Genomic DNA, 60,948 nt, shown 5'->3' on the forward strand with positions numbered 1-60,948 from the left:
GCCTGCCAGACCTACAAGGCTGGGCCTGCCCCCTGCAGCACAAGGCCCCGCTGCCTGGGCCTTTGCCTGAATCATCTCTGGAATTTGCCTTGGAAAACTGCTGGTTCCTGCTGACGGGTGAGGGCTGAGGCAGGCCTGCCCTTGTTCCTGGGCTCAGGGTCTCGGGCACACTGCTGGGAAAGCCTGATGGGCATCTGACTTGTCACTTGCTCTGTTACTTGTTCCCATTCTCTCCTCCCTGTTTCCTCTCTGGCTCATGCAGATATACTGGTAAAGAGGCCATGCGTTCATATTTCCATCTCCACAAACGGTAACTCCAAAGGACTTCTGCACTGACCTTGTTGTTGGTAATCAGCAAGGGACCCACACTTTTTTATCTAGTCCTACTCCGTGCAGAGAGTGGAGGAGAGGCAAAAAGGGGAGGAGAAATCCTGACGTGGGCTAGTGTGCCCCACTCTGTGCTGGTGGCGGGTATTGCTACCAGGTCACAGCACTTCTGGCTGAGCCTGGAGGGATACAGCTCAGAATCCTGCTTGACGTGCTTTCAGGGAGACATCAGTCGAAACCCATTTATCTTTCTGCAGCCCACCTCCTGCGGAGGATTGAGGCCAGGGTCAGGCCAGGGCTTCTGTGCAAAGCTATCCTTGTCCTGTCCCACCTCACACTGCCTGTGCCCTGATTTCTTTGTCCTCGTTCTGACGCCTAACACAGGGTGGGGAGAGGGCAGACAGGATCGTCTGTCTTCGCATCTCAGGTTCCTGTGAGGCAATGATGGCCTGGTTAGGGACTTGGCCCCAAAGTGGTGCAGTGCCTTTAGCCCAGAGGCACCTGGGCTGCTACATCTGAGCACTCTCCACGGCTGCCTCTGTCTGGGAACCTGAGACCCGCGCCTGATGCATGTCATCTCAGAGTTGCCCTGGGGCCCAGAGAACACAGGTCCACTTGCCTCCTGCTCCCCAGGCCCTCACTGTGCATACTCTCCCAGGCTGAGGCCAAGACCCTGACCACTGACTTGCCTTTTGTAGTCATTCAAACACATGAATTAGCACCTACTGAATGTCAGAGCCCCTGGCAGGGGTCAAGGGCCTCCCTGAGTGGAAGCAGTGTATCCCTGACTCAAGGAGCTGATGATCTATAGGGAAAAGAGGAGTGTTCCTAGATGGTTTTCTTTTTTAATTTTTTAAAAGATTTTATTTATTTACTAATGAGAGACACACACACAGAGAGAGAGAGAGAGGGAGAGAGAGAGGCAGAGACACAGACAGAGGGAGAAGCAGGCTCCCTGCAGGGAGCCTGATGTGGGACTCGATCCTGGGTCTCTAGGATCATGCCCTGGGCCAAAGGGAGGCGCCAAACTGCTGAGCCACCCAGGGATCCCCCAGATGGGTTTTTGAGAAAGTATTATGATCAATCAGGTGGGAGGTCAGATGGGTTTGAGAAAGTTGATCAGGTGGGAGGTCAGTCCCAGCACTGCCACTCAGGCCTCAGTTTTCTTGTCTGTAGCATGAGGATTACAGTAATAACATGGTAACACCTGCCTCAAAGACTTACGTAAGGATTAAACAAGATAATTTATTCCATCTTTCATCATTACTTGTTGAGCCCTTACTGTATGCCAAGACTTGCATTCAACTCAAGGGATGTGATTGCTCTCTTAGAGCTGATGGTCAGAGGGAGAGCAAACAAATCACCAGGAAAAGACCAGACAGAGTGAGCAGAACCCAGATGGGGAAGCCTAGGTAGTGTGAGAACCAGAAGAACTCCTAACCCCACCTAGAAAATCAAAGAAGGCTTCCCGGAGGAGGTGACTCCTGAGGGAGGAGAGTGAATAGCCAGGCTTAGGGAGAAAGGTGCTCCAGGCAGAAGGAGCAGCCTGAACAAAGGCTAAGCAGTGACGATGGTGCACATGAAAGTGTCTAACAGTGGGCTTCAGCGTTTGTTTAAAAAAATATAAGGCAGGAGAAGGGCCCAGAGTGTCCTAGGTGCTGGATATGGGACAGATGAACTGGGTCGGGTGTGTCCAGGGAGCTGCATTATTTACTGTCCCAGCTATAAAATATTTACACGGGCTTCCTGATGATTTATGGTGTTTGCTTTCCTACCTCCGGGCTCCTGGCAGGTAAACCATGTGCCCTAGAGCTCACCCTGGGAGGAGTCCTGAGCTGCTGGCGCCAAGCACCTAACTGGGCCAGAAGGAGGGCTCTGGTCCAGCAAGCCAAACTGTTCGGCAACTCTGAGTTCTAATGAAGTGTGAGACCCACAGGCCTGAAGCCCCTACCCAAGTCCCCAGGACAGAGCCAGGAATCCAGGGTGACAGAGGTCCAGGCTGCCAGGAGAGGCAGGCCTAAGAGTGTTCCAGTGCTCACTGGCTGTGTGGTCTTAGGCAAAGTGCTGGGCTTTTCTCACCCTGTTTTCTCCCCTGTAAAATGGGGTTAAGAGTAGTGCAGTGTTTTGAGGACATTGAGATCACATGGCACAGGCTGTGAGCTCAGTGACAGAAAGCTTGAAATTCCTACATGTTTCATTAAATGTCTGCAAAAGATAATATTAGGACAACTTGTCAACTGTAGCATACCTCAACTCTTATAAAGTGATTCAAAAAGTGTTTTATATGGGAAGCGGGTACATTGTAACCTGCTTGGCTTAAGAGCAGAGCCTGCAGAAACCTTAAAATGGTCTGACCTTGGTTTTCATGGAAGGGAGACCAGCCTCCTTTGCTCAGCACCTCTCTTGGAATCTTTCTAGAAAGTGGCCCAGTTTCCTGTTCAATAGTCTGGGGTGGGGGGTGGGGGAACTCGGGTAGACCTCTGTCCAGGCCAGAAGGTACCTCCTATTCCTCTCAGCCAGACAGCTGGAATCACTCCTGGCCCAGTGGGTGGGAGGTCTAAGCCATGGCTGATGGGCTCTCAGGCTCATGCAGATCAGGCTATGGGGAAGCGTGAACACACGACCAGGTGGGCTCCAACCTGGGACAGCATGGTGGACAGGACATTAGCTGAGCAGGGATGCTGAGGTCAGCAGATTCCTGAGAGAGGCTCCTGGAGAATCTTGGTCCAGTTGTGGATGTGGACCAGTGTCTTCTTCCAGGGACCTTCTTAGCCCAGCCTGACCATCCTCACAAATCAGAAGGCCACAGAGGATCAGAATTGGGACCAGAATTTGGAAATTATACCCTTGTTCTAAGAGTCATGGTCTCTCCTCAGAGACCATCTGATCTGACCCCCCATCATAGTGCACAAAAGAGGAATGTGCATATTCTGATCTGTTTGCCTTCCCCAGCTCTCAGGTTCCTGTGAGATCTTTGTCTATGGAAGGGGGCCAGTCTCTTCAGGCTGCATTCCCTGCCCTTCATTGTGGCTTGGTTTAGCCTATGGGGGTACTGCAGGGGCAGGGTGGGAAAGTGGACAGAGAGAGGAAGAGAGACACTTTAGGCACATCTCCAGTGTGGTGTATCTTCTCCATGGCCTCAGATCCCCCTGGACACAGCCAATGAGGTTGTAGCTTCTTCTGTGTGACATAAGTATCAGTAATATTTTAGTGAGAATCAACTGGTTGGTTCCTTAAGTTCACTGCATTCCCAGACAGCCCTCCATAAAGCAGAGAAGCTGGCACAGAGCTAGGGTGAGGAAAGCATATCACAAAGGGAGAAGGGGCTGAGGATGTAGAAAGTGAGTGGGCTGCCACAGGCAAGCTTTTTCATCCTAGATAAATGACCTCACCTTTCTGGACTTCAAGGTCCAGCAGGAAAAGATAAGCTACTTTAGGTATTTCTTTTTTTTTAAGATTATTTATTTATTTATTCATAAGAGACAGAGAGAGAGAGGCAGAGACATAGGCAGAGGGAGGAGCAGGCTCCATGCAGGGAGCCCGATGTGGGACTCAATCCCGGGACTCCAGGATCAGGACCTGGGCCGAAGGCAGGCACTAAACCGCTGAGCCACCCAGGTATTTCAAATAGATGGAATTAAATGTAGGGAATCCATCACACAGGCAGTGGAAAAGTGGAGATGTTATACAGGAAATAGAAAGGCAGTCCAGAGAGTAGCACTGGTAGGAAGCCACCACCATCCCTAGGCTAAAGGGACAAAGGACGAAGGGGTGGTGTGCATGAGCTACCCCTGGAGATACCCTCCCCAGAGCTCCACAGCCTGTTGGATCTTCCCCGTTACGTTTCTCAACCAGGGTGTTTGTGGCAGCAACTTCCCCATTTTGTACATACTTCCCTCCCATGGCTGCAGCTATAGGGTACCCAGCTATCTGGAAAACTTTTGCTGCTCTGTCCAGCTTGTTTGGGACTGGAGATATTGGGACCTGTTCATCATCCCTACAGTGTCCAGAGAGAAAGCAGCAGGCCTGCTGGGCCAAAATGCTAGGCACTTGGGGCGAGGGCTGAAGACTGAGGCCCTCTGAGCAGGGCCCTGGAAACCCAGAAAGTTGAAATCTCCATCCCATCATCTAGACTCCAAACAGCACCAGCTCCTTGGGGTCTGGAGGCCAATGTTTAATCAACCAATGGATCCATAAGTATTTACTGAGCACCTACTGTGAGCCAGGCTTCATTATGCCACCTTGGTTTCACCTGACTCCAGGCCTATGAGGTGGGCATTAAGATATAATCTCATTTTACAGGTGGGAAATGGAGCCTCAGAAGGGTTAAGTCACTTGCCCAGGGTCCTGGGTCCCTACACTAAAGTGAGGCTGTGCTATTTTATATTTATTCCTTCACAGCCCTGAGGTATAGACATGGAGAACGCTTGGCATGTAGCATTTCAACATCAGGGGTTTCAAGTGTTTAGGAGTAAGCCCAAAAGTCAGGGATTTTCTGTCATTTATAGCATGGCTGAGACATGAATTGGAATCTTGCCTAGGTGAAGGCAGGTGGTGGGAGGCTGATCTTGAGGCTCAAGCAAAGCAAAGTAGGCTGAGCTCTTCACTAGCGCCCTGTGGGAAGGCAGGCTCCGGGGTCAGGTTATCCCCCCACCCCACTACAGTTGCCTGACCTGGAGCCAAGCCCTTTGTCTCTTCAGTTATGAGATTCATCATCCTGACCTTGGTGGGTTCTTGCAAAGACTACGATCACATACATAAAGGTCCTAATGCTCTTGGTACATAGTAGGGGCTGTGAGAACAGTGATGTTGATTGTGGCCTTGCAAATGGTGGCATAATTCATGGCTACATGGCAGGCCATGAGGCCTGAGTCAGAGGGAGCTCCAAGGGCAGGAACGGTGATTCTAGGGGGGCAGAGCAGGAAGGAGGGCTCCTACCAGTGAAATGTGAAGGTCAGACAGGCAGGAGGGGCTGAGGTGTGTGCTCAGGGGCTCTGGCCTTTGGGACCCCGAGATGCCTGGGTGCAAATGGCAGCTCTGCCCTTTCCTGGTGGTATGACCTTGTGCGTGTTACTTTAATGAGGCCTCACTGTCTTCTATAAACAGGAAGTATCATCAATGCCTATTTCTTAAGGTATGGTGGGGGTGAAATGTGTCTGAAGTGTGGTATGTGCTGGCACATGCTAAGTGCTTAGCTAGGTCCATAGTCACTGTTATCCAACATCCGTGTATACTAGCACATTCACGGCGGCTGGACAGGATCTTCAGGGTATAAGTAGAGGGTGACAGCCCTCCATGGCTCCAGCAGTGTCTCCTGGGGTCTGAGGCCCACTTGCTTCTCAGCTTTGGCCTTCTCTGTGGGAACATTCTTCTGGTTTCCCATCACTTCCCATCAGGCTTGGGTAGGTGAGTGGCCAAGACCTCCTGAACTGTGGTACTTCTGACAATTTCACACACCCCTACAAGGTTGAGTAGGAAATGGGTCTGGATACCCCACTGTGAGTGGCTGGCTCCCCTGCCCTGGCCTCAGCACTAATGTCACTCTGCAGACACCCTCCCTGACCACCCCACTGAAATAGGCCTCCGACTGAATCAGCCTGCCTTCCTGATTCCAAGGCACTTATTGGGATCTAGAGTTGTCAACTTGGTTATCCGTTTGCGGTCCACCTCTCCACATGAGGAGGAATGCAGCTTGAGGCAGAGTCTTGCCTGTACCTTAGCTCCCAGTTTGGCATGTAGCACTTTATGGGCACTTGGTAAACATTTGCTGAACTCATGAATGAGGGATGACCAGAGAGGTGGAAGGTGTATCTTGGTGGGAGCCACAAGAAGAACCCTAGACAGAGACGGGAAGGCCTGAGTTCCCAGCCTTGCTCCTCCCCAGCTGTGTGACTCTGGGCCTCAGTCTCCCCATATATACCATGGATGAAGCTCGGGGAGAAGAGATCAGAGATCCTTTCAGTTTCCAACATTTTATGCTCCCAAGGGGTCCCTGCCAAACTGCAACTCAGAGAAGCCTCCTCTGCCACAGGGTGACAGGAAGTCCTTGTGACAAATGCAGCCAGGTCTATTTTGAAATATGTTCTCGAATTGGCCATGTCTGAGCCATGAATGACTAAGCCTAAAGAATTCTCCCTTTCCTCAGGGCTGCCTTCCATAGCACATGACTTGGGGCACCACCACCCCCAACAGGAGCACATGCATACACACATGTACACATGCATACAAGTTCATACACACTCACACATCCAATCACCCAATCTGAAGGCACAACTCTAACAACTGCATATACACGCTCATGTTCACCTGTTCACATACATACACCACATAGCACAAGTGAACACTCGTCCACATGCGTACTCGGTACATTCTTACTCAGACACATTCATACTCGCACATACACATGCATAGATGCTTACTCACACACTCACACATACCTACTCACACCTGCACACTCACACACGCTCACATTTACTGTCACACATGCTTACTCATGCAGTCGTGTACAAACTCATGCAGTCACACACACATACACACACTCATACATAATCACACACACCCTCTGTTGGACAACCCAACCCCCACCTGTCTGGCAGCTTGTCTTTCTAGACCCACACAGGCCTGACCTCATCTGGTGGTTGCTCCCTCCTCTTTTCCCTCTTGGTTCTATTATTTTCTTAGTCATGATGAGCATATTTGGAGAAGGATCTATTTTCACCCTATCTGGAAGCATATTTCCCCTTGGCCATGAGCTCTGCAGATCAGTGAGAAGGCTCCAGCTGCCATGGTGTGGGCCAGGAGGGTTGAAGCCAAGCCAGGATGGAGACCAGAGCCACAGAGGCCAGATGGCTTCCTGGGGTGGTCTTACTGCCCAAGCTGGGACCCCCCCCTTCTGAAATTCCTTTTGGGTAACTCTGAACTCAGGGCAGCTGCTCCCCACAGAACACAGGGCAACTGTGGTTGGGAGGGTCTGGCACTCCTCTTTGCTTCTTCCATCTGACCTGGGGGTATCCCTCACTCTTTATCAACCTCTCCTTGGGATCCCTGGGTGGCGCAGTGGTTTGGCGCCTGCCTTTGGCCCAGGGCGTGATCCTGGAGACCCGGGATCGAATCCCACATCGGGCTCCCGGTGCATGGAGCCTGCTTCTCACTCTGCCTGTGTCTCTGCCTCTCTCTCTGCCTCTCTCTCTCTCTCTCTGTGACTATCATAAATAAAAAAATATCAACCTCTCCTTTCTTCTTCTAAGATTTTATTTATTTATTTATTTATTTATTTATTTATTTATTTGAGAGAGAGAGAGAGAGAGAGAGAGAGCTCACATGAGTGGGGAGAGGGGCAGAAGGAGAGGGACAAGCAGACTCTCTGCTCGGGGCAGAGCCCAATTCGGGCCTTGATCCCAGGACCTTGAGATTATGACCTGAACCAAAGTCAGATGCTTAACAAACTGAGCAACCCAGGCGCCCTGTCAACCTCTCCTTTCTATAAGGGAGTCAAGCCTTTAAAGATCATCTTTTCCCTCACAGTTCTCAGATAACAAAAGAACATGAGTTATATTTAGTGAACATTTCCTCTGCCCCAGCCTGTGTAAAGCCCTTTACATGCATCATTTCATTTCAGCCTTATAACCACCTTGAGAGATCATGCTAGTATTCTCCTGTTTCACAGATAAGAAAACTGAGGCTTGGGACACCTGGGTTGCTCAGTCGGTTGAGCGTCCGACTCTCGATTTCGGGCTCAGGTCATGATCTCATGGTTGTGAGATTGAGCCCCACATTGGGCTCAGTGCTCAGCAGGGAGGCTGCTTGAGCTTCTTTCCCTCTCCCTCTGTCTGTCCCCCCTGCTCATGCACTTTCTCTCTCTCTCTCAAATATATAAATAAAATCTTTAAAAAAAGAGAGAGAGAGAAAGAAAACTGAGGCTCAGGGAGGTCAAAGAATATGCAGAAGGCACACAGCAGTGGGTGCAGAGCAGGGTCCTTCTGCCTTTCTATTGCTCAGGCCTCAGCAGAGCCTCACTGCCACCAGCACTCATCCTGCAGAGCTGCCCACAGGGGCTATGTGGCTGGTTCTGGTTGGGTAGTAGTAGGTTTAAATTGAGAATCCCTGAGGGAGCATACTCAGGAGACCTGCCACTCACAGTTAGCTTCTGGCTGCACAGTATTGATCACACTGGTTTCAGGTGTGGCAGGGCAGCCAATGGGCAGGTTGGCCTTTGGGAGGCTGCATCACAGAGACAGAGCCTCTGAAACCTGAGGCCCTTGTCCAATCTCTGCCTCCTCCCGTCTTTGGTGCATTGTCCCTTCCTTCATACACATGCTCCAATGTGATAGCCCTGGGAGGCAGAGCAGGACAAGCTTTCATGCCCCAAGCAGAGTCCCTAAGTATGTCAATACATGACAGGTGCTCAGTAACTGTTGGCTAAAATAAATAGAATTTTAAAATGAGCAAAGGAGGAACGCCTGGGTGGCTCAGTGGTTGAGTGTCTGCCTTCAGCTCAGGGTGTGATCCCCAGGTCTGGGGATCCCATCCCACATCGGGCTCCCCTTGAGGAACCTGCTTCTCCCTCTGCCTATGTCTCTGCCTTCTCTCTCTATGTGTGTCTCTCATGAATAAATAAAATCTATAAAATAAATAAAATAAAATAAAATAAAATAAAATAGGCAAAGGAGGGCACCTGAGTGGCTCAGTCCATTAAGCATCTGCCTTTAGCTCAAGTCATGGTCCCGGGGTCCTGGGGCAAGCTCCAAGTTGGCACCCTGCTCAGCAGGGAGTCTGCTTCTCCCTCTCCCACTTGTGCTCTCCAGTTTGTGCTCTCTCTCTCTCTCAAATAAATAAATAAATAAAATCTTTTAAAAATAAATGGGCAAAGGATTTAAAGAGAGATGTCTCCAAAAAAAGACATGCAAATGGTCAATAAGCACACGAAAAGATGCTCAACATCATTAGTCATTAGGGAAATGCAAATCAAAACAAGACACAGCTTCACACCACTAGCATGACTATGATCAAAATATGGACTATAGTAAGTATTGGTGAGGACGTAGAGAAATTAGAGCCCTTCTACACTACTGGTGGGGACATGAAATAGTGCAGCCACTGTGGAAAACAGATTAACAGAGTTAGCACAACCTCACACCTAGGTACCTACCCAAGAGAATTGAAAACATGTATGTCCACACAAAACACTTTATGCAAATGTTCATAGCAGCACTATCTGTATCAGCCAAAAAGTGGAAACAACCCAAATCTCCATCAGCGGCTGAGTGCGTAAACAGAATGTGGTCTAGCTATATGGTAGAACAGTGTTCAGCCATAAAAACAAATGAAATGCTGAAACATTGCACAACATGGATGATTCTCAAAAAACATTAATGTTAGGGGCGCCTGGGTGCCTCAGTAGTTTAAGTGTCTGCCTTTGGTTCAGGTCATGATGCCAGGACCTGCATTAGGCTCCCTGCTCAGTGGGAGACCTGCTTCTCCCTCTCCCTCTGCCTCTTCCCATCACTTATGTACACACACTCTCACTCTTGTTCTTACTCTCTCTGTCAAATGAATGGATAAAATCTTAAAAAACAAACAAACAAACACATTATGTTAAGTGAAAGAATCCAGGTGCAAAAGGCCTCATTCTGTATGAGTCCATTTATATGAATTGCCCAGAATAGGCAAACCCAAAGAGACACAAAGTGGATTCTTGGTATCTAGAAGCTGAGAAGAATTGGGAAAGGAGAGTTCCTGCTGATGAACATGGGGTTTCTTTCGGGAATGATGAAAATGCTCTGGATGAGATCATGATTAATGGTTGCACAACTCTGTGCATATACTAATACCCATTAAATTGTACACTTTAGAAGGGGTGAATTTTATGGTACAGAATTATGAAAATATGAATTTATATTTTAAAATATTTAAATAAGTCTAACAAAAAAAAGTCAAAAGAATCTCTATGGGGGTGAGGAATGGAGGTCCAGAAAGATTCAATGCTTTGTCAAGGTTACAGGGAGAAATGAGGTCAGCCCTGTTGTTGCAAATCCAATGAAAACGTCGCTGATAGCTCCTGTGTGTCAGGAACGCTCATTCCGTGTGCCTGGCAGTGTGGAGGCTTCTGCATGCATTACCTTATTTAATTCTCGCCATGACCCATGTGGCAGGGATTCTTGTTATCTGCATTTTACAAGTGAGGAAGGGAGAGCAGAGAAGTGAAGTGACTTGCTCAAAAGGCATTTGACTTATTTTTTTTTAAAGATTTTATTTATTTATTCATGAGAGAGACAGAGAGAGAGAAGAGAGAGAGAGAGAGATGCAGAGACAGAAGCAGGATCCATGCAGGGAGCTCGACACGGGACTCGATCCCCGGACTCCAAGATCACGCCCTGAGTAGAAGGCAGGCGCCAAACTGCTGAGCCACCCAGGGATCCCCCAGGCAAATGGTAGGGAAAATGACTTTGGGAGACCGTTTCCTTGGTTGTTTTTTGTTTTTTGTTTTTTTTTTTAACATGGCAACCTGCATCCTGAATGTGAGAAGAGAGACAGGAATGCAAGTTGGTGGGTGCTGCCGCAGCTAACAGGCTGTTAGGGCCCAATGAGGGGTCCTGGGGATACTGGTCCCCAGGCTGGGATCCTAGACTTTTGCAGGAGCAAGTGCTTCTAAGCAGCCTCCAAGAAACTAGCATAGTAGAGTCTGGGGCAACTCTCCATGCTGGACTGCTGTTCCAAAGAGCAGGACACTCAACATTACTTAGGCTAGGGGCCTCTGCTGGCTCCAGCCCAAATTCTTTGGGGTTTTGGATAAACAAGGGCTGCCCCATTTCACCTCTGTGTGACCTTTCTATATGTGTAGCCCTGGATCTCAAGAACCAGGCCTCAGGGACGGTTCCCGCTTAGCCTGTGAGTAGCCCTGGGTGTCTGTGTCATGTCCAGACCAGCTGTATGCCAGTGCATCTCCTCACTAGGAGCTTCATCAATTGCTTAGCTGCAGCTTATTGGAAATGGTAAGGGGGGCGCGGGGAGGGAGTTCTGAGGTTCCACAGCTTGGGCTTAGTCTTAACTCTGCACCTGCTGGCTGAGTAACCCTAAGCAAACCACTTTACTCTCCTGAGCCTCCATTTCTTCATCTGTAAAATGAGGAGTAATAACACACAGGATTATTATGTAACTATTATAAGCCCACCTCATAAGATTGATGAGAGGATGAATTGAGGTATTGCATGGAAAGTGGGGGCCTGACTCTCCAACATTAACCATGATTACACTTATAGGGGCTACGGACCCAGAATCAGGAAGCCTGAGGGCTGACTCCCACAGCAGCACACATGTTTGTATACTTGCATGCATCCACATCTTTATATCCTCACACGTTGCATGCTCTGCAGGTGACCAAACATTCACACTTACATATCCACACTCACATCTCAACTCACAAGCATGTGTCCATTCATGTGCTCATACACACACATCCTCACACGGACTTTATGCATCTGAAGGCAGACCCTGGCAAGCAGGCCTGTTCACACATGTGAGCACATCCCCACACATCCCCTTCCCCCCACGCATAGGAGCACATGTACTTGACGTTGCACTCATTCACACATGCATGTACATACCCGTGAACTTGTTCTCTGGAGGCCACCAGCCCAACACTGGGCCCCAGACCAGTCATAGAACTCTGCACTCCAGGGCAGTCAAAGCCAATCCCAGGGTCCTCTAATGGGCTCGGCCAGTTCCCTCCTACAGGCCCTCACTGCTACTGCTCTCTCAGCCCAGCATGTCCCTCGGTTTGACCAAGCCCTTTTGCCCTATCAGGCACAGTTCAAAAGCAGCTTCTGCTAGGGATGCTTCCCTGACGCCCCAGCCCCCTAGCCGAAAAGATCTGACCCCTCCCTTTGAATTCTCCTGGCCATTTTTTTTCCACCTCAGACTGCCTGGTAGCACTCTTGTGTTCTGGAGAAGGACGCCAGGCTCTGAGAGTTGCAATGATTGTGCCTCATTCACCCATGCCCAGCACAGGGTGGTGGTTCTGAAATTGAGGCCACGCTGAGCTGAACCACACTGCACGCATGACAGGTCACTCTCCTGTCTCCGCACAAGCCAGTGCCTGGAGGAGCCAGCAGAATCAAGGGCCTACCGCTGCTCACCCGCAATGTATGGGCCAACCCTGGGGCCCCAGGGCTGCACTATGTATACTTCCTGGCACGGAATTTCCCCAAGGCCCTTACCCAGCCACTGCCTTCTCCGACCCCTGCTGCCATGACCACTGACCTGCAGCCTAGTCCTGACAGCAAGACCCCTTGCAGCCTGGACAAATCTGGGGACAGATCTCAGGACTTGCTCTGCCAGCTTTAAGCAGACAGACTCTCAGCTCATCAAAGGAGGCAGCTTTTGCAGGGTGCCTGAAGATGTGCCCTCAGGCAGTGCTTCTCAGAGCCCAGTCCACTAGTCTGAGCCACCCAGGGTGCTCGTTAGTACATATTCCCAGGTCCATCCCAGCCTCTTGAATCAGAACTGCTGAAGTGGAGCCCAGGAATCAGTATGAACAGTAAATACTCTGGTATAATTCTGTTTTGGGGTCTTAGAGCCACACTGTGGTGCGGGGAGCAAATTCCAGCACCACCATTTATTAGTCTTTGGGCAAGTTCCTTAACCTCGCTGAGCCTCAGTTTCCTGATCTGTAAAATGGGGACAATAATGATGCCTACCTTGTGCAGCTCCTGTGGGAGTAAAATGGGATCATGAAAGTGAAATGTCTGGCACAGTGGCTACATGGGCTCAGCGGTGTTCTCATGCCCAGAGACTTCTGAGTGAGAGGCAGAGCCCTGAGCTTCCCTTGAGGGAGGGCCCATGGGGGCGGTCCTCTGGGCAGCAGGAAGCCCTGACAGGGCAGGGCCCTCACCCAAGATGCCCGCCACCTACTGGCTGGTACCTGGGACGGTGCCTAGCTCGGCCTCCTCCACTCAGCTGAGGCCCAAGGCACCACTAGCCATAGCTTCCACTGCCCGCTGGCAGCCCCTCTCCCTGCCCTGCTGCCCGGGGAGCCTAGCTGGCTTGGCGTCAGCCCTGGCACTCCCTCTCGCTTTGTAATAAAATAGGCTGCTTGGGTCAGCTTTCCTTGGCAGGGAGGCCACCTGGCACAGAGGGCAGGATGGAGGGGGCTGGGGAAAGAGCTCCTTCAGTGCCTGCCAATTATAGTCTGGTGTCCTCCAGGGATCACTGGTTCCTCAAACCAGGTGATCCCTGGGGAAGAACCCTTCTCATCTTCCTTCTTTTCCTAATGCTTCATCATTCATTTATCCATGCATTCACTCATTCAATATCCAAATGTCTACTGAGTGTCAGGCACTGGGGCTTGATCACCAGGACTGGCAAACTTTTTCTGTAAAAGGCCAGATGGTATATATTCTCAGCTTTTAGGGGCACACTATTTGGCTCTTATAGCACGACAGTAGCCACAGACAGTAGACAAGTGAGTGCATGTGGTTGTGCTCTGATGACATTTTATTTGTGGACACTGGAATTTGAATTGCATATACTTCTCATGTGTCAGAAAATATTCTTCTTTTGGGACATCTGGGTGGCTTAGTTGGTTAAGTGTCTGACTTTGGCTCAGATCATGATCCCAGGGTCCTGGGCATTGAGTCCTGCATCAGGGTGTCTGCTCAGTGGGGAGTCTGCTTCTCCCTCTCCCTCTGCTGCTCCCCCTGCTTGTGTGCTTGCTCTGTCAAGTAAATAAATAAAATCTTTAAAAATATATTATTTTGACTTATTCCCCCAACCATTTGAAAATGTAAAAAACTGTTCTTAGTTTGTGGGCTGTACAAAAGAGGCAACAGCCAGCAGGCAGCAGTTCACCAGCCCTGAGCTTAGCCGTCTACAAACAAACTGTGGATCGTGCCATACCCTCGTGGTGCCAATGCTTTTAGGAGAGGAGAGGCCTTTGGGGAGGCTTAGCACGGAGGGGAGGGAAGCCTCCAAGCTCAGTGCTGCTCAACCACTGCAGCACTCCCAGAGTCCATCCCCTCAATGCCACATATATTCTCTGTGGTTTAGAAATGGGGACTCTTAGGTCTCCTTTGGGACAAGAAGCTTTTGAGGGCAGGAATATCTTCAAGCATTCAGGGTCAGAAAGCACCTGGGTTCTAATACCAGCTTGACTGCTCCCTAGCTGAATGATCTTGGGTGAGTTACTAACATCTCTCCGTGCTTCATTGTCCTCATCTGTAATATGCACCCCCAAGAGTTGTTGAGGGGGATAAAGGAGTTGAAACATGCATGTACAATGCACACACAAGAGCCTGACATGGAGTCCGTGGTCAGTGCTCATTGAACCCCAGCACAGTTCCTCCCCCTACCCACCCCAGCACTCAGGATGGCTCTGAGCACAAAGTACATGTTCAATCTCTCCTTACTAAGTCCTAACTTTCAGAATGAGAGAAAAAAGCCCCCAACTCTGTACCCAGGAACCCCTCAGAGTTTGTGTCCTGGACTCCCGTGAGGCTTTGCTCTTTGGACTTAGCTTGGACATTTCCCTTTTGGCTTCTTTGCTCCCAGCAAAACGATCTCCTTTGTCCCTCCTAGACCAGCCCACCAGGATGCCCAGGGTTAAGAGTATGTGGACATGAAGAGCTCTTGGTTGGTTCTGCTTCAGGGACGAGTCATGAGGAGGAGGCTACTTGGCTGGGAATAAAGGGAGTGCAAGCCTACCTTGCCTGCCAGCCCAAGGTCCATGGCGATGGGCAAGCTGCCCAGGTCAAGCCCTTGGGCATCTCAGCCATTAGGCCAAATACATTAGGCAGAGCCTCTAGCACTTTGCCCTCCTCTCTGGGTACATTCCTCTCCCAGGTGGGTGCCTGATTTACTCTGCCTTCCAGAACATGCCCCCTCACCCTCTAAAAGCCTCTTTTTGTCTAGTTTCATTTTTTCATAGCACTTATCACTATGTAAATTTTATTATTAGGACTGTTTCAGTTAGTCTTCCTTCCATTAGATTTCAGGTTCCTGAAAGGCCAGACTTTTGTCTGCTTTCTTTTTTTTTTAATTTTTATTTATTTATGATAGTCACAGAGAGAGAGAGAGAGAGGCAGAGACACAGGCAGAGGGAGAAGCAGGCTCCATGCCCATCCCGGGAGCCCGACGTGGGATTCGATCCCGGGTCTCCAGGATTGCGCCCTGGGCCAAAGGCAGGCGCCAAACCGCTGCGCCACCCAGGGATCCCTTTTGTCTGCTTTCATCCTTACGATTACCCTCACAGAATAGATGATAGATAGATAGATAGATAGATAGATAGATAGATAGATAGATAGATAGATAATCTTCTATTTAATATATGAGCATACTGAGTTCCCCCAGGTTAGTGAGTGGCAGACTGAGGATTCAAGGCCAGGTCTGTCTCAGAGTCAAACACATTCTGAACCTCTACCATCAGACACAGTTTGATTATTGGCAAGATGGAGTGAGGAAGGAGAGGACATAGGCCTTGACCCCTGTAGTCTGTTTCTTTTTTTTTTTTTTTAATTTTTATTTATTTTTTATGATAGTCACAGAGAGAGAGAGAAAGAGGCAGAGACATAGGCAGAGGGAGAAGCAGGCTCCATGCACCGGGAGCCCGACGTGGGATTCGATCCGGGGTCTCCAGAATCGCGCCCTGGGCCAAAGGAAGGCGCCAAACCGCTGCGCCACCCAGGGATCCCCTGTAGTCTGTTTCTAGGAGCAATAGCAGCCGTAACAGGGCAGGTGGCATTTATGGAACTCCCAGGAGCCTTCTCCAGCACTGCTGCAGGAGGCAAAGCCTGGAGGGCTTCACTCTTGCCTTCTTGGAGCCCATGAGCTGTTTAGACAGAGACACATACTCTAGCCTCTTCACTGCAAAGCAGACTGTGCTAGAAGCTATAAACATAAAGTGCTTTCCAGGTGGTTAGGTTGCTGTAAGTATTTACCAAGGACTAGGTGGCTTAAACCAGAGGAATTCATTCATTGCAGTTCTGGAAGCTACAAAGTCCAAGATACAGTGCTGGCTGGTTTGTAGATGGCCGCCTTCTTGGTGCATCCTCGTATGGCCGAGAGAGAGAGCGAGAGCATTCCTCTCTCTTGTCTCTTCTTATAAGGGCACTAACCTCATTCATGAAGATACCATGCTCGTGACCTAATTACCTTTCAAAGCCCCCACCACCCCCATCCCTGCCCCTGTAATACCATCACGTTGGGGATTAGGGGGCTTCAATATGACTTTGGGGAGGATGCTAACATTCAGTGCATAGCAGATGCTGACTGTGGTACTCGGGAAAGTGGTTGGTGTGGAGGGATGCCATCGGGGAAGGCACTTTGGGGCAGAGGGCAACAGGAACAGGAGCCAAGGAGATAGGGCCTGTTTGAGGAATGGTAAGGGCTCCGAACAGCTAGGCCTGGGGCGTGCTGGGAAAGGGCAGTGGTGGTGTGACAGGTGGTTCAGAAGGTAGGCTGGCGTCAAATCACGGGAAGGCCTAAAAGAGACTGGGCAAGGGGGATTCCTACGACTGCACAGCAAGCAGAGAACAACTACACGGTGGCTGGTGCCGGGCGTTGGGTGCTTCCCGTTTTACAAGGCGCTTCCCGACCGTTCCTCTGCTCTGCCCTCAACCCTGGCGGCGAGTAGGCAAAGCGCGGCGAGTTTAAGGATCTGAAGCCCGGGGTCGGCTCAGTCGGGCACAGGTGGTGCAGATCTGAGTAAGTCACATCTCCACGTCTCATCTTAGTCGTCCGACGGCGGGGCCCAGTGCTCAGCTCTTTGGGAAGGGGTACACAACACCACCTAACTTCCAGGCCTTCCTTGGTCCTAGCAGTAAGGATGCTGACAATACCTGTGCCTGATTCCGGGCGCCTGTGGCGCAACTCGGCAAGCCCCAAAGGCAAGGACCTCAGGAACAAGGCGGGAGAAGTCAGTGTTCCTTGGTCGCTAGTCCGAGGCCTCGGGGAAGGAAGTCCGGCTACTTTTGACAGCTTCTCTTCATTTACTTGGGACCGGCAGGGGTAAGCACTGAGCGCTCACAGGCTCAACCCGAACCACGAGGCGCAGGCCCACTGACGTCACTCAAGCCGGCCGCGTAAGGGACCGGAACTTCCCGTGCTCCGCCTCCGCCGCCCCCAAGTCGCCAATCAGAGAGCGGGCCGCTCCGTGACGCCTATCTCCGAGCGACCAGGCGGGTTGGTGGCGGCATTTCCGGGGGACTGAGCCCCGGCGCCCGGGCTATGGGGAGCCAGGAGGTGCTGGGTCAGGCGGCCCGCCTGGCCTCCTCTGGTCTGCTCCTGCAGGTACTCTCTGGCCGGCCGGCCCCAGCCCGAGCCGAAGCCGGGATGCGCGGGGAGGCGGCCCGGGGGCCCTTGAGAGCGCGCCCCCGACCCCCCACCCCGGGGAACACCCAGTCCCAGGCGTGGACGCCACCACAGAAGGGTTGGGCAGGAGGCGGTGGAGGTGGCGGCGGAGAAGGGGCGCCCGGGCCTGGAGTTAGAGCCCCGGCTGGGAGACTGCAAACAAGGCACCTTCGTTCTGAGCGTTCGTTTTATCTCCCATGTGGTTGTAGGAGGCAGGCCGGGTGGCAGGGGTCCCTTTGGTTCGGTGGCATCGAATGTTTTTAAGGCAAAGGGTTCACTCTCTGCATATCACATCGCTGACCCTCAGAACACCTTCTTCAAACGCTCTGATCCCGCTGAGTTCAGAGAGACCGTATGGCAGAGCTAAGAAAAAGATGCTTGGGCTTAGGAGTCCCGGTTCTGCCCTGCGCCTGCTGCATGACCCAGGACAGAGAACTTCTAAGCCTCAGCCCCTCATCGGGAAAATTGGGGTAATGATAGTACCTAGCTCATAAAGTTGCTGTGAGGCTTGACTGGAGTCATCCAGGTAATTGCACTTACTGCCGTACCTGACTCTTAGTATGCGCTTAGTAAATGTTGGCTACATTTTCCTTCTGGCTATGTGACCTTGGATAAGTCACTTCCCCTTCTTGGCCCTAATTTTCATTATCAGATAAGATACATGCCAGTTGGTCCAAATGGTATCTAAAGATTCTTTTAACCCTCAGAGCTGGTCATTCTAAGTGGCTCAATTTTTCAGTGGTGCACTCTTGAGCCATGCAGCCTTTCCTCAGAAGAGTCTGGAATCCACCCATTCCCTTTATTTTTCTTTTAATAAAGATTTTATTTATTTATTCATGAAAGACAGAGAGAGAGGCAGAGACACAGGCAGAGGGAGAACAGGCTCCACGCAGGGAGCCCAATGTGGGACTCAATTCTGGGACTCCAGGATCACGTCCTGGGCCGAAGGCAGACACTAAACTGCTGAGCCACCCAGGGATCCCCTCTCCCTTATTTTAGAGGCAGCATTTCTCTTGCGTATTAGGAGAGAGAACCAGCTACCTTTGAGCTCAAGTTTAGTCCTTGTCACTTGGCAGATCTCCGGCCTTGTGAAAAATTGCTTTGCTTTGAGCATCAGTTTTCCTCATCTTAAATGAGAACAATAAAGCAACCTCATAGGGTCATTAGCAAGATTAGATGACATGACTGTAAGTGCCTGGCTCATTATAAGTACTTAGTAAACACTAAGTGTTTTTATTATGGTAATCAGGATTTTTTAAATGGCCATTATAGGGATGAAATGAAACAATCACATAAAACGTAGAAGAGCTCCTTGCACAAGATAAGTGTTTGATAAACATTCATCTAACTGTGAAGTAGGTGAACCCTGAATTTACCAAATTGTTTTCCTTCTATTCCACAGCATAAATGAGTTTAGAGTTTTATCCACAACACTAATTGTTTAGGCTTTGATGATACCTTACCACCCAGATTGGCTTCATAAAAAAAAAAAAAAAAAAAAAAAAAAAAAAGCAAGTCACGCCTTAACAGAAAATACGACGGACCAGGAGTCAAGTGGCCTACCTGTGAAGTCAAGCTGTGTCATATGATTGTTGTGTGACACTGAGCCGGTCACTTTGTTCTGAGTCTTAACTTGCTTCCTGTGCATTTACCCAGTTGCTTTTAAGGGTCAAATAATTTACAGATGTGAAAATGCTTTCTATTAAACTGTAAAGTCCTTGAGGGAAGTGGATGGAGGATGGGCTAGATGGGCAATGGGTAATGAAAGAGGGCACTTGTGATGACAACAACTGGGTGTTGTGTGTAAGAGAGGAATTACTGGATTCTACTCCAGGGATCAATATTGCACTGTATGTTAACTAACTAAAAAAAATTTTTTTAAAGATTTTATTTATTTATTAATGAGAGACAGAGAGAGAGGCAGAAACACAGGCAGAGGGAGAAGCAGGCTCCATGCAGGGAGCCTGACGTGGGACTTGATCCCAGGTCTCCAGGATCAGGCCCTGGGCTGAAGGCGGCACTAAACTGCTGAGCCACCTGGGCTGCCCCTAAAAATTTTTTTTTAAAATATTTTAATTTTTTTTTATTTATTTATGATAGTCATACAGTGAGAGAGAGAGAGAGGCAGAGACACAGGCAGAGGGAAAAGCAGGCTCCATGCACTGGGAGCCCAATGTGGGACTCGATCCCGGATCTCCAGGATCGCGCCCTGGGCCAAAGGCAGGCGCCAAACCGCTGCGCCACCCAGGGATCCCTGTTTTTTTTTTTTTTAACCCACAATATATATACAACGCGTGTAATAAATCTTTTATTTAAAAAAACCTTTATTTATTTATTCATGAGAGACAGAGAGAGAGGCAGAGACATAGGCTGAGGGAGAAGCAGGCTCCCTGCTGGGAGCCTGAGGCGGGACTTGATCCCAGGACCCCAGAATCACAACCTGAGCTGAAAGTAGATGCTCAACAAATGAGCCGTCCAGGCATCCCAAATCCCTCATTTTTAATATAAAAAAATGGTAAAGTCCTTTACAAAGTTAAATGAAGACTATGTTGCTAATAAGGGCCACTGTGGAGCAAACCTCAACCTTCATTGAGGCATGAACAACCTCAGAGCTTCATTAACTCAACCCTTTCTTCAAGCCAATTAGGAGATAGGGAAATAGCCCGAGACATTTTCTTAGACAATGAGAACTTGCTTTTAAGTTAGCATAAATATGTGTACATTGTTTTAAAAAAACCTTTAATTTAGGTTTCCTGAGTATTTTAATCGGTATATGTTTAATCTTGTATGCTGCAAACACTTGAGGTCGGTTTGCAATTACATTCTATTCTGCAAGAATTTGAGTGCTTATTCTCTGTCTTAATTCTGAGCTGGCCATAGTGAAAGTATTAATGTCTTTCATTTGTATGTATTTTTCAAAAATACTTTCACCTCCATAATCTTGTTTGATCCTTGTTATCAACCCTATGAGATAGGTAGCCTCATTTGACAGGAGGGAATTGAAGCTCATAAGAGTTAGGAGATGATGGGTGATTTGAGATTATCAACTGAGCACTTTTTCCATTCAGGGCTCCATGAATTGGCTTCAGACATCTAAGATTGAGTAAAAAAAATGGTATGTACATATCTGCATGTTTCCAAGGAGAGCTACAGAGCTTTCATCAGATTCTCAATGGCTACTTTTCATTCCATAAAGCTTAAGATTGTGATATCTTGGCTTTGGAGACCTTGTTGCTCTGTGACACTTATGTGTTATAGACACTGGCAGTGTGAAACTGCACTCTCCCTTTTTTATCATACTTTTCCCCAGAGATTTTCAAACCATCATGGCCCATTGGCATATTTTGATTGAATCTTTCAAATTTTAGCAGTTCAGGGGCATCTGGGTGGCTCAGTCCACCTTTTTGATTTTGGCTCAGGTCATGATGTCAGGGTCATGAGATCAAGCCATGTATCTGGGTCCATGCTGGGTATGGTTAAGATTTTAAGATTCTCTCTGTCCATCTCCCTCTGCACACATATTCTCTCTCTCAAAAAAAAAAAAAAAAAAAAAAAAAACAAACTGCAGCTGTTCACAGGTAACTGAGAGTGATTTGTCATTTGCTGTGAAGCACACTTGAGTTACACCTGCCATGCTTCCTGGATGGGGGGGGGGGCTGAGGTTTGCATCTGATCAACATCTCCATTTAGCATCCCCACTTAGCCCCCTGTTGTTCTCTGTCTCATGGAGAAATTCTTTGGTCAGGTAGTTTTCTTGAATTGTTTGAAATCCTGGGATATATCCCCTTCAAATGGCAATAGCTAGCTAGACTGTCTCCCTTTCCCCATTTTGTATTATCTTATTATTTGCAGTTATCATTTAAAAGGTACTTCATTATATGTTAACAGTAGTCATTTTTTTTAAGATTTTATTTTTAAGTAATCTCTATATTACTTGGAGCTCAAACTCATAACCCCAAGATCAAGAGTCACATGCTCTACTGACTGAGCCAGGAAGACACCCTTGTACTCAAAAAAAAGAAAAAGATACTTCAACTCCTCTCGGGAAAGTGGCAAATATTCAGTAAATAAATACAGCCCTTTTTTTTTCTTTTCTAATTAAGAAGACAAGTTCAAAGAGATTAAACGTCATTATCAGAATCTCCAGATATTACTAGGCAGAGAAGAAAGAGGAATTAGACCATGTGATGCCTAGAGATTTTGCCATATGCTGCAGGCTCCCACTTGTACTATTTCTAAACAGGCTGGAGAGTGGGCCAATGTGGAACACTAACTAGAATTCTGTGTCTCCTGGAGTGCCTAACTTTGAACCTGAAGAAATTTACTGAATGTTAGAGTCTCCCTCTTATTCATAAATTAGAGAGACTTCTAAGTGCCTTTGTGGGTTCTTTGACCATAGCACAGGAGTGCCAGGGGACTGCAAGGAACTCAACTTCAGAAAAAACTCAGGTGGCGCATTTTTGAGAGGGTCTCTCTGGCAAAGCTGCTGTATGTCAGTACATTATTAGGAAGAACAGCCACATATTTTCATTTCACAAATATATATTCCCAACATAATTTATTCTCATGTATTTTTCCTCTTTTTCTGTAGGTGTTGTTTCGTCTGATCACTTTTGTCTTGAATGCATTTATCCTTCGCTTCCTGTCAAAGGAGATCGTTGGCATAGTGAATGTAAGGTAAGAAGGGTTGTATCCTGGTATTGTCTAAAACTCACGTCCTAGTCAGGGTACCTGTGTGCCACCCTCACATTTTAGAAGCATGGACTTTTACCAGAAGCAGAGTGTTTTAGCAGTAGGCTGAGGAAGAGCACGCCGGGGTGGGGGAATGAGCAGGCGATGTTGCTTTTAATGGCCCCATGAAGTGTTTTCCATTAGTGGCCTCCAAACGCATATTTCTCTGCCAGCTGTTCCGGTTTGCCTGCTCTTAGAACCCAAGAGAGGAGTGGGAGTAATTCTCTGCAAACTCTGTCTCAGGTATAATCCTGTGTTCTTGTCCTGCTGACAGCAAAGGAAGCAGGAATTCTGCAGTTCGTGAGGATGTGCTGTGTAATTGCAGGGCTGGAGCAGCCTGCCTTCCCTCCTCAGTGAATTTTTATAATTGGAAAATGGTAGTTAGGGTGAGAGCTTGAGTTCTTGTCATGAGTCCCTTGGAGGCTCTTAGAAAGCTGCCTTGCTTTGTCTTTTAGACTCCATTTTGTTTCTTCTCCTCTCCTTTCTGTTCAAAGGCACCCACACATACTCTGTATTCACAAATGACACAAAAGTATATGAAGTGATGTGAGTGCTCAGAATAGCTCAGCTTCTCAGGTGTATCTTCATGTCCTGATAAACAAGACAGTGTGTTCTAGACAGCATTTCACATCAGATACCCACCAGACATATGCTCTGGGCTCTGTTCTCAGAGTTTCGAGGAGATTCTCAAATTTTGACGGGCAAAGGGATCATCTGAGAAGTTTTGCACTAGGACTGAGGAGGAGCCCAGGAATCAGTATTTTGACAAGCTCCTTAGATGATTTTAAAGTAGAGGCCATACTTTGAGAAATACTGTTTTAAAAGCAGGAAGAGGGGTGCCTGGCTGGTTTAGTGGGTGGAGTGTGTGACTCTTGATCTCAGGGTTGTGAGTTTGAGTCCTACATTGGGTGTACAGATTACTTAAAAATAAAATCTTTAGGGCACCTGGGTGGCTCAGTTAGTTAGCTCAGGTCATGGCTCAGGTCTGTGGCTCAGGTCATGATCCTAGGGTCCTGGGATGGAGCCTGCATCGAGCTCCCTGCTGGGTAGGGAGCTTGCTTCTTCTTCTCCCTGTACCCCTCCTTACTGCTCATGCTCTTTTGTGCACATGCACTTTCTCACTCTCAAATAAATAAATAAAATATTTTAAAAAATTAAAAAGCAGGAAGGAAGAGGACCAAATCTTTTAGGTGCTCAGATTTGAAAGCAGTTTGGGCTTCTTATTATCCTGTCTCCCCTAGATTAGCAGGTCTCTGCTTTGACAACCATTGTCTGGCCTGCCCCTTATTACTTAACATATGATTTGATCTCCTCATTGGCGATGGTGGACAGAAGCACTGGGTAGCAGCATGATCCTTGGACAACCTCAGAGAGACCTTAGCCCTGGGCTGTCCTCACGTGGCTTCATCAGCCACGTCTATTGATGAGGGAAAATCTCAGCTACCTCTCACATAGGTGCAGGAGAGTCTACCTAGGTACTGCCTATCCAGGAAGTATGCAGATAAGCCTTGCTGATCTGGGTTGCAATGACCTCTGTAACAAGTATTGCCTGTCCTGAGATGCTTTTGGCCAGAGCTTCCACCCAGTAGAGCCTCAGCTTCCAAGAATTGACGGGTCACCAGTCTCAGGGTGACCAAGAGGTTCCCTTGTTGTGTATGGTCATATCTTGTCCTTTTCTCCTCCATATGGTCAGAGCCGTACCTCTGCCTATAGCTGTGAAACATTAGGTTTTGGGGGCCACTGTGGCAGTGTTTGTCCCAGCATAATGCCTCTGTAGGCACACACTCAGGTGTCCCCTGTTTAGTAACTCTTAGTTCCAGTGGATCAGATAAGTACGAGGCCCTGTAAGAACTCACCTCCCTTCAGAAGACTACGTCTTCCTGTCCCTGGCAAAATCTCAGTAATTCTCTCTGGTGGGAAAAAAACTAGAGTCATTATTGATTTCTGCTTTTGCTTTACAGGCTGACGCTGCTTTACTCGACCACCATCTTCCTGGCCAGAGAGGCCTTCCGCAGAGCGTGTCTGAGTGGGGGCGCCCAGCGAGACTGGAGCCAGACCTTCAACCTCTTGTGGCTAACGTGAGTTGTGCTTTGGCAGGAGACAGTGTGAAAGCAAGTCTTCTAGGTTAAACAGCAACACTTGCCCAAAGCTGAGTGGTTTCCAGCTTCAGTTAATTGGGGGGTGGGGGTTTGGGGAGTGGTTTCTGGAGACTGAGCATGGGACAGGAAGGAGAGAGCGTCCATGTGGAAGGAGTTTGTTGGCTGTTTTCTCTGTGGATGGCCAGGAGCCGGGAGGAGGCTCTGGGTGGGGGTTTTGGGGCCTGGTTTCTAGTCCTGTTTCTACCCTCTTAGGAGATGGTTTCTGCTGTTCCTGATGCCCATTCTGGGCCCCACTGGGCCTGTGCCATCTTTATTCCTTATCTTTACCCCTGTAATCTTTTCTGGGCTTTTAACAACCACTTAGGATTTTTTGAAAGCCTTTTAGGGCTTTCATTATATCTTTCTTCAATTTTGTTAGGTGGATTTCAGTTCTGAGCCTTTTAGAATATTCTTGAAGGCCAAGTACATCAGCTAAAACTTGTAATGGCTTTTTGCAGTTAGATCCCTGCAGGGAGGGCTGGTCCTTGAGGTTGTTTCTTGGTGCTGCCTTACGTAACTCCTTCTTGCCTCGTGGAAATGACTGTCATAAAGCTGGTAGATGTTCATTTTATTAGAGGAATGACAGTTAACTACTCAGTCATATTTAAGTGCTCTGTGGTGCACATGCGAAGGGACACTGTGCAATGGACTGCTGCTTATTTGAATGTAAGAGCCAACTGGATACTGACTTTAGTCATTTGAGGTGCAAACAACAGGCACGTACTTTCTGGGAATTTTGCTTATCTTGTCAACATAACACAGTGGATAGGAGTGTAGGTTTTGGCATTAGATGGAGATTGGGTCCTGCTTCTGCCCTTGACTAACTGCCTATGACCTTGGCCAAATTACCCAGTGCTTGTCATCAGTCTTAGTTCCCTCATTACTTAAATGAGGATAATGAAGGGATCTTAGTGAGGTGTCCATGGGATAAAGGGGGTGCATCCGAGTTCCTGGCATGTAGGAAGTGCCTTTACTAAGGCACTAATGCTAGTGCTAGCTATTACTAGTGCTAGCTATTTTTATGACTATTTTTATAGCTATTTTATGACTATTACACTTAGTAGTGCTAGCTATTTTTATGACTATATTTCCTTTCTGTTCAGTGCTATTTTAATTTATTTTTATTTTTATATTTAGCATATTAAAAGACATTTTTCCCCTTTTCCAGAGTCCCCCTGGGTGTGTTTTGGTCCTTGCTCCTGGGCTGGGTGTGGTTACACTTGCTCGAAGTGCCTGATCCTAATGTCGTCCCCCACTATGGAACTGGAGTAGTGGTGTTTGGCCTTTCGGCCGTGGTAGAACTTCTGGGAGAGCCCTTCTGGGTCTTGGCACAAACACAGATGTTTGTCAAACTCAAGGTCAGTATGCTTTCTGCTTTGATGGGAAATGTGAAGAATAAGGGAAAGGGTGGTTTCTTAAAAATGTTTTCTAGGAGAGAATGATTTTTTTCAGATTTCCATCTAAAAGGAAATTTGGAAAAAGGCAATATGATGAGTTTAGTTCATCCCCTTGAAATTTGGCAGATGGGCTGGGCTTAAGTTTACCTCTGCTGTGTTATTAATGCAAAATAGGTTTATCAATAGGGAAGTTCTTAGTTTAGATAAGAATTTAAGAGGACTGTAAAGGTTTTTCAGATTTTTCTAGTCTTTTTTTTTTTTTTTAAGATTTTATTTATTTGAGAGAGAGAGACAAGCAGCAGGAGGGGCAGAGGCAGATTCCCCACTGAGCAAGGAGCCTGACACAGGGAGCTCGATCCCAGGACCTCAGGATCATGACCTGAGCCAAAGGCAGATGCTTAACCACCCAGGTGCCCCTAGTGACTCTGTGTTTAATTGTGTACTGATATTAACCTTTCATCTTTCAAAATATATAATTTGATATGTACAAAAGAGTATATAGGACATGTCTAAATCTTAAAGGATGATAGTATACTGAAGATCTGTGAACTTATCACCCAGCTCACCTAGAACATTATCATTGCTATGTTCTAATCCTATGTCCCACTCCTGCTGCCAGGGTAACTACTATCCTAGGTTTCTATTCATCATTCCTGTGCATCTTTAGTTCTAATAATATAAAGTGCACCCTTTATCACGTTTTTGCAGGTGATTGCTGAGAGCCTGTCAGTCATCCTCAAGAGCGTCCTGACAGCTTTTCTTGTGCTCTGGTTGCCTCATTGGGGGCTATACATTTTCTCTTTGGCCCAGGTAAGAGTTACAGCTTTTCCCTTTTGTATAACCTATGTTTCCCCATTTGATTTTTTTTTTCTTCTTGTTCCTGTTACTATGTGATTTACAGTCACAGTATTCATGCATGTGAGGCAGGCTGGAAGCTCTAGAAAGATAGTCTTGACAGTGCTTTTCCTTTGGCTGTCTATCCTGCTACCAGTGTCCCCAGGGACCTGGTGAGGGCCCCACACTAGGCCTCACTGTCAAACTTAGCAACTCCTTTAGGTGTTCTGTGGGCAAGCCCATGCCAAACTCACCTTTGATTGTCTTATGTTCTTATGGAGGAGGGAAAAAAGCAGTGAAGGGGTGGGGTGGGAATTGAATTGCATGTGTGTGGTTTTCCTTGTCAGGTGTTTTCAGAATAGGAGGAAACTCTGCCAAGCCTGTTTGGAACTTGGACTGTAGTCTCACACAATGCAGAGCACAGGAACCAAGTCCTGGCAGGCACGCTCTCACTTCCAGCAGCCCCGGCCTCATTGCCATCCCATGTTCTAGTTCTCGTTCATATCCCAAGCTCTAATGAAAGTACAACTAGAGTACAGTGCTCATTTTAAAAATGAATCTTAAAATTAGATAGTTACCAGAACAGCTTATAGTACAAAGCAGTTTGTAATTTTTCTTAATGTATAGGAAGATAAGTTAAAATTTTTAGTAGTGATTTATGTGAAAGTCTTTCCCGTGTCCTGAGCAAAAAGTACAAATATTTTTGTGAAACACAGAAAAAGTAGCTTTCAAATTAAAATTATAAGAGTGAAAATTGCTTCCTAAAAGCAATTTGCAAACAGTTTCGTATCTTAGAGAAGTTATTTGTGATTATTTTTGCCATGTTTTATTGGATCTGGAACTACACTTCTATGCATCCATTGTGTTTTTGATACACTCTTCCTAATAGGACAGGAGGCCATGGAGACACCCAGTTGTTGGTTGACTCTTCTTGGGAAAGGCACTTGCATTAGGACTTTCTGATGCATCCACCCAGGATACATCATAGGTCAACATAGGCCCATTCTGAGTTCATTTGCTTTCTTATTATAAGACTTCAGAGAGCTCTTGCCTGGTACATTCTCTGTCAGTGTCTATGTGAGAGGTCTAAGAGCCAATAGCACCTCAAATCAGCAGGCAGTCCCCACCAGGGTTCTGGGATTCCCCTTTGTCCAGCCCACCTCCAGTTTCCTTCTTAAACAACCCCTTATACCATGACATCATATGTCAAATAAAAGAGTCACTCTAGAATATATAAAGAATTCTTACAACTCAACAACAAAAAGACAGACTACCCAAAATTGAGTAAAGGACTTCAATAAGCATCTCTCCAAAGGAGATATACAAATATATAGCCAATAAGCACATGAAAAGATGCTCCATATCATCAGTCATTAGGCAAGTGCAAATCAAAACCACAATAAGATACTACTTTACACCCATTAGGATGGCTTTTATTAAAAAACCAGAAAATAACAAGTGTTGACATGGATATGCAGAACTTAGAGCCTTCACACATTGCCGTTGGGGCTGTAACATATGGCCACTGTGAAAAACAGATTGATGGTTCCTCAAAAAGTTAAATGTAGAACTGAAGTATGCCCAGCAATTCCACTCCTAGGTATATACCCAAAAGATTGAAGATGTATTCAAACAACTTGTATAAAGATGTTCATAGCAACACTATTCACCATAACCCAAAGGTGGAAACAACACAGATGTCCATTACCTGATGAATGGATGAACAAAACAATTTATATGTGTGCTATGGAATATTACTCAGCCATAAAAATGACAACGTGCCACAACATGATAAACTTGGAAAACATACTAAGTGGATGAAGGCAGATACAAAAGGCAACCAATTGTATGATTCCATTAATATGCAGTGTCCAGAATAGGCAAGTCCATAGAGATAAAGCAGATTTTGATTGCCAGGGTGTGGAGGAACAGAGAGTGACTGCTTAATGGGCACAGAATTTCCTTTTGGAGTGATGGAAATCTTCTGGAATGAAATAGGAGTGGTGGTTGTACAATATTGTGAATGTACTAAAAGCCACTGAATTAGATGTTTTAAAATGGTTAAAATGGTCAGTGTTGTGTGATATGAATTTTTCCTCAATAAAAAAGGTGGGGGGGATTGTTTAGTTAGGATATACTGTATGAAGACTACCCATAGGTTGTTACTATGTCCCCAGGTCCATGGGAAAATGAAGGGAAGTGGGGGAAGGGGGGTCGTCTTGTCACAGAGGATGTTGTATCTGGTGTCATGACTCACGGCAGAACTGCTGCGTCTTCTTAAAGGGCCTGAGGCATGAAAGAAGGATGGTGGTTGGGAGCGCCTGGGTGGCTCAGCGGTTCAGCATCTGCCTTCAGCTCAGGGCGTGATCCCAGGGTCTGGGATCGAGTCCCACATCAGGCTCCCTGCATGCAGCCTGCTTCTCCCTCTGCCTATGTCTCTGCCTCTCTCTCTCTGTATCTCTCATGAATAAATAAATAAAATCTTAAAAAAGAAAAAAGGGAGGATGGTGGTTCGTGGGCTCTGTCCGCAGACAAGGGGAGCGAGGCATAGACAAGGATGGAGAGCATAGACAGAGGAGAGCGAGGAGCCAGATGTGCGAAACAAGGCTCCCCTTTCTCCTTGCTCTGTGTGCCTTTGCCACAGGAGCAGGCTTAGCATTTCCAGATTGAGGGTGGCACCTGGAGGTCTCCCGTCCTTCCTGAGCTAGTGTGCATTGCTGTTCCCAGCAGGGAGAGGAGGCAGAAGAGAGCTTGTGAAAGGGGCTGTTTGGATACTCCTCCCAACCTGCAATCAAAACCCCAGGCTGTGGCTCCTGGCCAAAAGCCACCCTTTTGTCCTGGCTGCATGGAGGGAAGGGTGGGCCTTTTTATCACCCCCCCACACACACACACACACACTCTCCCCCATCCTGGAATAGCTCTTGCCCTGCCTGTGCACCTGGCCTGAGAGGAGGGAGCCAACAGCTCGGTTCTGCTTTGTAATCCATGTTTACATGCTTTCCCAAGTTTTTAGAAAAGCCCCCGTCATCTAGGACAGCAAGTCTTTGGATATTAGCACAGGACACATGGGTCCTTGCAGTGTGCTGTTGAGGTGGGAGAGTCATTCCTTTGGCCAAAAAAGAACCTTTTGAGAACATATTTGACATTGCCGTTGGTGGTGGCACTAGGGGCCGGCCGTCTGTCAGGGAAATGATGTCCTGCTTGCCCAGAAGACCTGTTCTCCCAGTCTCGTGAAGTGTTTAGAGCACTTTCCCCTGAGATGCCACAGTGGAGCTGGTACTTAGGGAGTAGTGCTCTTCTCCAGAGGGGGAAGCATTGCTCACTAGAAGATGCAGTTAATAAAGACAGTTCTATTGCTTGTCTGGCCTTTGTCACATCTCCAGGCATATCTTAATGCTGCCTATATGAAAACAGTGCTGTTTAAATCAATTATTTTCTTTTTTCAGCTTTTCTATACTGCACTTCTGGTGCTCTGCTATGTTACTTATTTCACAAAGTTATTGGGCTCCTCAGAGTCAACCAAGCAGCAGGCTCTTCCTGTCTCCAGAATGACAGATCTGTTACCCAGTATTACAAGAAGTGGAGTAAGTAATACACTCTATCTCTTACCATTTTAATCACAGATGCTGATTATCCCTGAAAGAAGGAAACAATTGCTTTCTTGTTTATTGCTATAACAGGATAATTTCATAGCTCATGTTTATTGAGTGCTTGCTGTATGCTAGGCCAGGGCTTCTCAGCCTCGGCACTACTGACATTTGGGGCTGGATAATTGTTTGTTGGGGGCTGTCCTGTGCCTTGTAGGATGTTTAGCAGATCTTTACTCACTAGATGCCAGTAGCTACCACCTCTCAGCTGTAATCACCCAAAATGTCTCCATAGGAGACAAATGTCCCCCAGGGAACACAACTTCCCCGTTTAGCCCCTACACTGAATGCTTTACGTGCCTGAGTTAATGCTTATACCAACTCTGTGAGGCTGACATTATTATTTCTATTTTAGGGTTGAGGAACTGAGGCTTAGAGACTGTCTGCTCAAGTTGAGGGTCAGGATAAGGGCAGGAGCCTGGAGTGGCTTGAATCCCCGCAGATCACAGGCTGTGGCCACCGCGTGCCACACTCTTTGTTCTTCCATGTCTTGGCTTTTCCCAGGATTGGCTTCCAGCACAGAGTCCGACGCCCTAACAAAGCAGGGATGACTTCCCTGTAGCTCTGTTACCTAGAGTCAGGCCAGTCTTTCCGGTGCCCCACTTTCCCCTGGAGAAATCCCCTGAGGATTCTAGGTGCTGATGTGTGGGAGCAAGGCATAACCTTTTCCTTCTGAACTCTTCAACTGTCAGTCCATTTGACTTTTATTTCCTGACTCTGGTGGGGTCGTTGCTACTGTCTGTGGCTGCGGAGTTGTGCACGTGATGTGATGCCGCATTGCCTCTGCTCAGAGGCTTTGCAAACTGGCCCACCCACATTCCCCTTTCCCCTGTTTGTTTGCTGGCTAGATGTGGTGCATGTAGTTGAGGTGAGGCTTCAGCTGGACTTCTCCTTATTCTTCTTTTGTGATTACTTGAGAAAGTAGTGAAGTATTTGAGCTGCAAGTTTTAGAACTTATGGAATCCTGTTATACAGCTTTTCAAGAAAGACCAGATGTTACGTAACCAAGACGGATAATTCTCATTTGTTAAATGAGAGTTCTCCATCCTGATCAAACAGATCCCACCTTTAACCTAAATGGACATAGCATTTTGGGATACCAGGTTGCTTCATCTGAAGGCTGAGAAGATAAGGATTTGGGATCACTTCTGCCTGGAGCTTCTGCTGCCTACATGCAGAGCAGGTCTGAGAGTGCAGGAAAGTCCCCCTCCTCAGTGCTCCCCAGTGTTCATCTATACCAAGCCTGGGCCAGCCCCTGTGCCCAGGAGTATTTTGAAAAGGAGCATTTGGACCATTAATAGAGGCAAGGAGATAGAGGGCAGCGAGGAGAGCCTTAGGAGGATAGGAGGATAGGAGGGCAGCGAGTGTATATTTAACCCAATGGTGGACTTGCAGCTCTGAGCTACAGTTTCCTTATCTGTCAAGTGGGAGAGTACCACTCTCCTCAGGTGCTTGTGGGAGTGGGATGAAATGGGGCATGGGAAGTACTTAGTACATGGCTGGCACAAGTGGGTGTCCATAAGTGACAGCTGATACTGTCACCCCCATGCCGCTGCTGCTTTGTGTAGGAGTAGCTCCACTGGCATATCCTAGTGAGGTGGTGTCTTACAGCATTGGGCTAGGGCCTCAGTGGTTCCATCAGGCATACCCCCAAAAGTACCCAGACTCATACTGCCAGGACAGAAGCTTTGACTGTGAGAGGGTATGTGTACCTCCTCTTACACGGTGGCGCCATTCCTGCTGACAGCACAGCCCCATGCGGGGTGCCATCAGGGTTACAGACATGTAGGAAGGTGATTGCTGGGCCTCAGGGAGCTTCCTGTATGTTTGGGAGGCAGGACTCTCTCCAGACCTCAGAGTCCTTATTTTTAAGGTGAGATTATTGGTCTGCATGACCCATGAGGCCCCTTTTAAGACTTAAAGAATTGTGAAATATTTGAACTTGGACAAAACCATTTATAATAACTACCATTGCTGACTGTGCCTTGCACTATGCTGAGCCCTTTACACAGACTCGTGTGTTTAACCATCATAGTAATCCTGTGAGATATTTGTTTCTGTTTTGCAAATGAGAAAACTGAGATTCAGAGGAGTTAAGTGACCAAACCAACATCACACACCTGATTTTGGACCCACTTCTCTGTAACATGGGGTTGTGGACTAACCTTAGTCTATGTGTTTAATCTCTGTTGTGTAGTCTTCTGAAAGAAATTGGCTTATTGCCCTAAGTAGTTATTTGTTGACATAACATTTTTTCAGATAGAACAATTCATTATTCAAGTTTATTTTTGTGAAAGAGGAAAGAAATGAGATGAGTCTGAATGCAGTTGATGATTTTACTTCCAGCAGCGTGACTCTTGGGAGCTGCTTTGCACACTGGAGGCTCCCTCACACAGAGCTGGTCAACAGTTACATCCAAAACTGATTTGACCAAATTGGGAGATAGATTTCTTGTACTTGCAGAATTCTATCTTCTGTAAGGGACTTTTTTAGCCTTATAATAAATGATACTTCAAATAATGGCTGCTTTTTATATCTTTTATATTCTTTAACACCTGAGTGATTTCATAGGAGAGATCTGCAAATGTTTAAGTACATCTGAGGAATTTAACACAGCAAGCATGTGATAAGCAGTATTCTGTGTTAAGCACTGTTTCAGGTACCTTGAGTGGGGTCCCCGCCCTCAGAACTTGCATTGTGGTGAAGAGATAAGGTGTGTACTCAGATAACCACTGTGTGTAGTGTTAACAAAATAGAAGCACAGAGAAAGAACATGAATTCCATATGGGAGCATGGAAGAAGACTTTCTGCAGGAAGCTGCTTTTTTGAGCAGGGCCTCGACACTTGGGCAGGCAGAAGTGAATGTGCATGTGTAGTGAAAATGCACATTTGCCACTGCGGGAAGAAAGAACATTTGCTTGGAACTAGTTATATGCCCATCACTGTCTTGACATTGGGATTGCAGAGGTGACTGCTATACTTAGGTTGGCTGGACAGTGCATGAGGGGAGAGGAAGCAAATGGTGGAAGGGGGTTATTGCCTGCTGGGCTAGGGCCAGGTAGCAGTGGCCTCAGTGTCCTGGAGTGTGGACTTGATTCAGGGGCAGGGGATCCTAATGAAAGTTTTGTGAGCAGTGCTGTGATCCAATTGCCTATGTTGAGGTGCTTGCCATCTGTTTCACATCGAGTGTCTTGTTTTCTCTCATTCAGTCCTCATATCAGATCCAGGAGATAGGACTCCTTACCCGTTTTGCAGATGGGAAAACTGGGGCTTAGCAAAATTAAGTGTCTTGTCCATAGTTTTTACACTAAGAAGTTGAGAACTGCAGCTTGAGCCTTAGTGTCTGAGCTTGACTCCGAAACCTGAACCCTTCCAGGAGAAGGATGGACTAGAAAATAGGTTGGAAGTGAAAAAGCTCATGAGGAGGCAGTGGCAGTTGTCCAAATGAGGAGTGATGAGAACAGTGGGAGGGTGGGTGGACGTGTGAGTGTGGACATAGCTGGGGCAGAGTTGATGGCCCCAGAGCAAGAGGGAGGGGAAGGGGTCCGGTGTGGGATGTATAGGTGATACAGGGCAGGACAGGGCCATTGGCTGCAGACTCCTCGGTGACTCTTGTCAGTATGGGAGGCACATGGCTGCTGGACCATCCTGAAGCAGAAGAGTTTGGGAAGGGGAAGACTGACTCACATTAAGCCATCATGTATCCCCGAGTTCTGACTGCATACCTTCCCCTGAGATACTGCCTATCACCTTTTGCCATCCACCAGTACAGCAAGGCAGTGGGATGGCTTATTGATCAGAGGATTCCAGAGAGACACAGAGCTGTGAAGACCAGCTAAGCAGTACCAACCTAGCTCTTGTGAAATAGGCCTCTTTTGACTTCCCAAGTGATAAATACATTCTAAACAAAATGGTAAAAGCCCAAAACCCATGCTGCTTCTTTTCTACCACTTAGCAGACACCTTGGAGAAGAAACCCAATCTCTGATCAGACTTCCTGCCTCTATGTCCTGAGTGAGCATTTTTGAGATAAGTGGTGTCACCATTCCTTCTAAACTGCAGTTCCATTTAAGTTGAACGCATTAGGAGAATGGAATGCTCCCATATGAGCTTTCAGATCAGATACACTGTCAAGATTACACTCTAGTAAACAACCTTTTTTTAGAGAGCTCAGTCATATTCCTAAACCCATTCACAGCCTTCTGGCAAGTAGTCTTCACAAAAGCTCCATGGCCAGCTGTAACTGCTCCTTTCCTCGGAAAAGAACACAGGCACTGCTGCACAGGCCTCCCCCAGAGGACCACCTGGTGTGGGGCCCAGAGTGTGACGGAGAGACTGAGAGAGAGCTGCCCACAACTCCCCTGGAGCGAAGGGCGGGATCAGTGCTAGGGATGATGTGGCTCACAGTGCCCCCTAGTGGTGTTACTCTGGCGCTCTTAGTTCTGGGGAAAGGAGATGCCTAATTTTCTTTTTCTTCTTTCTTTCTTTCTTTCTTTCTTTCTTTCTTTCTTTCTTTCTTTCTTTCTTTCTTTCTGTCTTTCTTTCTCCTTTATCTTTCTTTCTTTCTTTCTTTATCTTTCTTTCTTTCTTCTCTTTCCTTTCTCTTCCTTTCTTTCTTTCTTTCTTCTTATTTTATTTATTTATTTGAGTGAGAGAGAGGGAGAGGAAGAAACAGACTCCCCACTGAGCAGGGAGCCCAATGTGGGACTTGATCCCAGGACCCTGAGATCATGACCTGAACTAAGGCAGACATTTAACTGGCTGAGCCACTCAGGCGCCCTTATGCCTACTTTTGTTGTACAGCAAAGAGGGGAGATTTACTCTTGGACTAGAGCTCCCAGTGGCATCTACTCCAGGTGCAATGATGCTTTGAGGGCAGCGTGATTTGGGAAGATTCAGGCCTGTTTTCACAGTGTCTAGAAGAAAGGCTCTGAAATCAAGGGCTGAAGAGATTTGAAGACTGAAAGTGACCCTTGTTTTCAAGAGATACTCTACACTTACTGTGTCCGGCCACATGTGGCTTTAGAGCATTTGGAATTGAGTTGGGCTGTACATGCAATGTAAGCACTGATTTCAAAGACTTAGTATGAAAAAAACATGAAATGCCTCTAATATTTACTTACATGTTGAAATGATGTTTTGGATTAAATAAATATATTAAAATAATTTTACTTTATTTTTCTTACTGTTCACTGTGGTTTCTAGAAAAACTTAAATTATATATATAGCCTGCATTATATTTCACTGGACAGCAGTGCTCTACACCAGTGGGCTTTGGGCTGAGATCAGGGGCCCATGTGACTGGGACAGGTTCTACATCTGCCCTTCAGGCAACTTCTATAGCTGTAACTGATTTTTTGGAGAGGTGGAATGCGCTTGACCTTTGTGATTTACCCCTTTCCTCCCAAAGAACCCCATGAAATCCTCCCTTTCAAAGTCATCACTTTGAGTTAATAAGAATTTTTCAAAATTCAAGTCCTTGAAATGAAGCACCTAACATAACACCCAGACTAAATATTCTGGGATCCTAGGATCCCTCCATGGGAGAGGAGAGGCCCTGGGGTGCACTGGGGAAGAGAGAAAGAAATCTCATCCAGCTAGCTGCCTCCCTCTTCCATTTTGTGGTCAGCAGTCTGGCTTTAAGACTGCCTACCCTTACAAGTTGACCTCTGCCCTTCCTAAGTGTCTTTCTTCTTACCTTCCTTGTCCTTAGGAAATGGACAGTTTGGGAAGAGCTATATCAAAAGTTCTGGGTTTGTTTTTTTTTTCCTTTCCTCTGTCGTATCAGTTCTGAGCGGTTTGCGTGACCTAGGAAGCCTGGCTTCCTTTTGAAATACACAAAGTTCATTTATACATTGTGTGAAGGGACCCTGGATGGCTAAATATAGCATTAAGGTGTGGGGTGTATGGAGTAGAATTTGTTCTGCAGCTTGGCATGCTTCAGACATTGTCTAAGGAAGGAGATGACTCTGAGTTGCGTGGGTTAGATATGGTCAGCTTAACTGAGCAGCAAGGGGACAGCACAGTTCCTTAGGGCTCTCAGCAAATGATTCCTGGGTGGGCTTCTTATACCAACACTCCACCTAGAGAGTTTGTCTCTAGGACAATGGAAACCCTTTGCCAGGATTTGTCGGGTGCCTTCTATGTGCTTAGCATTAATTGAAAAATTTGTAGGAACTCCCCAAGTTGGGATTTAGGGACCAAAATGAGTTTGCCTCTCCTTAGGATTATTTATTTTACTCTTAGACTTGCAATACCTAGGAGCTTTTGTTTTGTTTTCTCTTCTAGGCTTTTGTAAATTGGAAAGAGGCTAAATTGACTTGGAGTTTTTTCAAACAGTCTTTCTTGAAGCAGATTTTGACAGAAGGTAAGTGAAAAGTCACTCTTAGCAATCAGGACACCATAGTTTGAAAAAGGGGATTCCACAGAACTACCGATTACCTAAACCCAGGCAACATGCTTTCTGGAGCCCCCTGGGCAAAGGAACCTCAGAAATAGAAGCTTTTTAAATAGGGAGAGGGAAACTGACATTTATTTAGCTTGATAGTGAGGGTCAGTGCTATTGTATAACTTCTGCGGGGTCTTAGTAATGAGGAACAACTTAATTTGAATTCAAGTCTAATTCCCAAATCCCGTGTTTTATCATTTAAAGAGATGTATCATGAAGTTCTATATCAATTAGAGAAAATCTGGAAAACAGAGAAAATTATCTGTAATCTCATTATCCTATTCTAACTTTTTATATACTTCTTTTGAACATTTTTAAAGAACCAGGTTTCCATCATTTTATTTTCTTAAATAATAAGATTCACCTGTGTGATAGTTTGCCAGAGTCCCAATTTCTTAAGGCTTTCCAGATTAACAGTGACAGAGCTCTTCACACAGAGGGCTGGCCTGGAGCTGAAAGTACATCTAGTTTTTCTGTACATGTGTATTGGTCTATTTATGCCCAGCTTTAGTTCAAAGAATGAGATTTGAGGCAGCAAGAAGCTGGTAAAGTTAGTGGTTTCTCTCTGTATAAATTTCATATGTCTGTATATCCATATATCTATTACTGAACATATTTTTAAATCTTTTCAAAAATTGTCTTTTTAAGAGAGCAAGGGAGAGTGCACATGCGTGTGAGCTGCAGGGCTGATAGCCAGAAAGAGGGAGGGAGAGAATCTTAAGCAGGCTCCATCCCAAGCACAGAGCCAGATGCAGGGCTGGATCTCATATCCCTGAGACCATAACCTGAGCCAAAATCAAGTGTCAGTCGCCTAACCAACCAAGCCATCCAGGCGCCCCTCAAACATTATCTTTTAATTGTAAAAATAGTATAACCTTGTTTCAAAAATTTTGGAAAATAGAAAAAAGTTCCCTATAATTCTAACATTCTAATATAGCCATCATTATTATTGTTATTTTCCTTTTTTCCTCTTTATTTTTTGTTAATTATGCTTTTAAAGGGAAATAACTCTCCTAAGCCTCACTATCCCCGTCTGTGAGTTAAGGGATGGGATCAGGAGGGGTCTGAGGGCTCCTGAGCCCTGAGAGTGCTTATTTCTAGCCTGAGCCTATAACATTGCCATTACAAAAGTAGAACTTGTTCACAGGACTTCTGGGGAAATGGTCAGAAGCCTTTGGAGAGCTGAGTGAAGGTGCCTTAACTCTATGTTTATTGGGAGCAGGATGTGCTGTTTACTACTGTCTCCCCAATACCCTGCAGGGACTGGCACATGCTTGGTGTTCAACAAGTATTTATTGTTGATAAAGAAAGGTACCTGTAGTGAAATTGTATATTGTGATAGTTTACATTGTTAGAATAAGGAAAATCAATAGAGGGAATTTGGAAAGGGTGTTTGCTTTTATGTACTGTCTCCCAAAGTTTTAAGAGCAGTTTAAACGAGTTGAGGAATGGATCCAGTCCATGCAATGGGCCTAAATTGGTTGCCTGGGCTGCAGTAGCTAGACGGCAGCAGCTGTAAACCAGGCCTGAATGTGGTACCGATTGCTTGCTTGCCCTGTGGCTAGACCTTTGCTGGTGTGACAGCAGAGGGCTGTTGGGAACCTCTCAGGGCTTCCGTCTCCATTGCTGTGAAATAAGGAAGTGGCTGGACAAGAGAACATCCGCCCCCCCAATTATTTTTTCTCTAAAAACTACAACTCTAAAAAAAGTTGAAACCATTCGTTGTAATAGCAAAAATATAGATGCTGTTACCTTCTGCCCCCACATTTCCTGAACACTGTGTGCCAGGTGCTGAGAATATACAGATGAATGAGTTATAGGCCACAGCCTCAAGGAGCTCATTCTCTCATCCAAGATGCTGTGAGGGGTGTACTTGGAAACATTAGTGTCTCTCAAGTGCTCTTGCATTTCCTGGAGCTCTGCTAGGAAACCAGGGACAGAAAAATGAGGGAGATGTAGTTCCTGTCCCCGTGGAGCTTAGAGACTGTGGGAGGAGAGGGCAGTTGTACCAGAGCAGAGTCAGGTCCCTATGGAAAAGCCAGACTAGGTGGCCAGCATGCTAAGAGCCGAGGCTGGGAGCAGGAGGGGCCCAGCCCAAAGCTGAGCAGCTCAGAAGGGCTAAAAGCTGGTCAGGTAAACCAGAGGATGACAATGTAGTGCTGGGAGGTGGGGATGAAGTCAGTGAAAGAGCACTAAAAACATAGCACGGGGTCAACTTACAAAGGCCTCAAATGCAGAATTAAGGAACCTGGAGTTTTTGCAAACACTAAAGAGCAATTTAAAGGTGTGAAAGAGGGATCCCTGGATGGCTCAGCGGTTTGGCGCCCTGCCTTCAGCCCAGGGCATGATCCTGGAGACCCGGGATCGAGTCCCACATCGGGCTCCCTGTGTGGAGCCTGCTTCTTCCTCTGCCTGTGTCTCTGCCTCTCTCTCTCTCTGTCTCTCATGAATAAATAAATAAAATTAAAAAATAAATAAAGGTGTGAAAGGAGGGGTGGCCTTAAGATCTGTATTGCTGAAGCTGGGACTGTTAGCAGTGAGGATGAATCAGAGCAGTGCAGAGATGCAGATAGGACCTAGTGCTGTCCTGTGGGCCCCACCTGGGACGGCCTACAGAGGACCCTGCCTCAGACACAGTGCTGGGAGACTGCAGGGAGGCCAGGACCAAAGGGAGACCTAAGAACCTCACTGCTTCTGGCTTCTGAATGTTGTTTTCCTTTTTGAGCAGGTTGGTAGGAGGTGAGAATTTGCCCTCTGGGCTGTGGTCATTCTTCAGAGCTCCATCTCCGTAGTGGACTGTGTTTTCTACTCATGGATAATAAAATTTATGGAAGGTGGGGATGGGGCTCTGGGTTGGTGTCTTCACCTTGAAGGCGTTAGCCTTAGATTTGAATCATGAGCTTGCATTCCAGAGCCTCTCCAGCCTCCATGGGAGGCAACTTGATGAGTGTATGCACATGATCATGGACCTATCATTTCACAGAACTTACACTTAAAATTTGGGACAATCATCTTTATTATTAACATTTTTGTAATCTTCCCCCACCCTCCTTTTTTAAGTTATTAGACTGGTTTTATTGATTTTTGTTTGGTTTTTAATTTAATGGTTTGGAGATTTGCTGTCAATAAATCCCCTAGCAGTCTCCCAGTTGTTACTATTTTAAGATTATTTGACATCAACGTTTGGATGAGGAAGATGTCTTCAATTGGTAATATAATTTTTCTTCTTTGAGAGTATTTGCCAGCTGAAAAGTTGATAGACAATAAGAAGGAAACAAGAAAATAATGTGCCCTTGAAATGCTAATTATTTTGCTTCTCTGTTTGTAGGTGAGCGATACATAATGACTTTTTTGAACGTATTAAATTTTGGTGATCAAGGTAAGATGAAAATGCTGTAGTGAACACCATTAGTAGATACTTTCTAATATTTTTCTCAGCAGTTTGATACATTTAATAAAGAATAATAAACCTGATGATTATAAAAGATGAGGGCTGTAATAAAATGATTCCTGAAGATTGTAGGTCTTTGCAAAATCTACAGTGCATGCAGTGACTACCACCCCCCCTCCATATGACTCAGCTGGCAGGCCCTCGTTTGAGATCCCCTGGTTTCTGCAGAGCTCTGGTGCCCGTTGGAGGGGTTGGAGTGCTAAGAGAAAAGGGAGCTTATCGTGACTATCACAGATCTGCTCCATATTTATACAGCTAGATAGGTCTCAATATTTTCTCTTCTTTCTTCTTTCTTCTTTCTTCTTTCTTCTTTCTTTCTTCTTCTTCCTTCCTTCCTTCCTTCCTTCCTTCTTCCTTTCCTTCTTCCTTTCCTTTCCTTTCCTTTCCTTTCCTTTCCTTCCTTTCCTTTCCTTTCCTTTCCTTTCCTTTCCTTTCCTTTCCTTTCCTTTCCTTTCCTTTCCTTTCCTTTCCTTTCCTTTCCTTCTTCCTTTCCTTTCCTTTCCTTTCCTTTCCTTTCCTTTCCTTTCCTTTCCTTTCCTTTCCTTTCCTTTCCTTTCCTTTCCTTTCCTTTCCTTTCCTTTCCTTTCCTTTCCTTCCTTTCCTTTCCTTTCCTTTCCTTTTTCCTTTCCTTTCCTTTCCTTTCCTTTCCTTTCCTTTCCTTTCCTTTCCTTTCCTTTCCTTTCCTTTCCTTTCCTTTCCTTTCCTTTCCTTTCCTTTCCTTTCCTTTCCTTCTTCCTTTCCTTTCCTTCCTTTCCTTTCCTCTCCTCTCCTCTCCTTCCTCCCTTCCCCTTCCCTTTCCCTCTCCCTTCCCTTCCCTCTCCCTTCCCTCTCCTTTCCTTTCCCTTTCCTTTCCTTCCATCTAAGAGAACATGACCGGGGGGAGAGGGAGAGAGAATTCTCAAGCAGACTCCCTGCTGAACATGAAGCCCAGCTTAGGACTCAATCCCAGGACCTTCAGATCATGACATGAGCTGAAGTCAGATGCTTAACCAAATGAACTACCCAGGCACCCCTTTTCATATTTATTTTTGACTGTAATCCTCAGGTAATGGAAAGAAAAAATTTTAAAAACCAACTTGGCATTAGTGATTTTTTTAAGTTTTAAAATTATTTTTAAGTGATATATATTTTTTTTTAAGATTTACTTATTTATTTGGGGGAGAGAAGGAGTAGGGGGAGGGGCAGAGGGAGAGAATCCTCAAGCAGACTACCTGCTGAGCCTGGAGCCTGATGTGGGGCTCAATCCCAGGACGCTGAGATCAAGACCTGAGGTGAAACCAAGAGTTGGACACCCAACTGACTGAGCTACCCTGGCATTAATGATTTTTATAAAAGGGTGCTGGTGATAGAAATGTTCTATATCTTGACTGTATCAATGTTAGTATCCTACCTGTGATATTGTACAATGCTCTCACAAGATGTTACTTGTCAGGAAACTGGGTAATGGATCTGTTATTTTTAGAACTACATGTGAATCTCTATCTCAGTTTAATTTAAAAAATTAAATTAGAAAAACTGTTCGTGGTGCTGTGAAAATTCAAATAGAAAAACCAGTAGGAATCATCATTTCTTCCTTTTTGTCTTATAGGTGTATATGATATAGTAAATAATCTTGGCTCCCTTGTGGCCAGGTTAATTTTCCAGCCAATAGAGGAGAGTTTTTACATATTCTTTGCTAAGGTACTGGAGAGAGGAAAGGATGCCACACTTCAGAAGCAGGTACTCTTGGTCTTATGTCATTATCTCAAGTGAATTCTCCAATTGCAGGATAAACAGCAATGAGTTTCTCTTGTTTGATCTGAAATTTCCTTCTGGGTTTCATTCTTCCATCACCTTCATGAATGATGTCAGGACTCGAGCTCACTTCTTTTGCCCTGGCTTGCCCTTCCCTTCTAACCCTTAGTCCTTCCTTGTGACCTAATTCTTGAACTCTCAGAACTCTCTGCGGCTGTCCCCCGTGTGGCATAGACCACCCCCCACCACCCATGCTCTAGGCTTAGCTGGAAGAATGAGATTGTCTCCTCCATCCTCAGATTCTCAAGAACCAAAAGTGAGCCAAAGGAGGCAGAGGTTGCGGCAAGGCTTGCATATGGTGTGGTGAGGAAAGGACATGGTCATTAGGTTTCACCATACCATGTGTCTAAGCTCCTTAAATATACTGAATTCATGTGCCCAGACTGCACTCTGGCCATGGAAATCTGCCTACTCCGATTGGTAAATGCAGAAGAGATTTTAATCCAGGCATATTTGGTTGTTAGAAACCCCTTTTTCTAAAACCATTGAAAATGTCTGACTTATCTTAGAATTAAAAGGAAGCTAAGTCAGCCTCTTATGTGTCTTAGAAGACACTTTGCAAAATACAGTTTATGCACAATATCTCAGAATGAACTAATCTGGTTCTCTGTTGATTTAGGAATATTTTCCTAAGCATGCTTTGACAGGAACGTCAGGATTTGGAGACGTTTGTCAGGAGAAGCACACTGACAAAACTAGCCAGCTAGCAATTTAAAAACTTGCTGTCCATTGAAGAATAAATATCAGAGAGGAAAGTGAATGTTTCCTAAGCAACCTTTGAAATAACTTATCCTAAATGAGCTAAAAACCAAACCTTCCCTGCACTACCTATGGAGGCACAGATTGGCTTTTTTCCCTTCATTTCCCTCTTGCTAATTGACGTGAAAACAAACACAGGCTGTAGAAAAGCAAGGATACCTCTCAGCAGTTGAAAGAGTGATCTGTAAGACAGCAGAGAAGGAAAGCCAGATGTGAGGTTTTTCTTTAGCTCGTGATTCATCTAACTTCCTTCCCTCTCCCTCCACCCCAGGAGGATGTTGCCGTGGCTGCTGCGGTTTTGGAGTCCCTGCTCAAGCTGGCCCTGCTGGCCGGCCTGACCATCACCATTTTTGGCTTTGCCTATTCTCAGCTGGCTTTGGATATCTATGGAGGGACCATGCTTAGCTCTGGATCAGGTATGCACAAGAGTGTTGGCAAATTTGTTCTAATTTCTGAACAGAAACAGAAGAGTCTTTTGCAGTTCAAAAACTTGCGTGCATATATATAGGTTGGTATCTGCCAGTGTAGGGAGCGCTGTCAGTGCCTGGGGCTCTGAGACCATTCCCCACACTCAAGGTCAGAAACAGCTCAGTGCCGTCCAGGGGCTCTGGCACCAGGGCATTCAGTCTCCCAACCTCACTTGGAGAAGTCATTATGAATCCTTGGCTTTCCTCCCAGGCCTAAAATGTGTTTTGCTGGGCATTTCCCTGTGCACCCTCTGGGGTGAGGGAAGAAGGCAGAGAGCAGGTTCTAATGAGTCTCCGCTTGATACTAAACACATCTGAAGGTAGTAAATGCCACATAAATCTCACAGCCTGATGCATGAAAGTCTCTGAAGGATAACTCAGAGCCATTTGCAGAGAATAAAATTGATCTCGGCAAGTAAAATGGCATATTTAATCTAGTGACTCTTGGTTCTGGAAGGACAAAAGTATCGAATGTATCTAACTTTGAAACACCTGGTGCCCATGCCACCGAGCATCTCACAACACTGCTAGGCTTTGGGGACTTCACCAGTTTCATAATGTGCAGGGCCATACGCTGGTAGTCCATTTGCAATGTTTCATCTTGGGGTCAGCAAAGATATTTTCAGTTCCTCAGGTCACTAGACAAGAACTCTGAAGACTTCTTTCTGTGCCACATCTCAATGAAAGGGGCTTTGTCCAGTGCCATTTTACAACTTCACCGGCATGTTTTGGTCTCCACTATAATGGGCCCAAACTTTGGGTAGTAGGGAAGGAGGGGCCAAGTCTCTACCCGAGAGCAAAGGTCATTCATTTTGGAGAAACACCTGCTGTGAAACCGTAGTGTGGTTGGCAGCCGCCTGGGGCTCATGCTGTGAGGCTTGTGTTTCCATCACAGGCAGGAAGGCTCATTAGGAAGCTGGGGAGGCTCGTTGGGGGAGGCTCATTAGGAAGCCATTCTTAAGTCCTGTGCAAAGACTGGGTAGTCAACCATTTCACACAGCACTGCCTTCTAGAAAGGTGATCGCCAAGGAACAGCCTTTATTGTCACGGTCACAGGACGTGGTTGTGAGAAGGCTGTCCCGTCATTACAGTGTTCACCTGGTGAAGTAATGAGTCCTAAAAGGTATGGAACCTGATAGTTGACGGGTGAGCCTTTGGCTCAAGGGAGAGGCTGGTGCCAGTCTTGAGCCTTGGTCGTAGTTATCAGGTACAAGGGTCAGTGTTAGTTGATATCTAAGGTAGTACATTCTATTTCTAATGCCTTATGTCAGAGCCATTAATAATATTAGACTCAACACAATGAGCACTGAGTAATATATAGAATTGTTGATCACTGTATTGTATACATGAAACTAATATAACACTGTAAAAAAGCAATTTTAGACTCAAAAAGATATTCTCTTGGTATCATCTTCTGAAAGAGAAGAGTCTCAAGAATAGCCTGGTTTCTCAGTTTCTGAAAAGAATGTGCTGTTTGGTGAGCTAGGACCATTGTCATCACTTGCCTGGCCCAGAGCTCCATCAGTGTCACTGTCCCAACAGGGTCTTCTAGCATTCATCTCCTTATTGTAGCTCCCTTGTACTTTGACCAAACTCCCAGTTCTCTGTGAAGCCCATAGTGGCTCCTGGTAGTACATTGTCCCTCGTTGGCCGTTGCTGGCTTTCCTTCCCTCGTTTCCAAGCCACCCCACATCTCTTTGCTCTGCTCCTGACTCTTCAGACTAGTGCTGAATGAATTCCCCAATTTCAACCTCTTCCAAAAATGGACTTGAAGCCTTCTCCTTGAATCAGTGTTTCGTGGAAAACTTTATGTTCTCCATGTCTCAAAGTGGTTCTCTTTCTACTTTTAGGTAGACCCACACATGCCATGAGCTTTCAGTTGTGCAGTGAGAGGCACAGGCTGTGAGAGGGGCCCTGCCCCTCTCTGCCAGAGAGAAGAGGGTGGAGGGAACAGGAAGCACAGCCTTGATCCACCCTGGGACACACCCTTGGCCCTGCCTACACCACTGGAGCAATCCCCTAGCTGCAGTGGGAGCCAGGCTACTTCCCACAGAGGCTTGGGTGAAGTACAACAGGACCTGATGAAATGTGGGAATCAACAGAGGGGCCTCGGGAAATAGCTTTCTGTTGGGCTTCACAGCTGCCCCATTGGGACTCCGCATGTAATTGTTGACTGCCATAGAGGTATTCGGGGTGCCCCTGGCATGAAGATCTTTCACATTAAGCAGCTTTCATAAACTGAGTGAGTTCCAGATTCTGGGACTCTGGAGCTTTAGCCCCCCACCCCTTTTCTTTTAATGACTAAGTCTTTCTTGAGGTCTAGTTTACATGAAGTAAAATGCTTTACTCTTAAGGAGTACAGCTTGGTGAGTTTTGACAAATACATACACCCATTACCCCAGAAAGTTCTTTCAGGACTCTTTCTAGTCAACTGCCAATGCCCTCCCGCCACCACCACCCCTCCCCGCCCCCACCAGAGGCAACCACTGTTCTGATTTTTATCACCATAGATTAGTTTGCTTTTATAATTTTTTAAAAAGATTTTATTTATCCATTCACTTGAAAGTGAGAGAGAGAGAACAAGTAGAGAGGAGGGGCAGAGAGAGAGGGACAAGCAGACTCTCTGCTCAGCACAGAGCCCAGACATGGGACTCAGTCCCAGGACCCTGAGATCATGACCTGAGCCATAACAAAGAGTTGGATGCTCAACTGTCTGAGCCACTCAGGTGCCCTAGATTAGTATTACTTATAAAAGGGACTTTTTATCAGTGAAATCATACAGCATGGACACTTTGGCGGTTGGCTTCTTTCTCTCAATATACAGTTTGTGGGGTTCATCCATGTTTTTACATGGATCAGTATTTTTTCTTTTTGATTGCTTCTTTGAGAAGTATTTTTTATATGGATGCCCACAGTCTGTTTATTCTTTCTGTCGTTGATGGTCAGTTTGGACTATTATGAGTAAAACTGCTATGGACATTTTTGTATAAGTGGTTATGTGAACATGTACATTTATTTTTGTTGGATGTATATTTAGGAGTGGGATTGCTGGGTCACAGGTTGTTTTATTAGAAGTTGCTTGGCTTCCTCTTAGTAATGGCCTTCCTCAAATGGGATCAGTTCCATTTTTGGGGCTCCCAGTCTTTTGTTAGCAATTTTCTCAGAGCTTGTTAGTGAGTTATAGGACTGCATCACCATGTTTTAGCAAGAAAACATCATGGTTATTTTGATTCTCTCTGCAGATTTGTGGGTGTGTTCTGTCTCCAGTTTGCTGCTGCTCCCGAGCCCTGGGCTTCTCCCCATGGTCTTTTCTTCAGCTCAGTTCTCTTAGCATTCAGGGCCACTAGTGCCCTTGAGTGCTCAAACAGCAGAGCTCTTCATGCTGATTTAAAAAGAGAAAAGATTTGCTTACTGGCCAGATAAGCTTTTAGTTGTTAAGCAAGACATTTGTAGACTTACTCCTTTTTTTTTTTTTTTAAGATTTTATTTATGTACTTGAGAGAGAGAGTGCACAAGCAGGAGGAGGGAGGGAGACAAGCAGACTCCATGCTGAGCACGGAGCCTGATGCGGGCTTGATCCAAGGACCCCAAGATCATGACCTGAGCTGAAACCAAGAGTTGGCTGCTTAACTGACTGAGCCACCCAGGTGTTCCTGTAGATTTAGCCTTTGCCCTTTCTCTCTTCTTTTTTTTTTTAAAGATTTTATTTACTTATTTGAGAGGGAAACACAAGTGGGGTGATGGGTAGAGGGAGAAGCAGACTCCTTGGTGAGCAGGGAACTTAACATAGGGCTCGATCCTGAGACTCCAGGATCATGACCTGAGTCAAAGGCAGATAGATGCTCAACCGACTGAGCCAGCAGGTGCCTCAGTTGCCCTTTCTTGTTTAGCGTTTTATTTTTTATTTATTTATTTATTATTATTTTTTTTATTTATGATAGTCTCACACACACACACACAGAGAGAGAGAGAGGCAGAGACACAGGCAGAGGGAGAAGCAGGCTCCATGCACCGGGATCCCGACGTGGGATTCGATCCCGGGTCTCCAGGATCGCGCCCTGGGCCAAAGGCAGGCGCCAAACCGCTGCGCCACCCAGGGATCCCTAGCGTTTTATTTTAATCAGGGCTATTGAATGGTGGACATCATTCCAGATGATTAAGACTTTAGGCTTGAGCATGTATCTGCCCATGTACAATACCAGCAGGGCTCCTGACCCAGTTCTGGTGCATGTGGGCCTCCTGTTTGTGTTCTAGAGTCTTGACGGGTTGTTTCCTTATAGGTCCTGTTTTACTGCGTTCCTACTGTCTCTATGTCCTCCTGCTTGCCATCAATGGAGTGACGGAGTGTTTCACATTTGCTGCCATGAGCAAAGAGGAGGTTGACAGGTAAGTAAAGACCCTCCTTTAATCATGGCCAAACTGAATAACTTGCCAATCTTCTTTCTTTTCATTCTGAACATGCATTCACAGAAAACCCTTTTAGAGGTAACGCCTATCCCACTAGAGTAGCACCATCCCTGGACATTCAGCAGTTGCACAGGTGCCACACAGTTAGTCTTCCACACACCGGGCTGGGGACAGCAACTATCCTGTGCCTCCTTTTGGAGAAGGAAGAAATCTGGACCTGAAGGTGTGCAGAGATGGCACAGCTCTGCGCCCCCACCTCCTTGCCCAGTGCCCCAGTGGGTTACCATGGAGCTTCTTCGAGATACAGAGTCCTGTCCCTGAAACTGTGATTTGTAGGCTGTGAGGAAGTTCAGGAATCTGTGTCACCTCTCTTCAGAGAAAGGCCCATATGCACATACACATTTTGCCACTATTTTTTCCCATCCATGGACCCCAGATCAGGACCTCTACCCTGGCACCACAAACAGTGGTTCTTAGCACTGATGATCAATCAAAATCTCCCGTAAAGCTCCTTAGATGTGCAGATTCCTGCCTGCCCTTCTTCCACCACTCTCTCCTAGCACACCTGCAGAACTGGTAGGCCCCTGAGCATTTGTGTGTTTTTTAAAAGCTCTGACATGAACTAGTTTAGAGCTTCTGACCCACACCCGGGACGTATCCCAAGTGCCAGAAGTAGCATGGCAATATCTTAAGGCACCACTACGGGATGAGGTTGAGAAGGATGACATTGATAGGGAAAAAGGAGAGGAAGAGAAGGAAAAGACAGTAGAGGATGGCTGTGGGTAATGGGGCAAGCGGTCTTGGTTATCCCTCTGCCTCCTGATGCATGGGTCCTTTGGGGGCTTTTATGCTGCCTGTGTAAGGCCTTGAGTGCTTAGACCAACAGAGCTAGCATTTGAGGGGCTTGGTCCAAGGAATCTGTCATCACACAGCCCCAAGAGATTTCTGATAATAGAGCCTCAGGAACCACTAGCCCAGACCAGCTTATCAGTAAAACTGCGTGGAGCCCTATGACCCTCTACATATTCAGGTGGGTGTGGGTGAGTGAGGCCTTCACGAGGTAGTAAATACCCCAATGATGTGCAAGACACCTGATAGCTTTTAATCCTGTTATATTTCATTTTTCAGACTGCCATGTCATGACCTACTCAGCTGATTTCCCCACCTACTTTTAGCTCACAACCCGTAGTTTTCAAATATTGGTCTAGATAGGGTTTTCATTTCAGAGAGTTAAATGTGTAGCTGTAAAACTACTTTGCGGCCATCCTCCTCACCCTTTATTTTTTTCATGGATGAAAAGGTCAATTTAAGTTTGATTTTGAGATAATGTGTTTTTGTTTGAAAGGCACCTCAAACATGAAATAATTTTTAGATGTAACGTAAAACATACTGAGGCAGTAAGCCATGATGGAAAGAGCTCTGGACTAGTTATCTCTATCTGTTTGAAGGGAAATTTTGTTGAAATGATTTCAGCATTAGTATGGAAGGGGAGAGTCAGCTCGAAGCCTGCTTAAAATGTTAAAATGTCTCTTACAATCAAAGCATGAGGGAATATAATATGGACAAGTGGCTAGTTGCTTTCTTTCCTCTTGCGTGGCATTGAATTAAAAGAAACCACTTTTTTTTTTAATTTACTTATGATAGTCACAGAGAGAGAGAGAGAGAGAGAGAGGCAGAGACACAGGCAGAGGGAGAAGCAGGCTCCATGCACCAGGAGCCCGATGTGGGATTCGATCCCAGGTCTCCAGGATCGTGCCCTGGGCCAAAGACAGGCGCCAAACCGCTGCGCCACCCAGGGATCCCAAGAAACCACTTTTTAAGTTAGTTTAAGTTAGCTGTAATGGGATTTTGATGATATGTAAATGTCTGGAAAATTATTTTCATGATATGAGTCGTCAACATAGAGAAAAGACAGAACCAGAGCACCTTTTTTTTTTTTTAAGTGATTTTATTTACTTATTCATGAGAGAGACACAGAGAGAGAGAGAGGCAGAGACAGAGAGGGAGAAGCAGGCTCCCCTTGGGGAGCCCAATGAGGGACTTGATCCTGGGACCCTGGGATCATGACCTGAGCCAAAGACAGACACTCAACCACTGAGCCACCCAGGTGCCCTGAATTCTAAACTTTTTAACAGAATTCCTAGCACTGGTATGCTAAAAAGTCAGAAGCCTAAACAGAACCAGAGCACCTTCTAATGCAGTTCTCATCTGTGGTAACGCACTTCCCCTAAGAGGTAAGTGTGACTTCAGGCATGATTTTCCTAGATGTATTAAACACTGCAGCCCACCCCCCAGCCCTGGTCTGAGCACATGGCATCTGTGTTCATCACAGACCCCAGCATTTTTTCAATTCTAAATTTAACCAGATGTAAAACTCTAGCAAGGATTTTTATGGATGGGATTAGGTAGCTTAGTTAAATGTTATGATTGATTTACATTGGATGTTTCAGATTCTGAATTGGAAAAAAAACACCATATTGATAAAATCATGGGCTTTTACTTAATCAATGTTTTTCACTTGATCTTAGCCAAAAGGCCCAGAAGTGATTATCCGAACTTTTTTTTCCAAATCAGAAAAGGGCATTTGGTTGGATGTGAAATATTAGAACATCCTTTGAATTCCAAGTTGCTTTTATGTTAATAATTTCAAATATTGAAGATAATTGATGGATTTTTCAATCTGCCCTATTTTTAAAAAAATATTTATTTATTCATGAGAGACACAGAAAGAGAGGCAAGGGACATAGGCAGAAGGAGAAGCAGGCTCCCTGTGGGTAGCCCAGTGTGGGACTCGATCCCAGGACCCTGGGATCATGACCTGAGCCAAAGGCAGATGCTCAACCACTGAGCTACGTAGGCGCCCCTCAGTCTGCCCTATTGAAGAATTTTTGTTCTGTTTTGTTAATTTTTTCTCAGTTTCTTCTGTTCATCTGACAAATGTTTTTTGAGCCTCTGTTCTCTAACGGACATTTTAAGTTCCAGGAGTACAGCAGTGAAAAAAACAGACAAGATCCCTGCTCTCCTGGAGCTGATGATGGGGGAGCAAACAAGTAAATAAATAAATCTTGCACAGTACAGATAACTAAAACAGGGTTATACAGTGAGAGTGGGGCTCTTTTAGATTGGGAGGCCCTTCTGAGAAGGTGGCATTTTGGCTGGATGACCAAGCAGAGTCTCCTAGGCACAGGGGACGGTGATGCAAAAGCCCAAGACTGATTTCTTGGCCCTTGAATGTTCACCATGGAGCTGGACTCCATAACTGCTGAGTGAAGGATAAGTGCGATCTTCTCATATTGATACATGAGACACTGGCACCATCCCTATCATGGCTGCCGAGGCTGCAATGATGGCTGTGTCTTGATGTTTTCAGCCAGCACCCACGCAGGGGCACTTCAGTTGCTGCCATAGTCAACATCTTTGACTGTCCATCTTCTGATAAGCCTGATTTTAAGCCCAGTATCTTCTTGGGGCAATGGAAAAACTAAGCATTCATAAATAATTGTTATGTTAACCAAACCTTATAAAATAGTCATTATTTTCATTAATTTTGCACTGGTTTTAAAAGTGGCTGCTGCTGCTGCTTTTTTTTTTTTTTTTTTTTTTTAGTTTAATAGACATCTTTTTAGGTGAACAAACTCTACACAAAAAATATATATTGTTTAAGATCTGAGTGGAAGGGAATTTAGGTCCCAAGAGATTTTGAGCCTACTATGTTTTTTGGAAATCATTTAACTGAGCTTAAGACCTCTGAAAAAAATACAGAAACTGGTTCAAGGAAACCAGCTATTCAATTTTGAAATCATTTTGTGGGTTAAGTCAGCAAACTTAGAATTGGGGCAGTTCCTCTTTTGTGTTTCTCACACTCAAATTCACCTTGAGAAGCAGAAACTTCATCTACTGGAAGACAGAATAGAAAGGCAGTGTGGTGGCCTTGACATCAAGGTGGACACAATTGATGGGCTGGCAAGTTTATGGAATAGTAAGGATTTTGAGGAGTTTGAGCAACGATGAGAAAAGCGACAATAGACAACACATAAGGTTAGATATAAACTGGTATTGACCCAAACTCCATGATTTTTCTCAGTAACCTGTGGGAATGCACAAGGTGGGTTTACCCAAGGTGACTTAAGACTTGGCATGAGCAATGGTGTACTTTTAAATAAAGCTAACCATATTTCTTCCCCTAAGGTGGCTAGTGGGTTCTTAATGTTTACAAATACCACAGATAAAGCATTTAAAATTCTGATCAAAGCCAACTTTAATTTTTTTATCCGTGCACTTAAGGGATTATCTGATGACCACCAGGTTTTTAATCCTGACATTGGTTATTAGCTTACAAATCTTAAGGTAAATCCTTTTCATTTACCTAATGTTCAATTTCCATCAGTTTTAATGTACACCAGTATAAATACCATCACTGACTACTTTGTATGAAATTCAGTATTCTATAGACTTCATGGAGTCATGGTTAGTACCAGGAGCCCCCACCTTTTATGTGAACTTCAGTGGTACCATGGAGAACAACGCAATTTTGCCTAGTTTAAGCAGGATTTATTCTCATTTGTAAGAGAACCTTCTTGCAACAGGTTTATTCAGTTTAAAAAGTGGTATTTTAATTGCATCTTTAAATTTTTTTTTCCTGATGTGGCTTATACCTTTAAGGCTATAGGTTTGTGAGTTCTGGAAAGTTCAACAGCGGCAGCGCCCTATTCTAGTGATAAACAGTGGACCCCTATCATTATCAGCTCTTCCCAAATGGCCACACCAAAGAAGCCACACTGTTGAATTCATCCTTGCTTGAATTAGCATGAATTAGGTACTGATTTCTTTCATTATTGACATTTTACTTAGAGTTGGATGAGGATGACTTTGAAAGTTTGTGAACCTGTAGTCTCAACTCCAAGGATCTGAGATTGTTTCTGGGGGGACAAAAAAGATCATACATCTCTACTTCTTTTTGGAAAAGAGATCAGATAACTAACTGGCCTATGATGGTCCCCACCCTCAATGGCTTGTTATGAAGTTGGCCATTCTGATTATTGATCAGTAGTTGGTGAAAAACACACCTCCCTTGTTGGAGGATTGTGTGTGTGTGTGTGGTGTGTGGGTGTGTATGGTATTCCTGTTACCTCTCCGATCAGGTATATCTCCATAGCACCTGGGGCTTGGTCCACCTGAGGACCAGTACATGGGCATTCAACAGACATAGCAGCTTTTTTACCACCCTTCGTGTACAGAACCGGAGTGGCCTCTGAGTTCCCTAACTCAGCAGACAGAGCTGAGGGACCTCATGGTTTGATTCTCTCAACAACTATGTACTTAGAATGCTGGCTGCTCGCTAGGCAGAAACCAGTGCTGGACAATTTTGTTTGTGGCCGTACCACAAGCCTCTTTGAAGACCACAGCAGCTGTTTTGTCTTTGCTGAGACTCAGTTTCCCTTGCTCTGAATGGAAGGTAACTAGGCTAAGTGGAAGTTCAGCATAATCCATCCAGTGAGGAGGCCAGAGAGCTCTGGAGATGTGAAGAGCAGAGGGACGGATGTCTAAGAGTTGGGAACACTGAAGTGATTCAGGCCTACTCCCCCGTGTGCATGTCATTTTGAAAGCAAGTCACTTGCTTTAAGTGAGATCTACTAGCCAAGTTCCCAGGGCTTCTGCATTTCCCAAGAAAAGTGATGTGCATTTCCCTAAGTTTAGGTGCCAGAGTCAGGTCACTCCTTAGGCAAATTACTCAGCCTCCCTGTGCCTGGTTTCCTTGTCTGTAAAACACATACAAACCTCATAGAGTAAGGGTTCTGTGTTTTTACTCATCACTGTATCCCTGTTCCCCTGTCAGTGGCTGTCACAGAGTTTGTATTCATATATAATTATTACCTATGTCATAATTCTTGTGCCTCACATTGAAGACTTGGGCTGAACAGGATTTTTATGTGTTTTGATCACAAAGTGTCACTTAAACTAACCAATTATCCTTAAAAACCATAATATCTTGAGTTGTTAATTCCCTTACTCTTCTATTCAGGGATGAGGGGGATAGTTATGGATATCCATATAGTTATCCATATAGTGTCCACAGCTATGAAAACCAGCCGGGTTATGGCAACTCAGAAGTACTTTCTGTGATTTCATGTTACGGCCACTTGTTTTGGAACAGTCTTGTTTGGGACAAGGTACCTACTCCTCTGCTTTGTTTCCCTCTCCCCAGGTACAATTTCACAATGCTGGCCCTATCATCTTCATTCCTGGTGTTATCCTATCTCCTGACCCAGTGGTGTGGCAGTGTGGGCTTCATCTTGGCCAACTGCTTTAACATGGGCATTCGGATCACACAGAGCCTTTGCTTCATCCACCGCTACTACAGAAAGAGCCCTCACAGACCACTGGCAGGCCTGTACCTATCACCCGCCCTCCTTGGGGCATTTGTCCTCAGTGGCGGGATTACTGGTGTTTCCGAGGTGAGACTCCCTGCAGCCTTCACACTACATGCTTTTGTAGGCTGCTCACTGTTCCTGGCTCTAGGCTTCCCCTTCTTGCTCTTCCTGACCAAACTAGGCAAATATTTGCCTCCTCTTACCCCTTCCCCAAGCCTCAAGGACAGCATGGTATGATAGATGTGGCAAAACAATGTCACTAGTGGGAACACAGTAGCCCCTCGGTACACAGTTGTCATACCTTTTATCTGACTTGAAGCTGGAACAGCAAGGCCTCCGTTCTCCCTGGCTTAACCCTGAGGTAGGATGTTAAGATGGAGGGGCCATGGCAGTGACAGTGGTTTCTTTCTGCAGGTGTTCCTCTGCTGTGAGCAGGGCTGGCTGGCCAGGCTGGCACACGTGGCTGTGGGGGCCTTCTGTTTGGGAATGACTTTTGGGACAGCATTCCTCACAGAGACCAAGCTGATCCACTTTGTTAGGACTCAGTTACGTGTGTCCAGACTGGCTGACAAAACCTCATGACCTCAGATGCATTGACACCTGTGGCACCTGGACCAGCTGTGGGGCGGTGTTGTGGGTGGAACACTTTAACTGTGCACAAGAGCCCTGCTGAGGGGTCTGTGGTAGAAGAGGACCGACCCTGGCAGGCGAGACGTCAGAGAGAACCGCTGCCCCAAACATCATCCATTTGAAGTCTCAAACAGGAAGAAGGAGTTCCACTTTTAAGGGAAGACCAAAAGCTCTTTTAAAATAGACACATTATTTGTGTCACCATTTTGTTCTAATCAACAATTTTATTTTTTGGTTAACATATCCCCGTTGGGTGTGAGGGACCTAAGGAGCTGCGTAAGCCAACAAACTATATCTTGGATGTGATAGTTAACAGTAATCTGGCCCAGAAAGAGAGATGTAGCCATTTTACACTTCACAGGAACGTGTCACTTACTCTGTAAAGGCAGGAAGGAGGCCTGCTGTTGTGCACCCAGCTAAACCAGAGGTGGCCCTGGAGTGGTGGCTGTCCCAAAGCAAACCCTGTGGTCTGGGTTTTTAGAGAGGGAACGATGTTCCTCACTGAAAAATCTGGAAAATGAAAACACAAAGTCTCTCGGGTCACATTCCCCAGAGTCAACTAGGGAGTGTCGTGCCTCTTGCCCTTTTTGCCGTGTGCCTTCCCAGAGCCGGAGCAGGCTGGCCATCGGAGAAAAGGCTCTGAAGGAAGCGGTGATCCTGTGTGAGCTACATTGGCCCCCCAAAGGGAACACTGCTCATGGGAGATTACACAGGTGGCTGCTGATGGTGAAGTAATGTATATTTTCCCCTCAGAATAAAATGAGGTACATGCTATATGGCACACCCTTTCCACCGCTTCTAGTACTGGTCAGCAAACCTGAATGCCAGCTTCAGGACAAGCATGGCCAGCCCGGGGGTCTGGTGCTCCATACAACAGTGTGAGCCCAGGCCTAGGCTCATCTCCCTGCATCTCACACCCTGCACCCAGGAGGCAGCATCACTGGGCATTATTTTGAGGTGACAAAGCATTTTTCTTCTTTCAATAATATATTAATTCCTTTTGGGTGTGATTGACCTTCGGAGCTACACACAGAAACTGTATCTCAGATAACAATAGTAATCATCTGGCCATGATGTCCCAGACTTTCTGTTTATACCCAGAGAACAGGGCATCTTGCATCAGATGGTGGTTTGGCTAAAGTGCACACATTTAAATCCACTGGCTGGGAGTCAGAGCAGAAGGGCCAAGGATCAAAACCCACCACTGCACTGAGACTAGCACCCAGTCACTTGGACTTTTTATCTATTCAAAGGGGGAATGCTTTGCACTAACTGGAAAAGCAGTTAAATGTAAGATATCACTGACTAATCAGAGACCTCCCAAAAGCATGGTCGTGGTTATGCACTTAGGAGGCACGGTCAGGCTAGCTCAGAAGAATTGATTGTTCCATAGGGTGGCAGTGGGGCTACCTCCTTCCCTCGAGTGTACTTTTGTCTCTTGAGTGCACAGAAATGGACCTTTGGTCTGCAGCATGTCCTTCTCTGCTGCCCTTGACCACCACTCCCCCTCGAGCCCCGTTACCCATCCCATGCCCACTTGACCCAGACTCCAAGCATGGCCCTTAAAATACCTGCCTCAGAATTACCTGGTTGCAAGTTAGAAACGTACGTTCCCAGGACCCGCTCCAGACCTCTAGAATCATTGTCTCTAGGGACGGGGCTATGGGATCAGCTTTTTTGGCAAACCAAAGCTGGCACACCTTGTCCACCCACATCAGGGCTGGAGAACAGTTGTACATGTGTTCGCAATGTCCGTTCTCTGCTCCAGGAAGAGTTGCTGATGCCTGAACATTACTGGCTCCCCAGCTTGTGAGAGGAAGCCCACCCAAGTTTCTGCTGTGCTCTCCAGTGTGGGAGGAGGCTGTGTCTTACAGCCAGTGCTCGATTTCTCTCGTCCCGTGCAGTCCTGCTGGCACTTCTGTCGTCAGCACAGGGCTGCTGCAGGCAGGACCAGCTCCTCTTGCAATATGGTCAGCTAGGCCGGCAGCCCAGGACTCTCCCATGTCCTACTTCCCTGTTTATAGGAAAAGTAGTCCCATGGCTGAATGTTTTCAGGAAGTGGGTGTTTTCTTATTGCTAGCACCTGCCTTCTGGGCTGTCAGCATGGTGGCAGCAGGCCCTTTGCACTTCACTGACCTCTGCCTCCACCCTCTGGTGGCCTCCTGGAAGAACATTGGACCTGGCTGCTGCCTCTGAGGCTTTCCTTTGCTGGCTCCCTAAAGCCACACCAGTGCCTAAGGGTGCTTGCATACACGTGTGCTGAGCTACCTCGATTTACCCAGGAAGGGTTTCTGAGGAGGATTCACATGTTTGGCTTTAAGTACCACTTAAAATATAGTGAGGCTACTTCTCCATGGAAACAAGTCTCTAAAGCACATCCTTTTATGAAACGAAGCCTTTGCTGGTGAGAATAGCAGCATTCCTTCCTTCTGTGCTGCTCTGGCTACATGTATGTGTTGGTGACTTCAGGTTTGGCCTGTCAGGTCCCTTGGTGAGGGGACCCCGCTGCCACACTACTTACTGCTCGCTCGTGGCTCTAGGGCTGCTGTGTGCTCTGTCCCACTCCCAGCCACTTGCCAGCCTGATTCCAGCAGGACACACCCTCCTGCCTGTCTCCTTTCATTGTGAATATGTGTTGCTGGTTTCGTGGCAGTCTCCTGATTTTAAAAACAAATCAATGCTTTTCTTCAGCTCTTTTCCTTCCAAAGAAGAAAAAAAAAATCAAAAGGAAGGTGGACCAATAGCTTGAGTACGTGAACCATCTTTATTCCTCATGGGAACTTTTTTCCCCACACGGGTGCTGTGCCTGGGCAGTGGGTCCTGGCTCTGAAGAGGGGCCGTTGCCTGGCCTCTTGGGGAGCCTTCTGTGTCCAGGGCAGAAAGACTTGGCAGCACGCTTCTGCTTTTCCCTTCCCACCCCAAGCACTATTTCCCTTTGCTTACTGTGCATTTTTCTCTCCTGTTTTCTCTGCCTGGTCTGGTCCTCATCGTGGTCATTTTTTTTTTTTTTTAATTAACCAGCCATTCTTTGACGGGTGAGGGCCCCTATATTGGACTGGTAGGGCAAGTGTGTTAATTTAGACTGTGATTTTGGGGGAGTCCAGGGTGCCCTCTCCCCTTTATCAGGTGCCGTACCATGTATTTGCTCTGGACATTGGACTTGTGAGCCAATCAGCTATTGTTTTGTTCTACCCTGCTTGCTGTCCCTGGGTGAGGGAGCCTTTACTGTCAGTATTTCATTTGCTAATTAACTTTCAAAGGTTAAAAAAAAAAAAAAGATGCTTTGTTTGAAGAATTTGAGGGGAAGGAAGACTCCTATTGATTTGCTGCTTCAGTCTGACCCCAATTACCATGGCATCATTAGTCCTGCTATTTAGCGTCAGTTCCTTTTTTAACCAGAGTCGTCTGGGTCCATCACAGTGAAATTGGAAAACTGGGCTCCTAGCATCCCTCGGCGTCCCTTAGGGGCCTGATGAAGAAGGCTTTATAAATACTTCTTAGTTAACAAGTTGCTGGGTCCCCCCGTCCCAAAGTGCAGTGGATTCTTTGCCCAGCAGCTTCTCCATTATCCCTGGACAGTGCGGCTTAGGTGGAAGGTTCTGGAGGTGAGGTGCAGGGGGTTAGGTCTTCCCTTCGGGACTAGTGCTCCCCAGAGTCAGTGTACCCAGAACCCCATGCCAGCCTCTGCAGGCTCCAGCACCCTCATGGAGACCCTCCCCACAGCATGCCAGAGCTAGTGCCCCCCGCCCCCAATCGAATTTAACAAGCGTACAGGTACACAAAAGTTGTAGTTGGCAAATTGGCGTGCTGTTTTGTCCCTGGGTCGGGTTCCTGAGGAGTTGGCCCCTAGATGCTGCCCCCACAAAGCCCAATGAATCAAAGGCCCCAGGAGCTGGGGAAGGAGGGAGGGGTGCCTGTGAAGCCACCTGGCTGGGAGGCTGGAGGCGGGGCAGCTCCTGGCCCTCGTGCTGGGCTGATCCTCACCTCTCCTAGGGCCCAGACGGTGGGCAGTGCCAGGGGTATGCTGCCTCAGGGTAGAGGCCTGGGCTCTCCACTGAGGAGACGTCCTCTTTCCCCACTTTTACCTCCAGCTCCCGATCCTCTCAGCTTTAATTTCTGTTCCCAAAGCAAAGCCCCTGCAGGAGAAAGGGAGCTGGCCCAGAGGCTGTGGGTCATGTTTAAGTGAGCCAGTGGCTGGGCCGCCCTTGAGGCAGCTGAGCCCCCATTCAGTCAGCTCTCACTGGGCGTGCGCCATCCAGGGTTGCCCCTTCAGCCTCAGGAGCGGCATGAGGGCCCATGACAGAAGAGCTGACTTGCGAAAGAATCTAAGCCACCATTGGTTTGTCTCATTTCCTCCCTCTGTCCTCCCATAAATGTGTCCCCAAATTATTACTCTCTTGACCCCGCTGGCTAGTGTTGCCCTGGCCTGACAAATGCATTTGGCAGAGGCCACCTGGTTCCCAGTGCTTGGTGGGAAAGGAGCCTAAAACACTGGGGGCTCTGGGTCCTTGCATCTCATCTGCACTATCCTGTCGCAACGCGGGGCCTTGAAGCCAGGCTGTGATGCCGTCGGAGCAGGCAGTGAGCAGGGACAGATTAAGACATGACTGCGTTGGTCACATTGGACATGACAGCTGAGCAGTGTGTTTCTGGTTCGTGTCTGAGAGACCCTGACACCCTTTTTCAATTATGTGGGAGTGACAGTGTGTGGCTTCCACACAGCCATATCTGGCAGGGGAGAAGTTCTGGAATGAAAGCATGACTCACTTTGGGCAGCCCCGGTTGTCTTCCCAGCTCACCTACCCCTCCCTTGTGCTTGCTTTTGAAAATGAGAGAGAGAATGGTGTACAGGGTATCAGAGGGCCTCTCCTAGGTGGCCTTTCAACTCTGAGACAACCAGGTGACACAGGGGCCTCCATCCTTTCCATAGGTGCACGAACCGCCCCCCCCCCCCCCCCCCCCCGCCAGAGCTGGTTGACTCCAGCCTCCCCAGTCTTGGAGCATGCTCTTGTCCAGCCCTCATCAGGGCCTGGCATGGCCGTGGGGGGAGAACGATGAAAACAGGAAAAGCCAAACTCTGCAGCCATGACAAAAATGGGAATGTTTTCCTCCACGAATAATCTCAACCAAACTAGGGAATGTTGCTAAAATAGCTTCTGTATCCCCTAGGGCATTAACAATTTTATTAACAAACCAGATGAGCAGAGTGCATTTTTATATTCCTGAACCAGAGCCCAGGATTCCTTTCTCTCTGTGGCTCATGGGATCTCTGAGTGGCATCTCTCCAATGACAAGAGAATGTCTTGCAGGTGTGCAGATGTCAGGCTGTGGGGGGCAATAGAAGGGACAGAGCTCCTTGCCATTTTTTCTCTTGTATCCCTGAGTGAAATCCTGTGGCTCTCTGGCTCCCCAGCGGGGCTGATGGCATGATGCCCAGGCACTCTGGCGACTTGTCTTCGCCTCCCCCCAGCTCTCCTGCAGCAAACCTGCAAACACAGGCCTGAGAGTTGTGGGGGTACAGGACCCCAGAGGTGTCCTGCCTGTGGTGTTTCTCCCATCTGCACTGTCACTGAGGGAACCCACTGGTTCCACATCTGCCTTCAGAAGCACGCGAGTGGGTTTGGCTTGCTAGACGGCATGTGGTGATGCACACGTGCCATCGGTTATACCGCAGCCTGGCTGTCCTCTCCTAACTCACTGGGTGACCTTGAACCCCTCTCTCTGCCAATTACGGAGTACTGAGCATGTGCCTGGTACTCGGTGACCGCACACCTGAGACGTGTTAGTGGTTAGATTTCCCAGCAGCCCCATCCGTTGTCCACGTGTACAGAGGAGGAAGCTGAGGCACAGAGCAGTGGCTTGATTTGCCGTGGGCCAGCCAGCTAGGAAGAGGGCGGCAGACCTGGGGGTCGGCCCGAGCCCCACCCATTTACCTCCGCAGGTGCCATCCTCCCTGATCTGAAGGCCCCGGGCTATCTGTGGCGCTAACGCCTGAGTGGGCGCAGCCGCTGTCCTGCTTCTCCTCCTGCCCCTCCTCCTGCTCTGCTGCTCCTCCTGCTCCTCCTGCTCCTGCTCTGCTCCGCTCCTGCTCCTCCTCCTGCTCCTGCTCCTCCTGCTCCTCTTCCTGCTCCTCCTTCTGCTCCTGCTCAGCTCCTGTTCCTGTTCTATTCCTGCTCTGCTCTTACTCTGCATCCCCTCCTGCTTCTGC

General features: G+C 46.7%; 1 protein-coding gene across 2 annotated transcripts; it reads left to right on the forward strand.

The window, feature by feature from the left end:
* Positions 1–17,501: 17,501 nt before the first annotated feature.
* On the forward strand, positions 17,502–54,944 carry RFT1 (RFT1 homolog). Of its 2 annotated transcripts, XM_055344392.1 has the most exons (13): positions 17,502–17,607; positions 22,259–22,344; positions 24,360–24,476; positions 25,705–25,894; positions 26,642–26,743; positions 30,214–30,351; positions 36,702–36,780; positions 40,190–40,240; positions 41,901–42,031; positions 43,137–43,281; positions 47,613–47,718; positions 53,945–54,194; positions 54,525–54,944. In XM_055344392.1, the coding sequence occupies exons 1-13, from the start codon at positions 17,545–17,547 to the stop codon at positions 54,690–54,692; spliced, it is 1,626 nt and encodes a 541-aa protein (XP_055200367.1). In that variant the 5' UTR covers positions 17,502–17,544; the 3' UTR covers positions 54,693–54,944. The 2 variants fall into 2 exon arrangements, with proteins under 2 accessions (XP_055200367.1, XP_055200368.1); XM_055344393.1 differs by lacking the exon at positions 30,214–30,351.
* The last annotated feature ends 6,004 nt before the right edge of the window (positions 54,945–60,948 follow it).

The sequence above is a fragment of the Nyctereutes procyonoides genome, unplaced genomic scaffold (assembly GCF_905146905.1).
Source record: "Nyctereutes procyonoides isolate TBG_1078 unplaced genomic scaffold, NYPRO_anot_genome, whole genome shotgun sequence".
Taxonomy (NCBI): Eukaryota; Metazoa; Chordata; class Mammalia; order Carnivora; family Canidae; genus Nyctereutes; species Nyctereutes procyonoides.

Excerpts from the sequence above, each read along its gene's own strand:
- RFT1 (XM_055344392.1), top strand. The coding sequence starts at position 17,545 with ATGGGGAGCCAGGAGGTGCTGGGTCAGGCGGCCCGCCTGGCCTCCTCT. Across the intron at positions 36,781-40,189 it reads GAAGCAGATTTTGACAGAAG|GTGAGCGATACATAATGACT; the intron begins GTAAGTGAAAAG and ends CTCTGTTTGTAG. Across the intron at positions 40,241-41,900 it reads ATTAAATTTTGGTGATCAAG|GTGTATATGATATAGTAAAT; the intron begins GTAAGATGAAAA and ends TTTGTCTTATAG.